Below are 71,293 nucleotides of genomic sequence, written 5' to 3'. Positions count from 1 at the left end.
AAGTTGTCGATCGACTGGCAATACAGCTGTTTGTAAGGTGCCACATCGTGCGTGCACCTTTCTTTTTCTTTTCTTTTTTTTTTGGGGGGGGGGGGGGAGGGAAGAGGTGGGAGGGTTGAGGGGAAAGCAGTCACTGAGCCCCAGGGGCTGCTGAATTTTTTCTTTTCGTAAAGGACTGTTTCGAATTGCGTTAAGTGCCGCGTTCTTTTTTTACGACCCTATAACAATTTTACAGGTCAGAAATACAAGACTAAATGTATTCTGATGCGGTTATGAACAACACAACGTGCAACTGAAGATGTTCCCACGTCCGTTTTACTTCATTGGAACACAGCGCCCTGAACTTTTGTCCCCAAGATCAAATCAACGAGCCGCCTAATGAGACCTCTCTTTCTAAATCGACACGCTGGTTACAATTGCTTCATGTTCTACGATTCAGGCGCATTGCTTGATTTTTACTGGTTGCAGTAAAATTAAAAAGGATTGGTTGCACGTTGATTGCTTGCGTGATGACCCCTGTAACTACATTACCTAGCCTCCACTGATGCTCAGGTCTCTCCTCGACGCTACAAAATAACAGCCCCGCCTGAAAGAAAAAAAAAAATGTGTTTCCGCCCGGGATCGAACCGGGGACCTTGCGCATGTGAGGCGCACGTGATAACCGCTACACCACGGAAACGGGCTGAGAGCCGCACCCTTGGACGTGGTGTCGCACCGCACTTCTCAGTAACGCTACTGACATTGCGTACGGTTACAGTGAACTAGTTTACTGTAGCAAGGTGACGACATTCAAGGTTAACTTCTTGGGAGCACACCAGAAAGAAGTAAGTTTTTTTTTTTTTTTTTTTTTTGTTGAAGCTAAGTATAGAACACCCACTATTCGTCGGTCTAGCGTGTCTGACCTGTAGCAGGTCTAGCCAAACGTTTGGGAGGCCTTCGCGCCGAGGGGGTGTTTCCTAACGCACGGGACGTAGTAGTGCTGGTAGGGCTCTCAAAGCGAACGAGCGGCGCGCAGAGTTTGAAAAAAAGAAAAAGAAGAAAGTAACATTCGCGGGTCGTAAAGAACACTTGAGCGGCCTTCGTTGAGAGGAGGTGCTTTCCAACGCACGAGAGCGTAAGCGAATAAGCCAAGCGCGGGAAGTTTGAAAAAAAAAATCGTTTATTGTAAAAAAGAAAAAAAACACTCCTTCCTGTCCACGGAAGTTCAATGCAGCCCGGCAGTTCTCCAACGCACGAGAGGACGGGCAAGCGCAAAAGTACATACAGTATAGCTACGTAAATCTATCTAACGATAGATGTAACTTTTTAGCAGCACGTTAAGAATTACGTAATCTATCGCGCCTTTTCTGCTCGCTTCCTCTGCCCCAACTCAACGGGATCCTGAAATGAGGTATCCGACCACGCGCTCTTTCTTTTTTGTTAGTTTTTTTTTTTTTTTTTGCAGAATAAAGTTATCTCTCTCTCTCTTGCTCTCTTCTCTCTCTCTTTCTCTGGTTAAACTACGCATCCCAGCTTTTACCACCAACTAAACTAGGGATCCGGGTTTTCGGCGTTTATCTTTGGCAAAATTCGGAGGGTGTTTCTCGGAGTTCGTTTTTTTTAGCAAAATTTCGGTGCTTTTTGGGGTTTATATCTTGGAAATATCCAATTCTCCGAAATTCAGATTTTATTCCGCTGTATTTTAAATACTCCAAGTCATGGCTGTAATGATAGCTGAACACGGACACCTCAGCACGCTCGGAGCAAATATTTATTGTCACAAAGGCATGAATGGCAGACACGCATATATGAACGCAAGCACGAATAGTTAAAGACAAAACATACAGGTTTCTCCTATTACCGCCTTAAAGCGTGTAGTAATACACGCTAGCTTACTTTACGAGACTTTTGTCGCTGATGGAAGTGCGTTCCTTTCAATTTATGATTCTCAGCCTAGCAAATGCAATTACAACGTTTGCCCTAGAAATGGGTAGAGCGAGAAGCCTCAGCGCGTAGCGAGAAAACACTGACCGCTGCTCGGTGTTCTCCAAGACGAGAGGGGCTCAACAATGTTACTTATTGCGTAGCTGTGGCAGCTTGCAAAGTTTATACCGGCCAAACCGACCGATTTATAAATGACCGCTTTCAAGCACGTGATGTCGCAGCTTTTTGTGTCCAACGAGATCAGCGTAGATAACCTTTGTCTTTACACAAGTGTACTGAGCTTGAAAATGGGCAAAGCAGTAGCCTTGTAAGACCGGTGGTCATCCGTAGTAATAGCTGAAAAGTGCGAACGGAGCTGATAACCTACCGGATATCGTAAACTGCGAAGTTCGATCGTCATTTTTTTGCCCCCGTCTGCAGTGATGTTCCGCGCAGAGAATTTTCCGTTTTTCGGGGAATTTCTGGTCGCAATTTTGGCCAAAAGGTAAAAAGGGAATCTTTAACTGATGCAGGGAATTTTTAGGAGATGTTGAGAGAAAAGGAAAATATAGTCTGTAAACCAGACCGCGCATCATTGAGGTTCTTTTCTTCTAAAGAGATCCCCGTTTACACTTCGTCGGTTTTATGTTAAAATATCCGCAGTTGTGTTTTATCAAGCCACAAGCATCTAAGACTGCTTCCAATCCAGTTCATAAAACAGTAGAGAGCATAGAGGAAAGAATACTCCGTGAGGAAGAGCTAGTAAAACATGAAGCGGCGGCGGCTGAAGGTCTGAAGCCTGTTTGCATGCATTCCTGTGCAATATACAAAAATGTATTTCGGGCGCGCCGAAGTCCGCGTGGTGTGCACGGGAGATGGCACCATCAGCACCGGCGCTGAGCTAAATTACCTCAATTTCCCAACATGTCTTGTTCTTTTTCAAAGGGGCAGTTTTAACTTGGAACTTTCGCGTACAAAGTTAGCATGCTGTTTGGTACAAAACATGGAATTCATGGTCAAATGCTGCTGCGCAGAAGATCTAGTAGAATTTCGTTCACACTGAAACTGATTCTCTGAACGGCGTCTGCGCCCGGAAGGGTATACGTAAAGTAGACACAGGTGGAGCCGGCTAACGCCGGAACTCGAACAGGAAACGATTGATTGATAGAGTACGCGCCGACGCAACGCAGGCGATGAGGCGCGCCGGAGTGGAGGGCTGCGGATTAACTTTGACGACCTGGGGATCTTTAACGTGCGCCGAAATATTGTACACACGGGCGTTTTTACTTTTCGCCTCTATCAGAAAAGAAGCCGCCGCGGCCGGCAATCGAACCCGCGACCTAGGGCTCAGCAGCGCAACGCCTTATATCCACTGAGCCACCGCGGCGGGTACGAACAGGAAACCACGTAACGACTTATCCGCATGGAATTTCGCAGGGAGTTCTTGAGAATCCTGCGGAGAAAAAATACTAAAAATAGAAAATTTCCGGGCGTACAAATGGGAATTTTTATCCTCAGTACGGAACATCACTGCCCATGTGCTCAAAAATCGGTGTTTATCGGATAAATTCGAATTGTCAAAAGTTTCCCCTGCGAGTGTTGTTCTGATTTTTTTTTTCGGATTAATCCAAAAACCCGGACCCCTAACTATAGCCCCCATCGATGATGACGATGTTAGTTGAAGTTACGCGTGTTTTTGCACGTCGCTCACCTCGCACTTATCTAAAAAGAAGCGACTTGTCGCCCGTAGCTCGGAGAGGTATTTACATGCAGTTGCTCGCAGACGATGGAAAAGAGAAGTCAGCATTGGGCAGTATATAGTAATTGCCACAAGTACGAACCGAAACAATGGCAATTTCTCAAGTTTCAGGCAGTTGAGGCCTAACAATGGTCAATGTGTTAACAGCACAAGTCGGAGTTATTACTTTATGATATGAACAAAACAAGCCATAATCAGAGTAAACGACCGAAATAAATTATTGGCTGTGCACAGAGACCCTTCAAAACATGACACAAACTCTTTCTAATATATTTTAAACGGGGAAGGGTTGAATTGACGTTAGCTACATCATTTGCAACAAAACTGAAACCAAGTTCGCGTTCTAAAAACAAGTTAATAAATTAATCAACAATAATAATGACGCATCATACTGAAGCTAAAATGTTCAGCCCCCGAGAGTAAACACTGGTGTGTGAAGTTGAAAAGTGCCCACAGTTCTCCAAGGTTGTTCTGGGCAGCAGTTCCTGCGAGCACAAGCCTGTTCTTTGCAGGAACTTCACACACAGCTTTTGTTGTTTTCGTTCTACTCTTGATCTTGCGACCCTCGTCGAGAATGAGGTAGCAACAGAGGAACTGGCCCTTGCACCGAGTGCAGAATGCCACGCTGTTTCCTTATACAGGGGCGAAGCTTGTTACGAGTACGATCCCCGTATCCGGACCCTGGCAAGCTTCTCCGTCGCGCTTTGGCGCGTGGTTCCTGTGCGGTGTTCGAACACAGAAATACCGGGGCCCACAGTTCAAACTCCTTCTCCCAGCTTGAACTCCTCCTGCCAGGTGTCCGGCCTGCAGCGCGAGGTTCTGGTGGGTCGGGCGGTGACCAACACTCGCCTGTCGGTCCACGGCGCCGAGGCTGCGAGAGCGGGACTCCTGAAAGCCAGGCACCCTTGAGGGTCGGGTGGCGACCCGTGCGTCTGGCCTTGCGTCCCGCGGCAGTGCAGCGGCTGGAACGGGAGTTCGAACGCCACGCAGCATTGTGGGTTGGGTTGAGACGCGGGCGTGCTTGGCCTTCTCGGCCCAGGGAGTTGTGGCTCTGAGAAGGAGACCCGTACTGAGGCAATCTTCTGGGATGGGTTGCGGCTCGGGTCTTTGACCAGTGGCGTCAAACTCCACCGTGGAATTAAGCAGTCCTCAGAGCAGCGCCAACATGGCGGACAGAACACTGCACGTGCACCTGTCTGAACATCCTCCTCGTCGATGGACATGTAATCCGTATCCTCGCACCCCCAACTGGAATCGGCGCAGCGTGAAGACGTAAACGAGAGTAAATAGCTTCTGGATTGAATTGCTTATTGGGAAACAATTATTACATTTGATGCCTCTTGCCCCTGTAGGCATGTGGATTACTAGTAAGATATTTTTTGCATTATTGAGCCGTTAAATTCTTATTTCAAAAATTGTTTTTGTGCATCTTTTCGTACACTTTCGAACCTCATGCAGAAGCGTAGAAACGAAATTTTGAGCTGATAGTGCAAGTATTTATTGTTTTACGCGCGTGACATTTTATTGGGTCATTAGGTAATTGAAATTTTTCTTCCGAGTGTAGATTTGTTCAGGAAAATTTTAGGTTTGTTCAGGAAAGCTAAGCCACCCTGATAATGCAGAAACAAAATAATGCTTTCTCCAACCGTGTTTATGTACGGGGTTCGTGTTCTTAAGAGCATAGTTCATTCTGATGTCGCCGGACTTTAGCGACCACGGTATTGGTAACGGTGCGCGTGGTTATGAATAGCAAGCCAGACGGCAACCTTGTGCTTACAAGCAGAATTATTTGGTTTGGAGTAATGTCGTCTGTGCGTGGTTATACATGTCGAGGTATACATATAGGCAGAAACCTTGTGCTATAAGCAGAAGTGTATACTAGTTTCGAGTGATGCCGCCATGTGCGGCCGCAGTTCACAGAGCGCTGTTTACCCCGAAAAGCCCGGAAATCACGGGTTAGCTCGGTTACTTACTTGTTCAGCAGACGCGAAACTATCAACGTCAGTGCCCCTGTCTTAAGTAAGAAGGTATGTAAACGTAAATCATCATGATTGCAGCATATATGATAGTGGTAATCGTCGTCGTATTTTTCACCAACGCGGGAGATTGTCAAAGAAAGTAAACGCGAACCATACTGTTAAGTGGCAGCAGGACAAACAAGACCAGCGAGGGTTGATGGTGCAACAATTTATTTGCGAAGAGATGCAATGTATTTACAATTCGGCATGATATCTCTGAGTCCGGGCCATCCGCTGCTTCATCGTCGTCGGGGGCGGGACCCCTGGAGCTATGCGCCAGTGTCCACTTCTGCTTTCATAAAAATATAGTAGCCATATGATAATTCACTAACTGAGACCTTCCGCAAATGGCACAACCTTCTCGCAACACAGAAATGCCCATATTGCAGCCTACATTGGCAACCATGCAGATCTCTAGCATCTCCCTTGGCACTGCCCTGAATTCGCGCGAAACTTCCTGCCCCCAACATAAGATCCCACTACCCCTTTCGATTGTCTGAGCAACCCTGCTCTCCTTACCAAACAGCTCAGTTCGCATTCAAAAGCGGCCTCACCCCTTCAAGGTAGCGTTATGGCCTACTAAACGTTTCGAGCCCTGCACTATGGCCCCTAGAAATATTTCCATCTTTATATAGGGACCATACCTGCACTCTGTCTACGCATCACCTCAGGACTACCATGAGGCCTTCTCGAGAGCGATAATGCAGCCCCTAGAAATTTCATCAGAACATACCTCCCACTGTCGTCCTCTAACCCACGTAACGCATAGCGTCCTTACGTGGTTTTTATTTTTTTTATTTATTTATTTATTTATTTATTTATTTATTTATTTATTTATTTATTTATTTATTTATTTATTTATTTATTTATTTATTTGTTTGTTTGTTTGTTTGTTTGTTTGTTTGTTTGTTTGTTTGTTTGTTTGTTTGTTTGTTTGTTTGTTTGCAAGGGTACTCAAGGCCTTGCCAGGTGCCAGGGCTGGGGAAACCTACATTGTTTTGTTTATCCCCGTGGCACTTGTAAAGTTGTGAGTAAAGGTATCATTAGAAGAACTGCTTGTGGAAAAGAAGAACCTCCTCCGCGCCACGCGTGCTTTACTTATACCGCGTGGAATTGACCTCCCCAGTGGGCTCGCTCGCTGGGAGGAGGTCGTGCTGCGGAGGCTTCGAGTTGGGGTGGCCTTATTTCCAGCAGTGACCCATGCTTGGCCTGCCCGCTATCACGCACCGTTTGCGGACACCTGCCCCTTTTGCACGGTCCCTGCGTCCGAAGCCGACACGAGCCACCTTCTATGAACCTGCCCTGCCCTTCAAACTTCTCGCCTGCAACACCTCCGACGCACAGGGCTCCATCCTTGGAGACCCCCTGATCTACAGCGGTGGATATGGGGCCCTCAGTACCGGTCGCTGCTGACGTTTCTGCGTGAAAAAAATGTGATGTTGCATATATAACTGTTATGGCGTAAGGCAAACTCTCGCAAAAAAATTATAATAACATGTGTGACAGCAAAACAACTTCTTTCCTTCCGTCACTCCTGCAGTGATAGCATTCTCATCTTTGTCCACAGGATGTCCCAAATCGTGAACCAATATTGCAGAAAAAAGAAGGAGGGCGTGGAATGCGGTCATGAAAACAAAAGTACTTAGTTTAGGAGTTGGGCTGCCTGTTTACATTGACATGTCTGAAGATAACGGTGTAATGCTTTTGGTAACCCCTCATGCAGCATGTGCAGTCGAGGCACACAACAATTGTTGTTGTGGCGGTTGTTCTTGCTATAAAACAGGCGTTAAAACAGGCGTATTTACAATCAGCGGATCGGCCAAACACCTATGATTGAACAATTAGGGGGCGAAAAATATCGTAATTGATTACGGAGCTTTGCATAAGGATAATTAAGGCGGCTGAAAGCATAATTGAGATCTCGTCACTGCCTTCATCGTCTTCGTCGGCGCAGGGGATTAGCCAAGCACAATTAAGCACTAACTATCACAGTTGTTTCAAGTGACCGTCTTCACTCATCGTCACCTTCGTCGACACAGGACATACGGTCAATCATGATTACCTCTGTCGTCTAGGTTTCTGCATGGATAGGCAGCACCCCAAACAATCATTGACGGTTCCCTCGCGGTCTCCATCGACGTAGAATAATGGCTGAGAAGCTCCATGTGAACACCACGTTTGTAGACACCTTCTCGTTTGCGGCGTTTGGAGTGGTGTCCAAAACATGGAAAATTTATACGTTCATGTATTGTATATAGGGGAACAACGCCGAAAAACGGCTACTAGAGGAGGCGCAACGAAGCAGATATATATATATATATATATATATATATATATATATATATATATAGAGAGAGAGAGAGAGAGAGAGAGAGAGAGATAGAGAGAGAGAGAAGGCTTTTTATCGGAAAAGCAGAGAGGTTTGCCGGCATTTACAGTCACCTGCATGCTTCTCTGCTGTGGGTTGGGGATGGGGGTAGAAAAGGCCCAAGAAAGAATGGGCAGGAAAGAAAAATAAAAAAAATAAAACTGTCGTGGACTTGGCGCAATAACGGACTTGCATGCATATTTTTGTTCTGATCTTGGGCCACATAATTTACAATTTTGAAATTAGACTGATTTCATCCCAATAAGAGAACCAACTCCGTGGAGCTTGGCGCTGCTTCTAGGGACGAATCCATGGTCCAAAAATAATCCTAAGAGTAATTGGTCCCTGCTCTAGACGTTCAATGTTTTCAAGGAAGTGGGATCTCGGTTCCATGTAGGCCGCACATTCTAATAAAATGTGTTCAATTGCTTCGACACAAACAATTATCAGAGTGCGGATTTGGCGTCGCTCCAAGACGAAATAGGTAGCTATTTGTGCATGCACATTTCAGCCGTAATGGTACAACGTTTTTAGGTTACGAGGAAGCTGTCTCGGGATTCTCGACTTCAATTCTGGGTCAATAGTGGGCGAAAAGGAGCGAGTATTTTGTAAGTTGCTCCATAGACGGCTTCTTTCAGTCACCGCAAAGTGGTGAGCCAAGGCAGAAGCTTCTGTTTTCGTGAAATGCACCTCGCGGTATTTCCGGTAAAGAAGGCCTTTACGGGCCGCTTCGCCGGCTTTTGGTTACCTTTGACGCCGCAGTGTCCAGGTATCCACTGCAATTTAATGTTTTGTCCAGCAGACCAGTCAAGATGGGGAAGGTATGAGATATCACAGGCTGCGATTTGGCGGGGTGAAAATCTGCTTCTCCTAGATAGAATTAGCAGAGCTGCCTTGGAGTCCGTGAAGATGTTCCATTGGTGCGGCACATGGCGCAGGATGTAAACGATTGCCTCCTTCAGAGAGGAGAGCTCAGCCGCTGTCGAAGATGTTTGTCGCGCCAGACGAAATGAAAGCATTTCACCAGTTAGTGGTATGTATAGTCCAGAGGAAGAGCTTTGCATGCATGTTCACCGATGGTTCATCAAGCACACATGTTAGCGCTAGCCCTGTTTGTTTCGTTTCCCCTTCTCTCGTCCACGCTTTGTCGCACTATTCCCCACCGTCAAAGCGCACCAACTCGCCCAGTTAGCCGTCCTGCTTCATGAGATGGCTTTGCCAAGTCATGTTTGACAGCCAATTTCAACGTAATTATTCGGAATCAGCCACAGCTCTGCTAACATGGTAACATATACCTCATGGGAGCGTCTACAACCTTTTGCTGTGTTTGATGAGTACTTGTCTACTCAGGTAATTCATTTTCGTAGCTTCTCATTCACTGTCATCAGAGCCAACATTGTAATTTCAAAGTTGTCGGTCGACTGCCCCAATACAGCAACACAAAGGTCAGCATAAAGCGTGGCCGTTCGTTTTTTTTTTTTTTTTTGAGAAAAGGAGGGGGGGTGCAGTTACCGAGCCAAAAGGGCTGCTGGTCGTTTTTCATTTGAAGAGGTTGCGCACACGTTGCGTCAAGTGGCGCGTTCTTTTTCTTTGTCATATAACAATTTTACGACTGAGAAATACACGAGTAAATGAATCCCAGAGCAGGCATATATGTACAACAAAACGAACGACGCGGAACTGAAGATGGTTCCACGTCCGTTTTACTTGATTGTAAAGAGCGCCTTGAGCTTTTCTTCTTAAGAATAAGTGATCTAGAAATGTAATGAGATGTCCCTTTCGAAATCTCCGCACAGATATAAAGGGATCATTTTCTACGACGCTGGCACATTGCTCGATTATCACTGGTTGCAACCTGCTGTAATATTAAAAAGGTGGCGGTAATTGCATGTTTAGCTTTTACGTGATTATGACCGCTGTAACTGCAATACCTTGCCTCCACTAAAAAAAAAAAAAAAAAAAAAAAACCTGTTTCCGCCCGGGATCGAACCGGGGACCTTGCGCGTGTGAGGCGCACGTGATAACCGCTACACCACGGAAACGGGCTGGGGACCGCATCCTTCGCAGTGTTGCCCCATCGCATATCTTGGTAACACCACCGATACTCCGTATAGTGACGACATTCAAAGGTCACCTTTGAAAGGTAACCTTCTTAAGACGACACCAAACGTCAATATAAAGCTCATTGTTGCCACCTTGGCAGACACGTATGAAAGAACCTAACTTTGATCGGTCAAAATCGAGCGGATCTAGCCAAACGTTTGGGTGGCCTTCGTGACGAGGGGGCGTTTTTAAACGCACGCGATGAAGGGTCCCAAAGCGAAGTGCCCAAGCGCGTGAAGTTAAACAAAAACAAAAAATGCGGCAAATTCATCGATTGAAAAAGCCCTTTCATGGACCTCGTGTCCAATGGGGGTTCGTTGTACTCCCGCAATTCTCCAGCGCATGGCCCTAAAGGTTCCAATCATACCTTTAGCACCCTTCTAACTCGGGTTCGGGGACTTCAACGCTCCTCACACAGTGTGGGGCTACAACCGCGTCACATAGAACGGCCGATTACTTGGGGAAGCAAATCAGACCCGACGCTTAACAGTAGAATCCGACCGCTCTCTTCCTACCAGAATAGGCAACAGTGTGCAGGCAGATACCTCTACTGACCTCGCACCTTCCTTGCGCGTTATTGACCTTAAATGGACCCGCCGCGGTGGCCCAGTGGCTAAGGCGTTGCGCTGATGAGCACGAGGTCGTGGGTTCGATTCCCGGCCGCGGCGGCCGCTTTTCTGATGGAGGAGAAAAGCAAAAACGCCCGTGTGAACGGGATTTCGGCGCACATTAAAGATCCCCAGGTGGTCAAAATTAATCCGGAGCCCTCCACTACGGCGCGCCTCATCGCCTGCGTTGCGTCGGCGCGTTAAACCCAACAATCAATCAATGACCTTAAATGGCAATGCAGTACTCCCTACAACCTAAGAAGCGATCATTTCATTATTCTGTCTACCTTGCAACTGCATTCCGCACTTACTCCAAAGCTGCGGCACACTCATATCTCGAATTTGCCAGCCTTTCGGCTCACCTGTCAAGAACAGGCACTCGCTACCGATGATACGCCGGTTCAGGATTGGCTTGATTACCTACTCGATATTAAGAAAGTCCGCGATTCGTCTTTAGACCCAAACATTCCTTCGAAATGGGTTGACACTCGCCTTCAGCATCTTTGGGCAGTGTATGGCCATGGCCTTCAGAAACGCTGGTGCCGTCAAAAGCACAGTCGTCGTCTTCGACTGCGCCTGGCTCGTCTCCGCACCACTAATGAGAACTGTGCGGCTGAACTGGCTTCTGCGCAATGTGGTCCGTTCTGCGACAGCATGCGTGGCAACCTTAGCATGCGGCGCACCTGGGCCATTCTTCGCCCCATGACTGATCATTTTTATTCGAAATCAACCAGCCGCAATTGTCTTACCTTCCTATCACATAAATTTTCCGACCAGCTTCTTGCCCGTCTGAGCTTTACCTTGCCCATGGCCCACAGGAACCCCTTCTACAACACACTGACCAGCCCAATTAATGAGACAATGGATCGTCCAATCACCACAGCTGAGGTCCGCGAAGCCCTCCTCGTTATTCACCTTAACTCAGCGCCAGGAGAGAATATAACCACTAACCAGCTCCTTCGAAAATTTGGCTATCAGTTCTTACAAACTACAAACTTCTACAACAATCACTGGGAGTCTGGGGAGCTTCCACCCGAACGGAAGCACCCTAAAATCTCTTTCATTCCCAAGCCGAGTAGACGGCTCGCTCCTGGACAGCTTAGGCCCATTTCCCTCACTCAATGTGCAGGTAAGTTCCTCGATCTAATCCTACCTGCCCATCTGACCCAATATCCAAAGAGTAAGCAGCATTAACCGCACGCAATGTTCGGATTGCAAACCGGCCTTTCCACCCAGGACGTCTTACTGCAGCTCAAGCATAATCTTCTCTTGTTCCCCGTACTGCCGACTCCTCAGCTGTCCTAGCTCTGGACCTCTAAAAGCCTTTGATCGGGTCTCCCACCATGCCATTCTGCACCACTTGGCCGCCCTGCCTCCTGGATCCCGCCCCTACAACCACGTGCGGGCTTTTCTCGCTAATCGCACGGCCGTCATTCAGATTAAAGACACTCGCTCCGACATCATTCCGCTCCCCTCGATAGGCACCCCACAAGGAGCATGAAACCCAGGACGACGACGTCCTTTTTTGGTGTCCTTTTCTTTCCTTTTATTTTCTTTTGCTGGCTGCAATTAGTTCTGTTGGAAAAGGGTGATCCCCGTGCAGTTCATCTGACGCTTCGCGTTCGCGGTACGCCGATAAAGTGGCGACTGCGAACGCTAGAGGCGCGGTTTTGTGGTGGTCGATCGTTCGCTGTACCCGTGTTGCACCCTCGCGCCAGGTCGTTACATCTGAAACAAAGTGCCGTTGCCTCAATGCATGCTGTGACGGTCATGCCGTGTTCGTTCGTTGTAGCCGAACGTTCGTTACAACTGCGGCCGTTACAAGTGGGCTCGACTGTCTTTCCTTCCCCCCCTGGTCTCTCATCGTCCCTCCCTTCCCCTTCTACTTCCAAACTCTGATCCAGGCTTTGGGAAACGGTAAAAAAAAAAGACTTCCCCTGCCTCTCCTTTCTTATGTAAAGGTGTGCCCATTATTGTATTCCCCCTGAAGGCAAATTTTATGTTATGGCGGCTGCTTCGGCGCTTAATTTTTTTGTGCAAAAAATAAACAAAACTCGACAACTACTCATTTTTGTATTGTTTAAATTTATTTATAATATTTATTTACATCTATATTTGCTTTTTATATTTTTATTTATATTATTATTATATTTCTCGTCAGAATTCCGCCCCCCCCCCTTCCCCCAACAAAAATCGTGGGTGCACTAATGGGTCAATCTCTCTACCCGCGACTTCCACTCAACTTCCCTTCCGCTACAGAATCTTTTCTTCCAATCCCTAGCAATCTCCATGACCTATCCATCGTCCGCCCCATTCCCCGTAAAATGCACCCTACGCACAGCCCAGCCCGCCGGGAGCAGCGTGCGCGGGCCCGGACTGACAGCTTTCTAGTACCGACAGCTCTGTTTATACCTTTCTCTCTCTCTCTCTGACTCTCTTCACTTAATCCTTTCACTCCCCCTCTACTTCCATTCCCCTGCACTGGGTCGTATGCAGGTGAGCTCCCAGCCGAGCTCAAAATATCCCCCAGTGCATTTCTTTTCCTTTTCCTTTCCGCAAACCACAACCACCTTACGAAGCGACACCCCGTACATCTGGTAACTGCATGTGTATGTTGACGCGATCACAACGCCTACGCTGTCGCAATCATCAACGATCCGAACAGTTCCCCTCTTACCACCCTCACCCTCCACCCTTCTTCCCCCACGAATGCAGGGGAGGCGGCTATTGCTCTTGCTTTAACACTCCGGCCTTCCCCTGCGATCATGATCTCCGATTCGAAGACGGCCTTTCAACTCGCAAGTCGCATTTCTTCCCGGCACTCAAAATCCTTCTTTAATATCTTCCTGACCCCCTTCCCGAGATGGTGTGGACCCCTGCCCACACGGGTGACGGGTGTGGTAGGGAACGAGGCAGCACGCAGAGCCGCTCGAGAGCTCACTTTCCGGTCTTAGCCTTGATCCCTTCCACGGAGCCCTGCAAGCTCGAGATCGGCTCATTTTCTTTCATGAAATTACGCCTCATTACCACTTCTCCCGACGTCTACTCCCCCCTGCACACTCGGCACTCTCTCACGCCAAAGAACGCCTATGGCGCTTAGTGCAGACGTACACGTCCTTGCCTCTCCCGGCTGCACCGCATGGGCCGCGCCCTCTGTACTCCTCAACCCACAGTCCCGCTTGCGGGGCGTTCCAAACCACGGGTCACCTCCTCTGGCAATGCACCCGCATCCCATTCCCCACATATCGAGACGTTGAGCACTGGGCGAGGGCGTTGGGTTGCTTGGATTTGGCGGTGCAAGAATTCATCGTCGCTCGGGCTGCAAAGGTCACCGGGGACCTTCCTCCCTCGGTCACCACCCCTCCTCTCAAATGGCCCTTAAGGCAATGAGGCAATAAAAGCTCTCTCTCTCTCTCTCTCTCTCTCTCTCTCTCTCTCTCTCTCTAGAGCGCACGAGAGGACCAGACAAAGGAATCGTACAGTAGAAGCAACGCACATAATCAGCGGCACGTTATGGATTAGATAATGTAGTGTGCTTCTTCTGCTTGCTTCCTCTGTCCCATCCTCTCGTTAAATTACGTATTCCAGTCGTAACTACGAACTATAAATAGCCAACACCGATACTCGAAGAATTTTTGCTGAAATTTCACGCGTTGGTGCGTGTTGTAACCTACGCTTATCGAAAAAAGAACGGATTGCCGTGACACGCATGAGTATCCCAAGTGCGACCTCTAAGGTATTACAACTGAAGGACAAACGAGACAGGAATCAACATAGCAAGCGATCTGCCCCAGGCCGCTTGGAGAGAAATTGCATTTACGAACCCAACATGCACTCGCTTCCAAGCGACAAAAAGATTATGCGATATATATTTAATGCAGCCTGTATATGAACTCAGACAGTCGCACCCATTTCTCACGCTTCTGGCTGTGGTTGCCAACGTTGGTGGTAGCCACAAGGTACACTTCAAGTAGGCCCGTTAGGCCTAACAACGGGCAATGCATTACCAGAGTCCTTTAATGCTTTTTTGAATACTTCAATTCAATGCTTTGAACCGCATTGAAAGAGGCTGGTATTACTAACACAACGCGGAGTTGTTACTTTCTCAGGTGAATTAAACGACAAAAATGAATTATGGCCGATGAACAAAGACCCTTCAAAACATGCCACACAAAGTCTTTCTCGTATATTTGAAACGTGGGCGGGTTGAACTGACGTCATCTACATGATTCGCAATAAAGTTGGAACAAAGTTAACGCGATATTAATAAACTAATCAAGTAATTAATAATAATACTGGCGTTTCATAATAAAGCCTAAATGTCGAACGCCGAGAGTAAATAAACCCTGGTGTGTGAAGTTGAAAAGTGCCCACAGTTCTCCAAGGTTGTTCTGGACAGATTTTCCTGTGAGCAAAAGCCGGTTCTTCACAGGAACTTCACACACAGTTTTCGTTGTTTTCATTCGGCTCTTGATCTTGTGACCCTCGTCGAGAATGAGGTAGAACCTGGCAAACTGGCCCTTGTACCGAGTGCTGTTTGCGTGTACAGAGTCGTTTAACTCGTTAGCAGAGTCGTTTAACTCGTTTAATTCGTGTCTTGACCCTGGACAAGCCTCTCCCTCGTTGTTTCCCGCGTGGTTCCTGTGTGGTATTCGAACACAGAAATACCGGGGCCCACCGTTCAAACTCCTCCTTCCAGCTTGTACTCCTTCTGCCAGGTGTCCGGCCTGCAGCGCGAGGTTCTGGTGGGTCGGGCGGCGACCAACGCTCGCCTGTCGGTCCACGGCGCCGAGGCTCCGAGAGCGGGACTCCTGAAAGCCAGGCACCCTTGAGGGTCGGGTGGCGGCCCGTGCGTCTGGTCTTCCGTCCCGCGGCAGTGCAGCGGCTGGAACGGGAGTTTGAACGGCACGCAGCATTGTGGGTCGGGTTGGGACGCGGCGTACACGCATGGCCCTCTCGGTCCAGATAGTTGTGGCGCTGAGAAGGCGACCCGGACCTGGGGCGATTTTCTGGGATGGGCTGCGGCTCTGGTCTCTGAGCAGTGGCGTCAAAGGGCAGGGAAAACACTCCACCCGCAATTTTGACGATGATGACGACGACGACGACGACGACGATGATGACGATGATGCCCTCAAAGTTTTTGCCACGTACCCACAAGGGGGGGTTGGCCAAGGCTAACTCGATTGTTGAAATTCGTGAGGACCTCAACATACCAATTTATTTCCGGAAAGACAGAGGCCGTAAAATGAAACTTCGTTGTGAATAAAACTTCTGCTTCAGGTCGTTTGAATTGCTGAAGGGTGCCATTTTGACCCTCTTTGCTCGCGCCTGTCCAAGCATCCTCTTCGTCGGTTGGGACGCGAGGCGTATCCGTAAACAAAGACCAGTCGCTCCTCTATTGCATTATTCGCTAGCTAGGAGACAATTATCACTTTTAATTACTCTTGGCCCAGTATGCCTGTGGGTAGTAAGGCTTTCTGGTGTTTTTTTTTTTTTTTTTTCATTACGAGCAACTCTCTACTGTTTGGTCACGCACCCAACCGCGTTTGCTGCTCTCCGTTTGAGCGTGTCTGGCGATCGAAATGCGTTAGAACCGGGAATCCAGATGTGGTGCGGGCTCCAAAGGAAGCGCGCACTATGATGTATTAGATTTTGTTGCGCAGGTTGATTGCTGGTTAACACGTATGGCGGTCACGATGTAGCTCAGTCACTCGCTTATTCCGTAAAGGCACAAAAATATCATCGTCTGTGCCAGGTGCGTAAATAATAAGGCAAATAAACGTAGATCTGCATAACTGAAGCCACTGATTTTAGTATTCGTCTTCGTCTTTTCCATCAACGCAGGCCTTGCGCAAATGACGCAATCCACTCGCAACACCTAAATGCCCCTACTGCCTACAGTCACGACCCCCAATTTTCTCTGTTTTCAACTCTTACTGCACTTATCGATGCTTAGTACCTCGACAGCCATCGACCCACTCACACTCAGCTGAATTCTGCCTCCAAATTAAAGCTGTATTGCACGAGCAATGTAATGATTTTGGCTTGCTCAGCCCGCCGGTCACCAAGTCGTTTACAACCGTTGGCAGAAATTCGCCCAAAATATCACTTCTGCATAACAATCCCTCTCTTCCCCATTCCCCACCTTCTACCTGGAGCCTACCTTTTCACCAATAAAATTATACCACAAGAGTATCGCGGTAAGAGGGATTTTTTCGAAGAAAGGAGATTTAAGTGCGTGACCCAAGTTTTCGCGGCCATTCTGAGAAGCCTGGCAATGTCAGAATGAATGCGGTGGTGTGGAGGGACAAAAAGGGAGTGCTGATTGAGCAGGGCGGAGGCATTTCTGAAGAAAGTAAGTGTAAAGTAACTACGGTATCAGGATGTGGTCTGCTGTGTGAGAGGAAGGGCCTGCACCTATCTGCCTTTAGCTGATCTTCCCAAAGAACCCTCAGTAAAGATCGTTTCACCGAAGTCCGGTGTCGATCACGAACCCAATCGCCCGGGCTCCGGTTGATTTGGCAGGATGCTGGCAGGGCGATGGTGTTGAAGTTCTTGGAGACGGCGGTCGAACTGGCGAACTCAAGGCGTTGGGGTTGATTAAATGAAGCGTAGAGTTTATATACAGCTATTTACAGTAGGAAAACTGGGTACATGAGTAATGAAAAGAAAAACTTCGAACTTCAGCTAGACGCTAGCTCCGAGTGCGCACAAATCACTCGAGCTCCTCAACTTCGTCTAACTCTCCTATTCTCGGAGCGTACACAAACCGCTCGAGAAATCACGGCCGAGACTCTGTGTCGCCGCAAGATCCGTCTAGTTGCCCGGTACGGCGCTGCACCCTAAACCTCCGACGCGATCTTAACCTCGACTAGGGGGCTCACAAATCCCAACCTAGCTTTAACGGTCGAGACTCCTTGTCCCGCCGGGAACTGCCAGCTCAGCGCTCAGACAAGAACGATTTCCAACGGCCAAGTCCGGCTTTATAAAACCTCGAGATCACCCTCTCTCGGGAACGCGCCTGTGGCATTCGTACACGCGTATGGGAGTGCCCAAATTCACGTAGACAGCTGTCACTCAGCACGCCACGGAATATTCAATGAGTCGCCGCCATCTCTGGGTCAACGGACCGCTCGCGGGCCAGCAGGCACGTACAACCCCGAGGGGTGAGAGCGAAAGACGCGACTGTGCGTCATGCTGACCGGGGCGCATTAACAATGGAGATTCGTGCGGTGCTCGTCCCGACGCCGCTAATCCCACCACCTCCGCGCGTCAGGCAGACGTTCCCGGAATCCGGCGGCGCTGTCTGCTTTCTCAATGGGGGATTATCCTTGTGGTATGCGGTGGGCCAGACAATCCGTCTCCCGTGCACGCCGTGACGAATTGGCGACGGCTGTAGTGCAGTGTTGGCAGTGCTACGTCGCTAGACAGAGCGGCGGGTTCTCACGCGCAGCCCGGGCGCCTGGCCGCTGATCTCATAAGTGGACCTTACACCCTCCTTGCATTCCACCAAACGGTCGCCCTCCTTTCCTGTACCCACATATTCCCTGTAACACCTTACCGGATAGGGGCCTTTCTTTTAGAAGCTTAAGGCTGAAAGTTGCACTAGTTGGTGTTGACTTAGAAACATACCATCGAAAAAAGACAGGGACTTAGAAGCAAGCAGGAGAATCGCTAGACTTCAACTGAACAGCTTTACCTGGGACACGTAACGCTAACAGACAAGGTTAAAAAGAAAAGAAAACTTACAAATGAAATGAAACAATATACAATCATAGATGCGTGCCACCCCACATGCACGTCCAAGGTACGTCCCGCGCATGCGCCCTTGCAAGAAGCTTAGCTCTTTTGCCGTAAGTGCGATGGAAGGCTCGCTGATACAGTTATCTGCCTCCCTGAGAATATGGAAAGCCACAAAAAAATCTCTTTTCACTTGGTCGCGCCCGCTGCCTAAAACACGTGTGGCATCAAATGCTGGGACGCAACAAGGACACCGCTTGCAATGGTCGGCCAAGTGGGCCCCCGCGTCAAGCGATGACAAGCGATTGTCCTGTTTTCTTCTCTTTATGTCCCTGTCTTTTTTCGACGTGAAACTGGTTCTTTTAGAAGGTTGTTCATCATCATCACCACCACCACCATCACCACCCTCATAATCATACATTTGTCGCCAATGACCACCGTACAGTGGCTCTAGCCACCGCAATGGCGGCAGTCGTCTTGTTCCCCGCGTGTTGTCAGTCTCGCCGAAACGATCACCGTCGTCGTATTGGTGGTCTTATTCATCGACGCAGAATGCTGGCCAAGAAGAAAAATTTAGACTTTCTCAGTCGAAACCACCGTCCTCGTGTGTGGCTTTCGGATTGGCGCCTCCACACAGACGACGCGTTGCCCTACTCGCCGACGGCTGGCAGTCAATTTAAACCGGGGCCAAAATCACCTACAGCCGTGCTGATATCGGATTCGTAACCAAACTTTCGGAATCGTTCGCACGCTTTTTTTTTTGTATGGTGCCTAATATCCTTTTATATGTAATTAGTTTTACTCTCTTTTTTTTTTCTTGGTAGCATTATGACCGACATTGCAAATGAAAGTCGTATTCATTGACACCTACATTTTGCTGGCCATCTTTTTTTTTTTTTGTAACAGTCAGCGAGCCGCAGTGGCAGTTATACGCTCTGATGGATTTCCATCATTTTGTGAAGCACTGTTTTTCATTTCTTGAACTTCCGCGTTTCTTTTTGAACCTTCATTATTTTTTGAATTGTTGAAAATGTATGAATAAATACAAAAGCACTATACAGGACCCATCGGATGACACGGATTTATCAATGGTTTCGACGGATTCGTCAACACACTGCGGCACCTTGAACTTTTCCTGCAAGGTTAAATCAACTAGCTGCTTAATGAGGCGTGCCTTTTGAAGTCCTTAAATCGACAACAACCCTCGGAACACGATCGGCGCACAGACGCAAAGGTCCCATTTTGTACGATGCAGGCGCCTTGAGCGGTCCTAACTGGTTGGAATGGGATAACAAAACAAAGGGGTGATCGCATTCACAGCGTTTGCAATATTGTGAGTCATAGAACGGCACCACCCGACTAGAGCCACTAGATTACGCCCGACCATAAATAGAAAAAAAAAAGGCTGTTTCCGCCCGGGATCGAACCGGGGACCTTGCGCGTGTGAGGCGCACGTGATAACCGCTACACCACGGAAACGGGGGTTGACATTTTTTTTTTTTTGGTAACAATAACTTTATTTACAAATATATACAGAACAGTATGCAGTGATTACAGTGGTTTCCGAGCGCATCAGAACATGGCTCCACTTAAACATAAAAATGAGGCGATCGGCTATCATGCGAGGAGAGGGTCAGGATGCTTTGCCAAGTAACTGTAAGCCAATCGGGGAGTATTGTCCGCGAAGTCACAGAGCGTTTGTGAAACTTAAGCAAGAGAGGTTGCCAACAGGGCTACTGTGTCATTGCACAAAGTTTGAAGTGAACGGGATAGAGGGAAGGGAGAAATCAGAGGTCTTGGGTGAAGCCATTTCTTGGTATAACTGGACACCAGCGTTACCCGGGGCTAGCCCTCAAATTGCGTCCCATCTCCTCTGCTGTTGTGACTTGAAATCCATGAGTGCTCGCGTTCCCCGTTCCAGTGCGTCGCGTAGCTCGGAGTCTGCCTCATCCCCGTCGAGGGCGGCAATTGCCCATTGTGCCTTTTGGACGAAGTGTCGCCACGCCGGTCGGGGGCGCTCAGTACATTCGACGGCGTCGACTCTCGCCCTCCATAGCGAGTGGAGCCCTATTACGTGGACACAGTCGCGAAGGAGCGGGCGTTACGAGGCCGCGTCTAGGAACTTCAGATTTGTCCAAGTGATTCTCCAGCGCGTGTTGAAGGAGCACTGCAGCTCATCCCAGAAGTAGAACGCCGTGTTACAGTCCATGAATACGTGCTCGGCCGTTTCCCTCCCTCCGCACAGCAGACAGTTGGCCCCTCCTGGCAAAAAAAAAACCGCGTTCCTCCTGTCTTGCCTTTGTAGGCAGTATACACGTGTGAAAGCGGAAGAAAAAGTCCCTCGAGCCAGTCGGGATAGGGAGCTTCCGTACTCGCCGCGGGACGTCACTTTTCGGCCGACCAAGGGGTGGCAGGCGGTACATGGGCGGTGGGAGGGTCTGCTCTACGAGGTCCCAATACAGCTTCCTTGGTTTCACTGAGCAGAGGTATTCCCACGAGAAGCGCTCCTGTAAGAGGGCCACCGCCCCCGCCACTTCTCTGTAAAAACCTGTTGCACGGGCACCACCTAGGAGCTCCGCTGTTGTTGCAAGCCAAGGGGCGAGGTGCAACGCGCCTACATTTTGCACTGCCGCCTAGAGGAAGCCATCTCGGTGATCTCGGAAGTACAAAAATCGTTGCACGGTTAGTTTAAGCTCTAAATTAACGAGCCCTAGCCCCCCGGCTTCAGCGCTCCAGAAAACGTTGGTGCGGCGCATGGGCTCATACGTGGATCGCCAGACGAAAACAGCGAACAACCGATGTAACTTGGCCACTGAGCCTGCGTCAATGGTCGAGACTCGGGCCGCGTACAAGATGGCTGGGTATACCACGGCGTTGCAGACATGTGCCCTAGAGAAAAGGGCAATATGTCGCGCTCTCCAGGGTTCCAAGTTCCTTCCAGCAGCTGCCAGTTTCGTCTGCCACCTGGGGGCGGTGGCTGTGCGGTTTTCTAGGTTTACCCCGAGGTAGCGGGTGATGCCCTCCCTCCATCGAACTCCGTAGAGTTGTTGTGGTTTGGTGGGCCATTCCCCTAGCCATGCGCCCTCTGATTTCAAAAGATTGAGTTGGGCCCCCGAGAATCGACAAAATGCCTCAGCCAGTGCGACGACCTCCCCTGCCTGCTCTCTCGAGGAGCACACAAACGCAACATCGTCCGCATAGGCCAACACCTTGAGCTCTTCGTCGCCGAGAACCAAGCCTTTGGTTGACTTGGACGCTATTGCCATCCTGCAAAGTGGTTCAATATACAATGCGAAAAGGATCGGGGACATAGGGCAGCCCTGCCTGACTGACCTTCCGATGTCGATGGGCGCCCCCACCTCCCCGTTTATGATGATGCTGGTGGTGATGGCGGTGTAGCAAATTTTTATCCACTCGACCATTGTATCCCCTACCCCACATTGACCGAGGAGCGTGAACAGGAAGGCGTGGTCAACCTGGTCGAAGGCCTCTTTAAGGTCGAGTTGTAGGACAGCTAAGGGGTGAATGCCTGATTCCGCCACCTCACAGATGGTCCGCATGCGGTGCAGGTTGGTGTTGATGGAGCGTCCCTTAAACCCGCACGTCTGGTGAGGACCCACAACACTACTGAGGGCTGTCTCGAGGCGTTGGGCCAGGATGCGGGCTAGGATTTTATAGTCGGTGGAAAGAAGACTGATAGGCCTGAAGTCTTCCACGTTGGGTGTTGTGTTATGGGAGGTTTTTTTGGGAATGAGTACTAAGTTACTGCTCCGCATGGAGGGTGGTAGCAGTTTTGTGCTTTTGATGTTTTCAAAGACCGCCGCCAATACCGGGCTGATCTCTTCACGAAACACCTGATAGAATTCCGAGATTATGCCGTCAGGCCCCGGTGACTTATTCTTTGAGAGTTTCTTGATCGCGCGCTTGACCTCTTCTACCGATATGGGTTCGTTTATTGTGGCCTTTACGTCCTCTGCAACCGTTGGCAGCGCGCCTGTGACTTCCGGTGGAGGAGCCTCAAGATGAGCGTGCGGGGAAAACAGCCTTGCGTAGTATTCACTGAAGGCCGTCTCCACCTCCTCGCTCCCACTAGCAAGACCACCGGCATGGTTCACCTCGGGAATCCTTTTAGTGGCGGTCTTTGCTCGTTCGAAGGCGCCAAAAAGCTTCGATGGCTGTGCCTCGGACTCCACTCGTTGCTCCCTGCTCCGCACAAGAGCCCCCCAATACCGTTTTTCGAGCTCAGCGCGGATGTCGTTTTTCACGTTACGGATGTCTTCAGAGAATTCCCCCGGCCTCTCCTCGTCCGCTTCCACGAGGGAGCGCAGGCACTCCACCAGTCGATTTACTTTCGCCCTTCTGTCTCTCGCCTCTTGTCGCCCGATTGTGATTGCTGCATCTTTGACATGCTGTTTGAAGCACTCCCACGCAGCTCCATCAATGGGCGCAGTGCTCATTGCTTCAATTTCACCTCTTACGCGATCGACGAAGGACGCGTGTTCGAGGACCGTGGAGTTCATCAGCCAACGGCTGCCGGCTTTTTTTCTGATTTCACGCTCAGCTCGGATGGTACATGTCACCAAGCCGTGGTCCGAGAACGCGACAGGAGTGACGGCGTAATCGATCACTAATGGCAACGCGTCCCCCGTCAAGTAAATCCGGTCGAGGCGGGCCTGTGACGTGCCTCGCCATCTAGTGAAGCGGGTGGTTGACCACCCACGCTGAAGGGCCACGTCAGCCAGGTCGCCCTCTCGAAGGACCGCTTTCAAAATCCGCGCTGACGCGTCCACTACACCCTTAGCACCTGCTCTGTCGCTGGCGTTTACAACGCAGTTAAAGTCGCCCGCTAGGACAACACGGCCCGGGACCACTAGGATGTCCCGAATAGAAGAGAAGAAGTCGGTCCGCGCCTGCGTATCATTAGGCGCATAGACGCACACAAAGCGTGTAAGCTCCCCTCCCACCAGGACGTCGACGGAACAAAAGCGTCCGTCCTTCGCCAGCTCGCAGTCGATTACTGTTAAGAATTCGTGTTTCCGGATTAGAATTGCGGTACCACCCGCTCGGGTGGGTGTGAGGGTGTAAAAACACCAGAACTGGTGGCCGAAAAATCGTACAAAATTTTGAGCGTCCTCTCGAGAGGCAATTTTGGTTTCCTGTAAAAAGGCCACATCTATTTTTTTTTTCATTCAGGAGGTCAACTAGCCAATGTTTCCTTTTCTGTGAGGTTAGACTTACCACATTTAAAGTGGCAAGCGTGACTGCGTTCTGGTGTGATGCCATGGTGTGAAAAGCGCTTACCGGTCAGGGCGTCATATCCGTCCGTTAGTCGAGCTTCCCCCAGCGGTCGTTGACCCGGTATCTCCATGGCTCGGTTTGTTGGTGACTGCACCGCCGTGTTTCCCGCGTGCCTTCCGCCGAGTCTCAACTCCCGTTATCGGGTTTGCGCGATGCTGCGGCGGCCTTCGTCGGGAGCTCGTCGTCCGCGTCGTCACAGCTGGTCCCTCCTGGCTGGTCGCTCAGGAGGGCCGCCTCCTCTCCCTCAACGTCGGCGGGTTTCGCCTCCTCACTCCGCTGCTCGTCGTCCGCCGCGGGCTTGGCGTTGGTCAGGGAAGCTTCGCCACCCCGCTCCGAGACCGTTTCCTTGAGTTCACGGGGCGCGCCGCTCTCGTGGGCCCCGTCGCTGACCATTTCTCTACTCACGCTCGGCATCGCTGGCGTCTCCTCCTTTTCCTTGCAAGGCGTTTGGGAAGGGGCCACTTGCTTCCTGGTGTTAGGGCGGCCTCGTTGTGGTTCCTTCTGCCTGCCGGTCGCCTCGGGGGGAAGGGGGCGAACGTCGTCGACGCTGCTGGCATTCTCCTCTGTCCCTTTTGTTCCCACCGACCTGTCGGCGGTAATCCCGGCTGCGAGGGGTGGGGGGCGGTGTGTCGTTTCCGTTCCCTCTCTCGGCGTGCGCGTTGGGCCAACACCCTCTAGAAAGTTTCCAGTTGGTGTTGGTTGGGCTCGGAGCTGACTGAGGGTCGGAGGCCGGACGGCTCGTTGTCTTCGCTCTTCTCTTCTCTCTTCCCCTCTGCCTCGTGTAGCTGGCCTGCTTCTTGCGCCGGAACGTCGGTGTTGACTGGAGGCGAAGGCACGTGCGGGGATGCCTGGAGAGGGGTTGGTGGGTGAGCGGCTGCCTCAGGTCCCTCGGTGCTCATCATCGCCGCCATGTCATCGGCGTCCATGTACTCCTCGAGATTCCTCGCGGGCGCTCTCTGCTTCGCTCTGGACGCGTACGACTGCGTGCAGTTAGTTTCGTGATGCCCGTAAGCACGGCACGCGCGGCACCATGGAGTTGAGCAGTTTTTCCGATAGTGTCCGGTGTGGTAGCAACGGAGGCAGAGCGACGGCCGTCCGGGCACCTCGATTAGAATGGGGCAACCGTTGAGAGTCGCCTGATGAGGGATCGCCTCCAGGGATGTCGGGGTTGAGGGAATCACGTGGAAGATCCTCGTGGTGCCGGTCATGTGCGTGAGGCCGGATTTCTGCCACCCCTCACGAACCACTCTTTGCACTCGGCCAAAACGTTCGAACTGCCGGATGAGCAGCTCGTCTGGGACTTTTGGCGGTACCCAGTGCACCCTTACCGCGATTTCTCGGCGGTTGGGGTTGATCACAAGGCACCGCCTACCTTTCACTGTTATCTCCGTGCGTGCTGCCAGCTCCTCCATGTCCGCTTCCGATGTGAATGTCACCATCCATAGGTGATTAAACTGAAAGGGACCGAGGCATTCGATCTTCTGTAGGTCCGTGATGTCACGAAGTGTGAACGCGAAATCTTCCACTCTGAAAGGCCGTGCAGACGGGTCTCCATGCAGAAACAGGGAGTTTTCGGGCATCTTTCCGGTGGGAAGCGGCGGCAGTAGGGTTCGGTAGGCAGCCGAGGCGGACGGTGCCGGCGGGTCCCGGGGAAACCGGTCCGACGCGAGTGCGTCGCCTGGGTGCAGTGCAGGCGAAGTGCAGGTCTGTCATTCAAAGCTGCACACTGACTATTCTAGTACACTGTAACTATGCATACCACTAATAGAAATTCCCGAAGACTTCAATTCAGTCCATGCATGTGCAATATCGGTCTGGCCCTACCTGCACCTTTCTCAGCGGCTATTCGCCGAGCCAGTTCAAAGGAATGTGTACAGCACAACGGTCGGGCACTCATACACCACGTGGTACGGACCTACCTTGTGGGTGGTCGTTCTGTCCAGACGAGGTCTTGCTCTTAAGCACCCCCTCACCCCCCCGCCCTCACCCCCCCCCCAAAAAAAAAAAAAGGAATTGTCATGCTGTCATGCGGGGCGACCAAGGTAACCACGTGTGCCGGAAACCATCCTAGGGTACTTTGTCTAGAACTCCACGAATCCTGTCTGGAAAGCGCACCTACTCTCCCATGGTGGCCTGTTTCCCTCCTGGTATGCCTAACTGTTATGCAGAGCCTTCATTCACGGGGATGTTCTACGAGTTCGCGCACCGCGACGCGAAGGAGATTCGCTGCTCAGGACGAACTATGGGAGATTCGCGGGCGACACCGCAGGCCCGGCTGCTGGTACATCCATGCAACCATGGGCCGCCGCCCGAAACCAGTGCGCTAACGACTTCAGACTTCATCCTTCCCCCCTCTACATATTCCGAATTTACTTTGATTTTGCTGCTGCGGCGCCATTCGTGCGGCAAAACGACCTTCTGCCACAGCTGCAAAAATTGGTCGTTTTGCAGCACGAGCGGTGCCACAGCAGCAAATTCGCAGGTAAATTCGGAACATTTAAAACGGGCTTTCTGTATATAAATGTGCACTTTGTCACCAGTGGCAATTTTGTTGCCCTGATTAAAATAATCTTCTCGTTTTTTTTTCACCACAACTGTACATTTTTAACATATTTTTTGTGTGAATAATTTTCGTGCAATTACCCGCAGTACAAGCTGCTCCTACGCAATATATCGGCATAAAAAACAGTTGTTAAGGTTTGTCTCTAACCGTCGAATGTGAGCAAAAATGAAGAAAAGGGATTCTTGGATGACAACCCCGCAATAAAATAAAAAGTCCATCCACAAGTCGTTTGTTACGTGCCCATTTATAATGTCCGATGCGTGCTTTCCCAATTTTGGATGAATCAGTTCACTATTTCCATGTTCATGCCTCCATGTTTGTTGAGCATATATGGTTACATTTGTTCTACATTTCCATATTTTTAAGTGCTATTTCTTCTTATTTAGACTAAACAGAAAATTGCAAACAGTGATAGACAATTCTCGGAACGTGCGAATAATTTCTGTTTGATAAAATCTTTTATTTTTCTCGTTCTTGACAGTTATAATAGTTGCGTTTTTTCTGTTAATATATTTAAATTTCAGTTAATAGTTATGCATATTATCAGTTAATAGTTACGAATTTCTCATTCATATTTTTAATTTCTTGAAAAATCAATGGAGGAGGTCTAGGGGCAATCTCGCCCCCCCCCCCCCTTTCCCCTGCCCCCTGCCCCCGCTCATGTCAACGCGCCCTGTCTACCTTGATCCTGCCGGGCAGGCTAAAGCAGAAACACTTGTTGTGGCGCTGACCCACGCTTTGTTGCCCACGAACTGACACCCCCCCACCACCACCACCAAAAAATAATAATAATATGTTTCATCAGGATTTCGAGTCGGGGGGGGGGGGGGGGGCGGGGTGGAGTATGAGACTCGACAAAAGGAGGAAGGGAGAACATGATAGCGCAAAAAGGTTAGAAAATTGTATGCGTATCTGCTAGCTTCGCTGCAAATGTCGTCGAAAGACGATAGTCTTCTGCCGCACGGCCGGCTCTTCCTTTCTCGCCCCTCACGCTCTTCCCGAAACCCATTACTCTTCAAGACCTCCGCCATCACCCTAACTCGTACGTTCGCCCACACCCACAACTATCGAAACACGAACAAGTACTTTTTAGGCAAGCGCAAATGGGTACCCTCTTAACCCCAGCCAGAGTGGCCCTCTACAACGGAACGCCAACCCCCAGCTGCCCAAAGTGCTCCAAGGCCCTCAACCAGGACCACATCTTCGAAGGATGCAGCCCGTTCCTCGGAGGGAGAGCAGCACTCCAATCACCAGCCCTAAACGACCAACGCCGCCTTGCAGATTTCGTAAAGAAATTTGTTAGAGGTGCCCTGAACTGAGGGTACCTAACCCGGCTGGTAGTTTCGCAATAAAGCTTTATTCATTCATTCTTCATTTCTCTTCTTTCTTCTATTGTGATGTATGCCATTGAATTTGGCTCAATTAAATTAAATTTTCCTGCGTTCGCACTGCTTGCAGGCCTTCTCTTGGAACAGCGCCCATCTCACCTTTCTTGACCACTGCTCTTTTTTAATTTGGTTTTGCTAAAACGTGCATGTAGTTTTATGGGTGTGGATTACTTTGAGCTCCATAACGTTCGCATGTATGAGCCATGTCGGCAGTCCATTTGCAACGAAACAAACAGATCTTTTAACTCTTTTTTTCACCAGACACCTTCTCCGATTCCTTATCCGATTCCTTCGGGAATTCGCAGTGTACCTGTATGTTAGGTTTATTTGGGCTGCATGGAAAACTTTCGTCAAGAAAAAGAGAGACTTTGCGATAATTGCTCCTAAAAATAAAACGTTGGTGAAGTAGCTAGCCCCGCTACCTAGCCGCTACAAGTCTCCAAGAAATCACAACTGTGAGAAATCAAACAAACGAGACCAATGCTGTCTTAATTTGGTTTCTTCACTTTTGATATTCAATTTTGTTAAAATACACATTTTGTTAGCGTTTCATTAAAAAACATACTACCTTAACGTTTTCGATCAATACCGTTGTTAATTTTTTTCCCGCAAGGAGCGCTAGTCACCGACCCAAAAGAAAATCGGGATTGAGAGAGGAGTTCACGGATAGTAATGGGCGTACGCAACAGGCATTTACGGAGTAACGGTGGCTCTGATTGAAATATGGCGGCCGCCTTTATCATTGTCAATGCATGGGCGAGGTGAAAATGCATACGATCAAGCGGGCTGTGTAATATTATGCCGACAAACACACGAAACCTCCTTGCGTTAAAACTGTGTGATCACGCCAGCCAGTGACAAAAGCAATGGTGAGCTTGGCAGACCACGAGACGTTCGAGGTAAGCTTCGTCGAGTTGATTACACTAAAAATCTGGCATCGGTGCTCGTCATCGCGGACAGTTCATTGACTGATATGATAGTCGTTCTTAGTTTGTTTTATTATTTGTGAGGCTCTAAGAACAACCGGCAGATTTGTTACTTAAGCTGCTCGGTGCTGTGCTGAACTAGAGGATGGCTGCAAAGTGTGCTTAGAAAAGTACAAAATTTTTGTAGCATGTGACAGTTCATTTGCCCGTCGCTCGTTCATGGAAAAGCAGTTTGTTTTACATTTGTCAGTGCTGATTCTTTACCCTTTGATGCGTTATTCACAAGAGCATCCGTTCGGGCCGTAAGTGCTGTCGAAGCGAGTAGCGTTACAATACTATCGCGGTGTTAGGACAACGTCGGCGTTTCGCGTACTCAGACTGGTTGATCGCAGCTATTTCTGTCAAAAACTGCTTCATTTTACCAGTAACGCCAGGTGTTAGGACTGATCTCCTGCTCTGAAGCGGTAACTGACGCATTCGAAGGATATGTCAAAAATGTGGTTGTACCTGACGGATAACGACGATATCATGGTACTGTTCATGCTGTTATCGTCGCCTGATGGTGGCGTTAACGTTGTCTTGCGTGTTTGTTTAAATTGTCACCCGTCTTTACTGTTACCCTTGTACTGTTAGCTCCCTCCGCCTACATCCCACCCTTTCGCGCTGCTCGCCCGAGTTTCTTTCCGCATATTTACGAGGGGAAAAAAATGCATTATAGCTTATGTACGTACTTGTTAAAAACCACGAAAAGTTTGCTGAGTTCAACTTTGTTGAAATGAAGGAAGGGAAAAGAAAACCCGTTGAAAAGCGCGGCCATGAATGGTTTTAATTTTCAAGGGTATTTATGGCGCCGTGAGCTTGAATTACAAGTGGCATTTTCTGCTGCGTCGTTGTATTCGCCGTGGCCTGCCTGTGAAGCCTAGCCTAACATGTTGAAGCTACCTCAGGACGAAATCAAACTGAAAGCACTAGCAAGCTTATTTGATGTATGCATTCCTGGGTCAAAAACTGCAGTTGTCATTTAGAGCTTGTGTGCATGTGAAAATGCTGTGCGGAATCCAGTGACGCTTATTTTCTTTCGGCACAGCACTGTTCCTGTGGAGAATTTTAAGGAGTTTAATTCAAGCATAACGTCTCTGAAATATATCTCAAGTGCGAATTTAATTCCGTCTTCAGACTCCATATTTGTTCACTCTTTTAACACGACAGTGTTAAAGAGCTTGTATAGGAGAAAAGTTGGTGGCATTGTGCCATGACAATCCTGATTGATCGATAGGGCCATAGTGAATGCGATTCACGTCGTGTTATTCAATGAAGGCCACAGGTGTGTTTTTGTGCAGGGGAGGGTGAGGGACAAATATAAACCCTCTGCGGGGCTTCTGTGTGTGCTGCCACATGGCAATGCGATACTTTGGCGTTAAAGATCGTCTGTCTGGCAGAGCGGGAAGTTTTCACCCATTGTGGAGTCCACCGAAGGGTGCTGCGATCCTGGTGTCATCATAGGTCACTGAGAGAGAACTACCAGTGTGGAGAGCTCTTTTTAAGGCAAAGGGGCCCTTTTTAAGGCGCTGTCGTGTTCAACTATTAGAGTTCGAACTTAAGCATCCCCCAAGTTTTTAATAGTGCTCCCAACATGCTTGTACTTTAGAATGATGAAGAGTGTGTGGGGTCAGATTTACCATCCTTGCCAAGCCATACTAAAACACTGTGTTACCATATTTAGATCCCCTCAGTGCCATACTCGCTTGCGACTGCCATACGCCGGTAGGCCAATGAAAAGAGACAGTCTCCGCGGTTTGAAAGTCAAATTTACCCTCCCTCCATCCTTCTGAGCCTGAAGGCCAATCCGTCAACTAAGCGCGAGATGAACTGACCCCTGTTTCCATATGTGGCACACAGAATGAAAAATTTTTCATCAACTCCTAGCCACATCAAAATGGTCGGGAACCTTGGTTCATCTTCAGGGCGGCGGTCAGGCCAGACACTCAGTTCAGTCAGCTAATCAGGTATGTGTGTACATTGCAGGCTTCCACAGCTGAGAGTGTCAACTTCATGTACAAGGACGCAACCCCCCTGGTCAACCCCTGTACGGCAACGGCCGATCTCGAGCCACCGTTCCGAATTGTGGCGACATCTGGGGCCATCATATTCGAGGTTTTAAGTCTTGTGAGTCTCTCGTCCAGTTCTTCTGTTGCATCCGGATCTTCTATTTGTAGTGTTAATTAACATCTTTGTCTTTGGCCCCCACTTAGGCTGAGTTATGGCATGGTCACTGTTTTGCTGCGTGCATCATTTGTGGTGTGTTCTTTTGAGGCTGGCTCTAGACTATGCAACCCATTGCTGCTGAATAAAGATGCAGCGTGGTGTGCACTTTTCGTCTTCCGTACACTTCACCTAAAAACAGTATCAGCGTCTTTTTGTGGAGATGTTCACGACACACACTTCTGAGTTCAAAAGCCTGTAGTTGTTTGGATGCTGAGCGAACACTTTGCAAAAGTTGGGAACACATCAAGGGAAGCAGATGTAACGGAACTGCTTTGGCGGCTATAAACCATTGCTTTATTTTTTGCTAATCGCCCAAAAGAATCTGCAGTGACAGGCATACCTTGTAAGTAACTTATGCATTTGACAGATTAATTCCCAGCTAGCACCACATTTACACTCGTACCCGCCGCGCTGGCTCAGTGGCTTAGGCGTTGTGCTGCTGAGCATGAGGACACGGCTTCGATTCCCGGCCGCGGCATCCGCTTTTCTGATGGAGGCGAAAAGCAAAAACGCCGTGTATGAGATTTTGGCAGACGTTAAAGATCCCCAGGTGGTAAAAAATTAAGCCGGAGCCCTCCGCTACGGTGCACCTCGTCGCCTACGTTGTATCGGTGCGTTAAACCCTACAATCAATCAAGATTTCGGCTCGTGTGGCCCACATTGGCAAGGAACGGTAGAAACATGTACAGTATAGGCGGGTAATTCGAACCGTAAGGGGACGCCATCTCAGTTCAAACTAATGAAAGTGAGCACTAACAGCAGTAAATTTCAATTGAGGAGCCATAAGGAATGTCAACACTTTGATGCTCGAAAAAGCCTGTGACTGCTCCTGCCGTTTGTGCCTAAAGGCGACAGTCAGGACTTTTTGCTCTAACAAACGAACGTAACGGAAAGCCTCCTCTTCATCTTCTAGAAACCTTAAGAAGAGACGGCCGAAATTTCATCCGGAAATGACTTCTTAACGGACAGCCTCACTATGCTTCCTGCTCATCTTTAATAAATAATAATAATAATAATGCTTTATTGCGCAAAATACTGAAAAAATACAAGAAGACAGGCCTGCCAAAGCCGCATCGGGCTTGAGCGGCAGCGCCTGGCAGGCAACGGAAACCGCAAATAATAAATAACACTGACACAAGTGCTAAGCATAGTATAGCAGAACGCTCAAGTATACATACAAAGAAAAAAAAAAGGAAAACAAGTTGACTTACGACTCATAGATTACACCCGACAGAATAACAGCACTCGAGATTTAAAATATCAGCTTGTTTCCTAAACGGGTCACAGCTTATCAGAAATTAGTCTGCAAGAGCTCGAACGTTATACAACACACAAACAGTGTTTGGCACACGCCACCTGATATGGTTTAACAGAACGTGAGGTGCTGATTAAAAAAGAAAACGGGATTGTAAAAGGTCAATAGTAACTGGACAGAAAAGTATATAGCATTGCTTTGAAGACTGAAGGCGTTTGATCCGATAAACACAATTTCGGCAAGACTGCACCCTAAAATGCAAATTATATGTTTACACGACGTAATACCTTTTTTAATGAGCGTTTCGTTTTTACAGAAAAAATACTGTGCGGCAATTTGTTAAAGTAGAAAGGGGCATAGTAACTATGCATTGTTCTCGTCATAATTGGCAGCGACAGACTCTATGCTTCTGACCAGAGATATAATGCCCGTGTCTGTCAGCGCACGACACACACCACTGTACCTGCTTCGTCATCGACTGAGTTCGTGAAGAATTCGTCTTCCAAAACTCCCGCCTTGTCGGATTTATATCCCTGTCACACGGTAAATCTAATGTCATTCAAAGTGAATGGCATTAGCTGTTAATGACATTCTGTGTGGGTCTGCACACTGGAAGTTCGTTTAGATTCCCGCCCCAGTGACTTCATGGCAGGCGTCATGGAACGCACGATTTGGCGGGAGAATCAAAATTTTAACATAAATTGATTAATTTCTCAGTGAATACGGCATCGTTTGCTTCCAGCCAAGCACTGGGGGCACTATAAAGCATGAAATCTCTCGAATGAAGCAAACTTGTATTTTGTCTGCATGGCCCCTTTTTAAGGAATTTTATAAGTTGAAACTATCCAGTTCAGAGTTCGATAGATTCAGAGTTCGGCAGATGAACTTTGGTGTTTTAAAGGGGGTGTGAAGAGAAAATGCATTTGTCTTTGCTTAATTTTGTCTGCTTGAACGACCTTTCAGGAACATAAATCCCAAATATTTTTAGTGAACGGTTCATTGCTTCTGGAATGTAGGAGGTGCCTTTGAAATTCTCATTTTGAGGTGCGTTGCAAGCGACCATGCGGGCATTGTCAGTCGGCAGCGCAACTAGGAGTGACGTCACGTCAAGGACATTCAACGCATTCAACGTTTTTTGTGTATATTGTTCCGCACAGCTGCAAACCCAATGTTCTAAAAATAATGCATCCTTTATTCGTAGCTAAAAACAGTTTTCTATCAACGTGAGCGGTGTCGCTACTGCTGCAGTTGTCTGGCAACCATTGTAGCAGAACTCACACCTTGTGGCTGTTTGTACGGCTTGTATTCAGTTTCCTTGCTGAATTTCACGTTGTTTTGCCGAATTCTCTTCGGAATCTTACCTTTTTTGTATGAAATGGCACAAAACCGCTCAAGCAAAAAAAAAAAAAAGAAAAAGAAAGCGCCCCGTGTGCAATTCAAACTTGCGGCCGCTGGGCCAGCTCAACGTTTTAGCCAGCCTGCGTGGAAGTCACACACTTTATCCACTACACTATTGACCTGAGAAGCGCGTAACGAAAAACTGCATTTGTAACCCAGCACTACGATGTGTTTTCATAAGTTCTAATCAATCCAGAGCTTTAACCGCCAACTTACTGTTGAATGCTTCTGTAGTAAGCCAAAGGGGAGCGTATACAATCAATGAAACAGCATTAACAAAGTTGTTTATTGGAGGAAGCACGAAAGCAATCGAACTGCGTGATGGTGGGACTCGGCGACTCGGCGCTGTATTGCTGCTCCTCGCCAGTTATTTTTGCGCTTGATGAGGAAATGACGGGCTGGTTTTAAAGGAGTACTGACACGAAATTTCAAAGCTGAGATAACTATGTAAAACGCTTCCTTTTTATCAGGAGATATCTCCCAGCAAGTTTCAACAGCAACCGTTCAGCGAAACATATTTAAAATCCATTTTAATCTTCGCCCGCACGAGAAAGCCCAGAGCGGGCTGACGTGACATCATCTGCTACGTGCCCCAATCTGCCGACGTCGGGGCTCCCGTGACGAAGCCGACGCGCTGGCTGTGGTTGGCGCGCGCTGCTCGGGCGTGTGTACACGTCATGGTTTTGGGACTGACGTCATGCTGCCCGGGCCTGTGGGGACGGCGAAGACCTCGGCCGGTCTGGGCGCGCGCATGCGCTCGCTCGCGCGCGCTTCCAGAGAGGCAGCGATACGGCAAGAATGGTGACGCCATGTGATACATGCTGTCATGGCGGCCGCTCGGCGTTTTTTTGTCGAAACCGAAACTGGCACGAATAAACGACGCCGTAAATGAATGTTTACGCTGCGCTCGACCGTCTAATCTGTCATTCTATGATTAGTGGGCTGGTAGGCACGCATAGCAGCGAAAAAAACGTAACACGAAAATTTCGTGTCAGTACTCCTTTAAGTTCTGACTACTCGAAGTTCCTTTGATAAGCGTGTTTATCTGGTAAATTCTCATTTTAAGCTTTCGATCGTTTATCTCACCAGGTCAAGTGTTTCACGTTCGGGCATGTCGCATTACAGGCTACGTAAACAGATGTCGGCAAACTTGCGTAAGAATATCGGCTAGAAGAACGACAGTTTAAACTCGTGCGAAACAGCGTTAACAGCTTACAAATACCCAGTTTACTTTACACGTGGTTACTCCTGCCTGCGCCACTCGCTCGTGTTGCTGAAAAGTTCGACCATGTTGATCAGCCGTATCAGAGATCAGACATCTGTTCAGTTGCAGGCGAGTTTCATCATGGCGCTGATGTTGTAGTTTATCTGACCCTTTGCAAGCCTGCTGTATGCTGACATGTTGTGCAGATGATGGAGCACTGTGATTGGCTTCTTACTGACTTACTCAAACGTCACTTCACGAGTTGAGGAGGAAAGCCTCGGTGAAACAGTAACTGCATTTGTTTTCCTATTTGCCGATATCGGGCAACGAAATGGGTATGCATTAGGAGAAAACAGCGCGGTTCTCCTAATCATGTTAAACCAACACGCCCAGATAGCCACGTTAGGGTATGCATTGTTTGTTTATCAAGGTTTCGTGGTTATAAGCACCCACACAACACAATTTTTTTTGAAAATCTGTTCACGACCCCTTTAAAAGGAAGCTGAAGCTCTTGTTGCATGTTATGGATACCGTGTGGCAGCACTGTGTTCGTAGCTCAGTGGCTTAAGTGTTTTGCTTCGAGCACAAGGATGCGGGTTTGATTCGCGATCGTGGTGGGCGCTTTTCAGATGGTAGTGAAAAGTGGAAGTTCCCGTGTGTCGAGATTTTACCACTCGTTAAAGACCCCCAGGTGGTCAAAATTAATGCGGAGCCCTTCACTACAGTGCACATTATAGCTGAGGTGTTTCTTTTGTGTGTTAAACCCCACAATTTGAATTTAATTGTTTTGAGCCCTCAACTGACCAAATGCACCAATATAGTCATGCTGACAGCATTGACATGCCACAAGGGCTGGCATGTTGAGGTACTTTGGTACCTGCATCATTCATTTATTAGGCACATAAAAGAATGAATTTTAATGTTAACATTTCAGCTGACTCTTTATGTTTTAGGGCCCCATTGTCAAGCTTGTTAAAAGACGAATTAAGGTGCAAAGTGGCACAAAGGTGGCCAGTATCAACAAGACCCAGCCGTAGCGTTATACATCGGTGTCCACAAAAATTTCTCAGGGCTGGGGGAGGGAACTGTACCTGATGTATTCAGAGAGGCACGTCTGCCAAATGATCGAATAAAAAAAAAGAACAAGAGTACACATATTTTAGGTACATTTCTAAACAACACAAATATCCAATCAGCCTCTGCGCCGACCTTCACACTGGTTCCAAAGCTTCTATAGGTTTGAGAGATGAGGTCAAAGGGAGAGGAGGGCCCTTCCTAATGTGGGTAACTCTGGCATTGTGCAGAAGTATTGTGAGGTGAAAAAAGGGAAATAAGATGAGCGTCTCTTTACAGATGGTTGAGTGGACATTGCAGTCTAGCGTGGCCCATTCCGTTTTGTAAGCGGTACAGAACTGAAAGCACTCAGCGCCATCTACTGGTTCGCTTTCCACACTGGCAACATTTTTTGGGCCGACTGCTAAAAGGGACCCGCTGTTCAAACCTTGCAGCTTTGAGGTAGCGTCTCTGGTTCCCGTTGTAACATTCTGGGTTCAAGTCCCCCCAATGCTAAATGTTCTTTTTTTAAACGTAGAGTCATTATTATGTACCAATGTTCCAAATCAATATGTGCACCCATATTTTTCTAAGTAAATAACTGGTATGATATGTTCCACATTGCTTTAGGCGTGGAGTGCAGCCTATCCTGTATTTATTGATGCTTTACGCTGTGCAGGAAGGGCTGCTTCTGTATGGTTTATGAAGTGGAATATCTTGACCCGGTTGTCTCTCTGTCACGCATGCATCCAGGTTGGCCTGGTCGTGCTGAGCCTTGCGCTGCCGAGTGTCCTGGATGGCGGTGGTGGGGGCCGGTCTCCAGGGGACGCCTACTCAGTGCTGCTGTACACACACACAGCCCTCTGGGGCCTCATGATGCTGCTGGACTGCTACCTGCGCCGCCAGCACAGCATCCTCTACTGCACCGGATACATCTCCTTCTACCAGCTCACCAAACGCCTCCGCCGTGCCACTGTCTATGTCGTGTCAGCCGGTAGGTGTCTGTTATTCCATAAGCCACACTGGAAGCTGGGATTTTGTTCTTCCATTCTTTTTTTTTTCCTTAGTGCAGCAGCGAACTGAAACTGGGCACTTACGTCCTACAGCTCACTCGGCCCTTGCGGTGGGCAAGCCAAAAAGACATACGCTTTTTAAGTGCAGAGCACCTTAGGGGCTCGCCTTGTCATCGTAGCTCGCTCAGCGTACCCAACTAGAGCCACACGGCATTCCGTCGTCGCCGTGTAACCCAAATGCTGTGAAGGCCAAGCAGTTTATGTAGTCATAAGTGTTCGAAACTCGTGAACCACTGGCACTTGTCATACATCTCCCCATTGTTTAGTGCAAAGAAAACTGCAGGTGCATGAGGCAAAATATACATAATTAACCGGCAGTGCCCACGTTCGTTTAGTTAGGAACACTCGTTGGGTTGGTTTTTACGATAGTAAGCGAAAAAAAGGGGCAGTGCAACACCGGCACGTGCGGGAGGAAAAGCAAGCACAAAAAAAAATTACACCATCTTCCCGTAGGGGAACCCTGAGTAGTATGCGGAGCAGCCATGGGGTCGACTGAAGTTCCCATTAGTTTTCAGTTCGTCATTTCCGTTGACGTTCAGGTTCGCGTGCCTTCGTTGTATCAGTAGCTTTTTGACGCAGTTTGAATGAGTGAAGGACATAAGGCGCGTTCGTAGCACATGCTCCCGTCTCGGTTTGTAGCGCAGTGGGAAGAGCGCCACGTACCTCCCGTTGCGGCCAGAGAGTCGTGGGATCGAAACCGGGCGCCGCTTAACTATTTCTTTTTATAGTGGACTGTGCTGACGTCAGGCCAAACGCTGACAGGGCTGAAGAGACGCGCATGCGCAGTAGAGTGCGGATGGCGGACGACAAGGGAGGGAGGGACACAGCCCCGAGCATGAGATGCTCCGCATCTAAAGGAACAGAACTCCCGCTGGCGCAGTTTCGGCCAGGAGGTGCGCGAGCACTGCGAAGGCGGGAAATTTGAATTGCTTTAGTGCTATTAGTGAGCGGATAATGGTGGTAGAGCCCATTATGGCGAATCACTCTCTGCACTTCCGACAGCTTTCACATTGTGTGGAACGGCTTTAATTTTTTGTTTTTTTCTTATGTTTACCAACACCGGCACAGCGGTGGAGTAGTTTGTTGAAGCTTGGGAGGAATGAATGGCGATTTGAACGCCAAGTAGGGTGACTTATATTACAGTAAAACCTCGTTATAAGAGACACGGTTACAAGGGACACTTGGTTATTAGAGACATTTGAAAATGGTTTGGTTGGTCTCCCTATGTTCCCCATGTTAGCAACATCGCATACAAGAGACATGTTTACAAGAGACACTCGGTTACTAAAGACAACATTTTCAGCTCCCTAGAGCAAATTATTCACTTTTTATAAGAGACACAACCTGAAAACACTCACGCAAGGCGGCCGACGTCGTAGTACAAACCACACGCGTAGCAATTTTCATTCCCTAGGCTCGATTCTGTTCCGTTCCGCAGCCAGATGTCATGCCTCGCATGGTTGCGACTAGCGTCACTAAATAGTGATGCTAGTTGCGACTATTTTCAAACTACAGCGATTCTGCAACCATGCGCGATTGAGTAGTATTTCCGTCTCGGCGTCCACAGCACGCGTCGAAGTCGGACACTTGAGCCGTCGCCGTGTTTCCATGAGACTGCGTTGTACGAATCGTCGGCAGCCCAACGGTGGCAGGAGGGAAGGCGACCGTCCCGGCTTCTTGAAGCGAATCTCTTTGCCACGATGGGATTTCGCACCTCGCTCATTGCGGGCTTTCTAATTCGGCCGCTATCGCTTCGCCCCATCTCCGTCGGCAGTTAACATCCCCTGCACCCCCCCCCCCCCTTACCTCTTATACCGATGTTTTCCAGACGGTCGAATTCTCAAGCAGTCTCGCCTGATTGGCTGTGCACACAGCTATGTGTGACGTTTTTGCGGTCGAAGCCAATTACATTGGACGGCGTGAGAACGCAACCCTGCCGAAATGAACCTCGCGTAGCGCGAGACCCGCGGGAGCGGGACGGAACGGCAACGGCAGAAGGGAAGCCATCTTGACCTTCGTGCAGGGGCTACGCCGCCTTGACTTTCGTGCGGCGCTGCGTTTCACAAGCGAGCAGTGCAGCACTCGTGAAGCGTGCGACATGTCAACAGCAAAACGAAAGCAGATCTCTCTGCTGGATAATCTTGAAATCATAGGCGATGTGGACTCCGGACAAAAGCAAACGACGGTTGCGGAGAAGTTTGGACTTTCCCGGAAGTCTGTCAACGCCATAATGAAAAACCGTGAGGCAATCTTAAAGCAACAAGAGGACGGTGGACTCTCGGCGAAGCGAATCAGACTTCGGGGAGCCAGCTATCCAAACGTGGAGGAAGCCTTACTGTTGCGGCTGCGAGACGCGCTTGCCAAGAACATTCCCGTGAACGGTGTGCTGCTCAGGAAACGCGCCGAGCAACTAGCGTTCCTTCTCGATTGTGCCGACTTTAAGTGCAGTGAAGGGTGGCTCGATCGCTTCAAAGCTCGCAACGGCATCTCGTTCAAGTGCATCTCGGGAGAAAGCGATTCAGTTGACTTAAACTGCGTGTCCTCGTGGAAAGATAGTAAGCTTCCTCAGCTACTTCATGGTTACAGCCCCGATGACGTGTTCAATGCAGACGAGAGCGGCTTATTTTACAAAATGAGGCCAGGGAAGACTATGTCATTCAAGTCAGATGCGTGCCACGGCGGGAAACGGTCCAAAGAGTGGGCGAGCGTTCTATTTTGTTGCAACATGTCGGGAACGGAGAAGGAGCGTCTCCTCGTGATAGGGAAGTCGAAACGACCCCGCTGTTTCAGTCACTGGCGTCACATTCCCGTCACATACGAATCCAACCAGAATGCATGGATGACATCCAGCATTTTCAATTCCTGGCTGTTAAAATTCGACCAGAAGATGGACGCTCAGAATCGCCATGTGCTCCTCTTTGTGGACAATGCTTCTTGCCACACCAAAGTCCCTGCACTGAAAGCCACAAAGGTTGTTTTTTTTCCTCCCAATGCCACATCTCACCTTCAACCTATTGACCAAGGGGTTGTGCACTTGGTCAAGTCACAGTACAGGACACGGTTGGTGGAACGCCTGCTGTTCGACATGCAGCAAGACCGTGCAACTATCATCGACGTGAGGTTTGCCGTTGAGGTAATTTCAGCTGTCTGGAATGGGCTAAGAAGTGAAGTGGTAAAAAACTGTTTCACGAAAGCTGGCTTCAAATGTGGTGATGTGCTGGAAGAGGGGCTTCAGATGGAAGACCCCGACAGCGACAGCCTTGAGAGTGAAGCTTGGACCCTCATCCAAGAGTCTGCGCATGTTCCAGAGTCCTTTCAAGATTTTGTCTCTGCGGATATGGACCTCGTGTGCTCTGAGGAGCTTACGGATGAGGCAATCGTGGCACAAGTGAATGGCGCAGGTTTCCTTGACGATGAACTGGAAGAAGAGGACGAGGAGGACATTGCGGAGCCAAAAGTGTCAGCAGTGGAAGCTGACGAGCACCTCAGGGCTCTACAAAGATACTGTCAGCAACAGGAAGGCTTACAGGATGAAGTCTTCTACCTCCAGAAGTTGGGAAGATAGCTCCTTCAGTATGCATTCTCCAAGAAGCAAACTACCCTGAAGGACTTCTTTCAGTCATCCTGAGTAATTTTCTGTTGACGGGATCAAGCAAACCTTGACGGTGGTATCTCATAAAGCGATCCAGTTCAACTCCTCAGTGTTTTTAGGATTTTTGGATACAAGAGACCTTGGTTACAAGAGACACAATTTCCGGCTCCCTTGAGCGTCTCTTGTAACGAGGTTTTACTGTAGCAGATTAGAGTGTCGAGAGTGCAAGTATACCACTCCTGGCAAGGGTCGTTTAGTCACCTGGAGATAACAGGAACCCTGAGAACAGGTATCCCTACGATTTGTGACACCTGAAATTGAACGTCTTGGCTTGTGACATTGTTCTCATTTTTAAGTTTAAGTGCTTTTCCGCCTTTGCTTGTTAAGTATTTTTCTGGGGAGAAGAGTAAGGTGAGTGACCTGAAGACGTAAAATGAATGTGTCTGGACTTTTGTACGACAATGTTTTTGACAGACATGAACTATACAGGGAGTAAAAACAAACCAAACAGGCTGCCTCACAGCCACAAGCCAGTACGCTTCGCCTCAGTTTCATTTTCTGTGCATGTTTTGCCTTTCTGGTACCGTAGTCAAAAATGTTTACTCATGGGAACAGGAAAGCTGTGACTGCTGCTACAGCAGATACATGTATGGAACAGCTTGTGGCAGGACGGAGATATTTGGTCTCTTATTTGCCTGCTCAAAGCAGTTCTGAGCAACTCCAAGCTGTTCCATATTGTCTTTGCCAGAGCAGCTTTGCGTTGGCTCTGCCCACCACTTCTGGAGCTGCTCAGTCGTATTTCACATGCACCAGGGAGCAGCTCAGAGCTGCCAAAAACTTCTCTCGCTGCTCAAGAGAAGTGGCTAGCAGACGGGACATGCAAAAGGACACTCGGGGTCTCGTTTTCTGTTCTCGCTTGTTCTGACATCAGTTGATCTTCTGCTCAGTTCGAGAATGGCAGCCTCATCTGGTGTTCCTCTGCAGCTCATGATTATAAACAACGTTGAGACACCTTTGACAAAGATGGGACACCAGTGTTTTACGAAGGGCACCAGGCTTTCATGTCTGGCGGTACGTACATACAAACGGCGATGTTTGGACACTGTCGCGGAATGTTTGAATGACCGCTAACTGAAGCAAATGCGATGAGATTTTGCATCGGCTAACATCCCAGCGTGTGAATTTCGCCGCAGATATGCCACTGTTTCGTCGAGTATCTCCAAAATTGCAGGTAGGGCACTGTCTGTGTGAGGTAAATAGTCCGTTTAGACTGGCCCGTGCACGCCTCACAGAACTTGTTCAGCCGCAACCAGAATACACTTGAAAACAGCGTCTCGTCTACCTCTATAACGGATGCCTTGAAACACGTGTGAAAGGTGCATTTGGCTGCGTTAACAACGGTGCTGGACGCAACTGAGAAATTTTTTGGTTACTTCAACCGACGTTTTAAAAATTGGTTGTAACAATTTCTAACAAATGACAATTATCAGAGTTCTAACTTTGCATTGTTAAGTGAAGTTAGACTCAAGCAGTTGACAAACAGTCTGCTCCTCTGCAGTTCGCCTGCCGCACTGGATCACTGGCAGCTCAGAGCAGATTTGAGCTGCTGCTTCTAGTGACCCACTACGTAACTTCCTGACCAAGAGCTGCTTTGAGCTGCGTTGAGCAGGCAAAAGGAGAGAGACCTGTTATTTAGGTGTTGTGAACTATGTCAGCTGGCTGGCTGTCAGCTTTTGCTCAAGTTGACGTATTTCTGACACGATCACCTTAGTGGCAGCACTATGCGGATGTTGGCTCATTTAGTGCTTGGTCACGAGTAGTAAACACGAGAGCTGTCGCCTTGTCTCAAAACCAGAGTCTGGAAGCTACATTCTAGGGAGGTGGATAGGGTTGCTGAGGGAATATCAAAATGAACCTGCTAGAATTGGTAGATCGTGACCTCGTACAAAGAGTAGTGCACACAGACAGCCACCCTGGCTTCTTTAAAGTGCAGAGCACTTTAGCGCTGTGCCTTGTCATCGTAGATCGCTTGCTGGACCCAAGTACACGGCGTTCTGGCGTCGCGGCGTAACCCAGAGGCTTCGAAAGCTAAGCGGTTTGTATAGTCATAAGCGTTCGAAGCTCGTAAGCCGCTGGCGCTTGTCATACGCCTCCCCGTTGTTTAGCACAAAGAAAAACGCATTTGCGTTTGAGGCATAATATATGTAATTAACCAGTGGCACCCGCGTTTATTTAGTTAGGAACACTTGTTGGGTTGGTTTTTACGATAGTAAGTGAAAAAAAAGTGGCAGTGCAACGGCGGTACGTGCGGAAGAAAAAGCAAGCACAAAAAGAACAGAACTCCCGCTGGTGCAGTTTCAGGCAGGGGGCGCATGAGCACTGCGAAGGCGAGAAATTTGGATTGCATTGGGTGGTAGCAGTGAGCAGGTAACTGCGCTACGGCCCATTACGGCGAATCACTGCTCTGCACTTCCGACAGCTTTCACATTGAGTGGAATGGTTTTAATTTTTCCCTCCTGCCCCCCCTTCAGGCAGCTCGATGCTGGTGGTGTTGGCCGTCCTGGTGGACAACTACTGCCACGACCGGAGTGCCGCCTGCCCGTCGTCCGTGCTGCAGCCTATCCGCTATGTGCAGATACTCCTGGCACTCGAGGCGCTCGTGGCCTTGCCCTTCCTGCTCAAGTACCTCGGTGAGCAGGGCTGCACTTTGTGCACCATTTGCGGCCCTTGGCTACACGTTCTAGCTGACGATATCGACAGAAGGGTATAGTGACCCACTGCTCTGGTGCGTTCTCTTAAATGGCCCTCCCAGGCAGGCGTTGGAATGGTTGTTCATTCCTGGGTACGTCTGTCGTCTGCTGCCATGGGTGTTTGCCACGGAAGTTTTCATTGGCCATCCCACCCTGCGGCTGCTGATGGCACTCTGTAGTCTCAGTCCCCAATCCTCCGTTTTCCACATAACATATTACTACACTACAGAGCTCTTTTCATGGTGAACAGGATGCAGTGAAGCCGTTAAGTGTCACGTTCACCAAGACCATTTGTGACTTTTATTGTCGTTTGCCAACAAGTATGCTTCGCAGCAAAGACAATTTTGTATTCAAACTTTGGTAACACATGCTATGGTGCGTGTATCTTAGAAAAAAGAAAATACAGTACATTTCACTGCTGCGGTGACTGTACCACTGAGCTGTTTCACATATACTTCTTGTACTGCTCAAAAAGATGACAAATGGGGCTAGTTGGTACTGCTTCATCTTGCATTGTGTTGGGGGTTGCTACAATGGGACAAAAGTAAATGCGTGGATGAAACAGGTCCACCTGTCCGCTTTTGTCTCACTGTTGTAATGCCCAGCACAATTCGAGATGAATGCTTCTTATACTTAGCTAGTTCATAGCAGAGTTGCAATTTTTTAAAGGACTACACTTCCAGAAAATGGCCAGGAACCCAGCCAGAACCGTCAAAAAGCAGATTACATGACGTTTCCTGATCTCACAATTTCCTAACCTTTGGGAGCTTTTTCTCAGTTACTAGTATCATAGATATGTAGCAGTTGCAGTTTTAGCAGAAATGACATGAAGCTGCAGCTTCCGAAGCCATTTGAACAGCCTCTCCAGGTTTGGTAAAACCACCATAAAACGGGTTTCAACGGGCCCATGTTTTTCCGGTACGATACATAATACTGTGAGCCTACCAAATTTCGTTAATGTAGTTGGCTTGGAAGCATGCTACACCACAAGCTAAAAATGATTGATCTCAGTATTTTTGAAATCTGCATTACATGAAATTATAGCCATATGATCAGGAATTGACTCAAAGCAGCTTTTTGTTCATGTGGAAATTGCCGTCAAACTGGAGAGCTGGAATTTTTTGAAACAAAGGCCATCTGTGGAGATTTTTTCTTCTTTTTTTTTTTTCCCCCTGCAAAGTAAACGTCAGGGAAAACAGACTGCACTTTCAGGCTATTAGCTGATTTCCTCATAACTCGTAAAGATATGATAAAAAAAACAATAAAAATATGTGTGGTTTGATATTTCATGTGATCTGCCTGTTACGATAGCAACTAGGTGTCACTAACAAACATTCAAATTATGATCACTGTTTGAATAGTACTTTTCGTTATTTTTTGCAGTGCTGTTTTAACTTACCGAGTCGGTCTTGAGTGTAGTTTTGCAGATTATCACAGTCCTCAGTTGCACTTCTTTTTATTTTCCTCTACAGCTATACCGTTTGCTGTGTGTGGGAACAGATTAATAATGTGACTGGCATAGCAGTTGAAATAAGAGCGCAGTTAAAAACGAAGTAAAATAATGAATAAATTACAATCTTTCCCTCTGAGTGAGAAATGTAATTATCATCTTTCCAAACATTACGTGATAATTTTCATAACATCTGCGTGGCAAAGGCAGGGATTGTTCCAAAGTGGATCCAGACAAGGTGTGCTGGGCTCATAGCTCATCTGGGTATGCAGGCAAACTAGGCTTTTGTTTTGGTGTTGAAAGGTAAAAGTCAATTGAAAATATATATACCGTATATTGCCACATATAAGTCGACTTTATAAAGCTTAGACTTTATACCCCCACTTTAGACCCTGGATCATGAAAAAAGGGATATGCATTGTTCCTATAATAATATCAAAAAAAAAAAAAAACAGGCCGCATTTCTGAGAAAGAGAAAATGCATTTATTGGACGTATCTTGTACGGTTGCACCGACAATGTTCACGTCACCGCCGCTATTGTGCACTTCACAAAAGCTTCGCACACCCACTGTGCCACAGTGCTCAAAGGTGCTTGCTGTACTCGTCCCGTCAGTGTCTGGGGTTTACCATCCTGCTCCATCCACTCGTTGCAGACTGCCTGCCATCCAATCCTTGAACTTTGTTTAGAGCAACGTGGAGAGGTTCAGAACAGGAGCCAAACCTCGAGGGTCCCGGTACAGTCACTGACTTAGGACCCTTGTCCCTAGTGTTCTTACTTACGTACCGTATTTACTCGACTCTAGGCCAGCCTCGATTCTTGGGCGGCCCCCGAAATTCAGAAAGTGAGAAAAAAAAAAAAAAAAAAAAAAAACTTACCTTGAATGTAAGCCGAATGAAAAAAAGCACTGGACCGAGACTAGAACATGCACTTTACTTTTTGCAGTGCTTGTCGCAGCATGTTCAATGCTCACTCTCAGGCTGAACCGGAACCGCTTCATAAAACGAGTGACCCAGCCTAGCGTCACTAAATAAGCTACGCTTAACCCAGCCCCTGCTGGCTTTGAACTGAGACCACACGACGCCTCGAATGTTTACGATCTCCCTCGCCTTTGCCTGTATTATCTTCGTCGTCATAGTCACTCCACCTTATGGTTCACAATGTTCAAACAGGCAAAATGGAGCCTGAAAGCCATAGAGTTCTAAAAACCCATTGAAAACCTGCCGGCTGCAAGTTTGTGGCCGTGAGATGGTGTTGAGTGTCTAGCGGTGGCAGGAAAGCCGCATCCTCGAATCTAAGCCGCCGACCCCGGACTTTCGTAAACGACTTCTTAAAAAAAAGTATCGGCCTAGATTAGAATAAATAGGGTACTTTTCTAATGCACCTCAATAAGTTTCTTGTTCTTCTTCCTAAAACTGCTCGGGGTGATCACCAATTGACACTCAGCATTGGCCATTGCTTTCTTCGCACGTTCCGTGATGTGCCCACAGAATGAGTTGAGCACCAACAAGCTCTTTGGCTTTAGGAGACTACCTGGGCGCTGGAGCCAGACAAGGTGGAACCATTCTAGGACCACCTGTTCCCCCCCCCCCCTTCAAAAAAAAAAAAACCTGTTTTGTTCACGCAAACAATCACTTTTGGGGGAAATTTCTCTCTGGGCACTGGGCATTGCTTTGCATTTAAACACAATGAAAGGAAAAAGTTTGTGGCCATCGGTAGTGCAGCACAGCATCACAGTAAATTGGATATGCTTGTTGCTGTTGTCCTGAGATTCACTTGCCGCTCACTTGCTGCTATGAAGTGTCCTGTTGGACACTTCATAGTGAATTGTGGACAACGCTGCTGAGTGCCTGCTAGGCCTGCCTGGCATGCTAATGCAAGCAATGGGAGTGTACAGCCAGCATTGCAGCAAATTTGCAGGGATCACGGAAGACAATCCAGAGCCTATGTCAAAGCCGAAGCTGATTTCGCTGGTCGCAATTTTTCATGGCTCATCTTGGATGACGTCTTTAAATTCTAGAACTAAGATGCATACAGAATTTGTAAAACAACTTTTTAATTATTGCTGCTATAGTGCAAATATGTGTACTAGAAACATCGTTTGCCAAGGTTTGCTTAAATTAACTCTCTCTCTCTCTCCCCCGCCCCCCAATTCGCTTAGGTCTGTGTATAGGCCTATCCGCCTTAATTTGGCATCCCAATTTTGAAAAAAAAAAAAATAGAGAGAAAAAAAGAAAAGGTCGAATTGTATGTGGCAATATACAGTAGCATTTTTAATTTACAAAAGCCTTGCCCACATGTTTGCCCAATGAGGTGACAAGATGCCCCTTAACCCTTTAACCACCAATTCAACTTCCAAAAAATGTACCAAAATCGCCAATTTTTTTTAAGCAGTCATATTTTTCCCCATGCAATTCTGATTCTGAAAATATATTGCATGAATAATTTCTGTTTAGAATTAGCACAGAAATTACAAAAGAAAAAAACCTGCTGCGGGGGCGGCTTTGCCTCTAATGCATGCCGTGGTAATGAGTAAAAAAACGTACTGAAAGTCAAAGTATTTATTTGGTACAATCACGGTAACACACAGAAAATTGCACAGACGTTCCTTCATCGTAACAAAAGCTTTCATGACTAATAGTCGCTCTTTGTGTGGTAGATTTCGAAGCATGGTGTCACACAAAGCCCGACTTGGCAGTCCTTGCACCAGAATCGCGTTTCTTTGCGTGCTAATCTTCCCTTGAAAAGCAGGAGGCTCTCATCAAGAAACACATCCTGTTCTGGCACATAGGCATCAAGGAATGCCTCGTTCAGCCTTGTGATAACGGGCCACAGCTTCCATAGCCGGGGGTGTGGATGAGTAACTTCATCCATGGTTTTGAAGTTGGTGAAATGAAGGCAGCGCATCAACGCGTTGAAGCGGTTCCTGCTCATGGCTTTGCTGAACACTGGTGTCTCCAAAACTTGCTTTGTTGACCAGTACATCTCAACTTGAGGTTTGCCGACAATACCCTGCAACATTATCAGTGCAAGGAAGACCATAATCTCATCGCATTCTACCGGTTTCAATGTAGAACCCCGGGCAGCAAAGTACGCTACCGCAAATTGGTTTTTTTCCGTGACGGTTAGGTCAATGACGTCGATCCCAGTCAAAAAATACATGAAACCAGCCGAGAATGTCATTTTCGTTAGTGGGCTTCCGCAAGATTCCGGGCACTGAAAAGAAGGGAAACCGTGGAGGTGCAGGTGGCGGGTTGTCGGTGTCCACGCGCTGCCACACACGTGCACTGGTCAGTGCGTCACTCTCGTTGTCGTCATCATCGCCGTCGCTCTCGTCGTCATCTGAAGCAATATCCAGGATAAAGTCATCTATGTCACTGTCGGACACAAAATCTATTTCTTCACCAACGCCGCTTTCTTCACTGCTCCAAGAAGCACTTCCTTTTCTTATCGTGTCGCCGCCACCGGCATTACTTTTGCGAAGCGCCATTGTGAAATGGCTATTTCCCGCCTTTTGCGTGCGAAAGGCACGAAATTCAGTTTTCCATAGACAACTACCGCCATCTGGGGTTGAAAATGGCAAGCAAAGCAATTGACGACCGTGATACGTCTTTGGTGGCAGAAGGAGCGGAAAATCGGGCCGGACGAGCGTGACTCGTCGTTGGCGATATTGGTACAAACTTGGGTGACGAGTACAGCTCGGGGTTGGCGGCTAAAGGGTTAAACTGCCGCTGATGTTGTTAAAAGTCACAAATACCTACTTTTAATGGCATCAGTGAATTAATAATTGTAGTGGAGTCTGTTGTAAAGGTCGTTTAACGGTATTCCTTGAAGAAAACCTGTCCCACACATTGCCCTCATTTCCCTGTTCCCGTGCAGTGATGACGCTGAACTTCCACAAGAACAAGCACAGGTCAGACGTCCAGCACGATGAACTCCTCCTCAGCTTCATGCACTCACAGTCGTCTGTTGGGGACCTGGGATTTAGGTGAGTGCCTGTTTGGCGCTTTTCGTCAGCCATGCATGAGGCAGTTCCCGCTCTTTGTTTTTTCATCACGTAAATAAACTGCAGTGTCCACCGTGCCGCCAACAAGGAAATTTTTTAAAGGGGCCATGCAGACAAAATACGCATTTATTTTATTCGAAAGATTTCGCATTTTATAGTGCCTCCAGCGCTTGTCCGGCACCAAGCGATGCCATATTCACCGAGAAATTAATCGATTTAGTCTAAAATTTTTATTGTCCCACCAAATTGTGTGTTTTCCTAACGTCTGCCATGAAGTCACAAGGGCGGGTTTTCAAACGAACTTCCACTGCGTCATTAGGCTCTGCGTTCTTGCTTACCGTCAGTCCTCCCAGATGGTGCTACCGTAGTAAGCCACTGACCGTTGCCCGCCGTTGCTTTGTTTTTGACCGTACTGGCTCCTGGCTTGTTTTTGTTACTGTAGAAAGTAATCGTTACGTGAAACATGGGGTATGCTCAACAAACAGGGTCACGTAAGACAGCGTCGCTTACGCCAAATCGGCCAGTGTCGTGTAAGACAACTACAACGCGGTGGGCTACTGTGCAGCTAAAACAAGCATAGTGCGCCTAGTACCAGCCGCAGTGCACATTGGTACTTCTATGTTTGCATTTATTTTCGTACCCTTCATAGTTTACCCCACCATTCTTCCTGCTGTAAAATGGATATGCATTGCATTTAGGTGCGAATAGCTCGTTCGGCAACCTTATAAGCCCTGCCTAATTTCCGTTTGCTTTTGCTGGCCTCAACCAATTGCACTGCTGGGCATATGACATCATAGGTTCTCTCGCGGAAAATGAGCTAGTGGGTCACATAGGCATTCCCTTTTTTTCCTAATTATGAAGCTTATTTGAGCCAAGTGTACGTTAAAAGTGGTGCCAGTATGATTCTGACGAGGCAATCTTTTGAATGAACCGAACTTGTCTTTTGTCTGAATGGCCCCTTTAAGGTCTCTTGCAGACTGACAGCTGCCTAGGTTACGTATGAGCCTTCAGAGTGATGCTGAAAGCCACAGACGTCTTGATGTACAAGTTTTTTGCCTGCTTTTTCACATCATGCTGGCTTTCCTCAGTGAAATCCTCCGAAGCAAACTTTGTTTCGGGGCACCAGAGCAGTTGTGTGTGCGTGATATTCGTAGAGTTTTAAGTCCATTACAAGTAATTGTCAATTATCTCGATATAGACAACCCTGCTACATAAAATGGTTTAGAATTGAATGTAGAAGTACGTGGGGCACTAATTCCAACTTTATTAGGGAAATAGAATATGTGCCATTAGAGTCTGTTTGTGTGGGGAAGAAATATATGCTACAGTTTTATAACCTAATTCGCGTCTGAAAAAGTGCATTACAAAAGTCTTCTCCACAGTATAGCTAAGTTCAGAAACACCAATTGGCATCGTTGGCCCATCCACCAAAGTGGGTTTCTCTCAGTTATGGGGGGAGGAGACGATGACGAATGCCAGTAACGATGCTCACTAAAGGTCTGAGCTGAGGTGACACTGACAGCTCTGCTGTAAAAAGCCACAGGTGCTACAGCCCAACTGGGCACTGACAGCTGACCATGAACATGCTTGATTGGACATTGTTAAAGAATAACAAATAATATTGAACAATATTTCGCTAATAAACAGCCAGCAGGCAACCTTCGTGGCAATTTCAGCATCGATCAGCTTTTCCGCAACTGATGCGACATTATCCCTTTCAAATATTTTTCCAGTGCCCATGGTTTCGTACTCCGTCGGCTGTCACTGTGCAGCATTCATGCTCAATCAGCCGTTACTGGTCTTGTGGGTCTGAGCTGGATACAGCAGCCTCCCAAGAGAGTGTCACAAGTCGTCGGTAGTTGTGCTTCTGGACATAACCCGCAAAACGGAGAAGCCTTCTCAGCATTTATTTGAGTTCACAGAGCTCCGTCTTGGGTCGTCTTACTCTGCAGGCTGCTGCAAACCAGATCTTAGTCATCATCAGCCTATCCATGCCCACTGCAGGGCAAAGGTCTTTCCCATAGATCTCCAATTATCCCGGTCCTGTGCTAAGTGCGACCAATTTATCCCTGCAAACTTCTTGATCTCATCTGCCCATCTAACCTTCTGCCACCCCCTGCCACACTTGCCTTCTCTAGCGGTCTGCTCTGTTACCCTTAATGACCAACGGTTAACTTGCATTCACATTACATGCCCTGCCCACGTCCATTTCTTCTCAATTTCTACTAATATGTCCTTAGCACGCGTTTATTCCCTCAGCCACTCTGCTCTCTTTTTGTCCCTTAATGTTACACCTATCATCTCATCACCTAAGATCTCAGTCAGTGCCGTGAAATGCCATTGTGCATTCCCCTTGGAACAGTCCCCACCAAGCCACGCCGTACTAAGTTGCCCACAGAAACAATGAATGAAACAGTTGATTGCAAATGATAAACCACTTGTAGCAGACTTCTTTTTCCACGTTTTGTACTTGTTAAATGGTCGTGGCTTCACATTTGTGTTGCTGTAAGTCTTCTTCAGTAACGACCTAAGAGATGCTGAGCCCAAGGACGCGGGTTCGATTCCCGGCCGCGGCGGCCTCTATTCTGATGGAGGCGAAAAGCGAAAACGCTCGTGTGTTCGAGATTCGGCACTCATTAAAGATCCCCTGGTGGTCAGAATTGATCAGGAGCCCTCCACTATGGCGTGCCGCATTGCCTGTGTAGTGTCGCCGCTTTAAACCTCACAATCATTTGACAATCTAAAGGAACTGGGTAGACTTTTGGAGGTACGAGGGTCACTGTACTGTTTCCCTCTCCTGTTCTGCTTAGTTTGAATTATTTCGAGATTCATCGCAAAAGTTAGTACTGTTCTTCTCGCATTCTTCTGCATCATGATACCATGCCCTAACAGCAGAGAGTACACAAAGCTGACGCGATTTCAGACTGTGCTGATGCCCAGTGCTTTTTGCTGCCATGGCCAGATCGTGTGCCTGATACCGTATTTACTCGCGTAATCCTCGCACTCGCGTAATCCTCGCACCCCTAATGTGAGCCACCAAAACTTTGATTTTTTGGTTCCTCGCATAATCCTCGCACCCCCAACTTTGCAGCGGCGAAAGTTGCCCGCTCGCGAAACCCGCATGGTGCACGCGCTCTCCAACGCGCGCTCTCCCCCGCCGCCTCTCCGTTCGGCGGAAAGCGCTGTGTATCCAAGGCCATCCAGGCGCCCTAACAACCTGCATGGCTACTCCCTAACAGACGCCCTAACACGCTACTCACACTGTCCTTGAGCCGGTTTCGCGTGCGCGCAACTAGACTGACTAGACGGCGTTCGCGCAGCCCGCTGTCGTGTCGTCGTGTTGCCGTCGTGGTCCCGTCGTTGAGCAGCAGCAGTCAGTGAGTCACTCGCGATGGCCGTGTTCGATCGCGTACTCTATCGCTTTCAATTTGAAAGCGGCAGTGTAGCTAGTGTTCTTCCCCATGGCGAAGCGGCACCAAGCACAAAACAAAGAGATCAAAAAGTTCTCGAAATGGCAGCGAGCTATCCACCACAGACGCGAGAAACACGGCAACCGCGCCGCAGGCAGGCACTTCGGCCATCGGCGTCACCGACTTCAACGTGCGTTACTGGAGTAGGGCACGCACATGACGACGAGATAGGGCGCGCGCCAGAAAGCAAAGGCGGCAATTTCATGATCGCTGATCGACGGGAGACTGTTTACATTGTAAATAATAAAATAAAAAGAAATAGCTGCTGTTGGCAACACTGAGCTTACATATACAAAAAACTACCGCTACATTTAGCGGGATTAGCAGAAGGCAAATTGGCAACACTATGCACCGGATTTTTTTCCCCGCGTAATTCTTGCACCCCTAACTTCGCATTGACTTTTCCGAAAAAAAAGTGCGAGGATTATGCGAGTAAATACGGTATACCTGTGCTTGGTGTCGTGAGGTTTGACTGCAGTGGTGTTTCACACCTTTGTAACTAATGATTACTGGTGTACGCTCAATGCATTTCTTGCGGGTTGCACAAAACTAACACATCATGACACCTTGAAGGGACCCTTCAACACTCTTTGAGCAGTCCAATAAACCTGCGCGACAGTTAGATTACACTGCCAGGAATACCTGAGCCCAATATTACACGTGCGCGTGAAGCGGTGAGTGTGCAAATTGCTGCGAAAGACTCGCAAAAAACCAACCGCGCCCTCTTCAGTTCTCCTCATTATGCACCCCTGGCATGGCCTAAACAACGTCATTGAGGCCATGGCTGTCCTCTTGGCTGTCGTTGATCAACTTCGCGGCTTATTTCTTGCATTTCCTGTGATGATCCACCGTTGTCGGCGCTGTGTACCAACCGTTTCTGTGCCTGAACATGTACGCACAGTTTTGGCATTTCTTTTGTGTTTTGAGTGCGCGCGAAGTTTGAGTGATGAGCTCAATACTCCCCTTTCAATGGGACCACTTGACAACAAACGTTTATAGCTTCAAAAACACCCTACCAGCCTGAGTGCGCGCTTGCGAGCAGGTAGCCGTGTTTGCTTTTTTGTGGCACCAGACGAGAAATAGACCCCTTTGTGTTGTGGAGGAAAGGAGAAAATTCCCCGGTGTGTGATATATCGAAGGCCGCCGAAGAGAGCGCCGCGAGCCGCCCCCTTATCTGGGAGAGAGCGCGCAGCTTTTGTTGCGTTGTCGAAGGTCGAGTTGGGAGGGAAAAATTACGCGCGATTTCTCACCTCGCGTAGTTTCGGTGATAGTGAACGGATTTTCGTAATTCTTGCGGGAGGAGATTGGTGGGGCATTAAGACTTTACCCCAAAATACATTCCGAGTAGTCAATGGTGAGTGCTGCGGGGTCCCTTTAATTAAGCTCATTTGTCAGAGTGCAAAGCCTAATTTAATGTACCCGGCTGCTGTATTATGGCAGCATAACACTAAGATATATTGCGAGTAAAAGTGTTCGAATTGAAGAATTATTTACCGTGTTTACTCGCATAATCCTTGCACTTGTTTTCCGGTAGGATCGTAGAATCGGTGGGATGTTAGGGGGTGTGATAATTTGTGTGGAGAAAAAAATTTCGAGTGGTAAACACGAGCTTAACTAAGATTTGAATAGGTATTATAACCAAAACTTACAAAGTGCAAAGTGCAAAGGTTTTGTGAAGTTTTGCACTTCTTCGTTGCGGCCAGCCGCTGCTCAACTTCACCATGCGGCGTTTGGTAGTGGGGGACCCAACCATGAACAGTCCTAATCCGTGTCAGTGCCGCTGACATTGCTGGTCCTTGCCTCGTTGTTGCCTCCAGATTCCACGTCAGCTTCACAGGCGTCGTCTCTATTCCACACCAAGTGGTCTTCAGGCGCATCCAGGGCATTCGATTTGCCCGTATTTTTGAAGTTCTTGACAACGAAGTCTGCAGCGATCATTCCCCCCGTTTCCAATATCCAGCTGTACAGCAGCTCCACCGACGTTCTCCTTATCTTGCCGGCCGTCGCCGGAATGTGCTTGTCTTCGGCCATCCACTCTGCGTACAGCCTTTGAATGTTATCTTTGAACTGTTCAATGACACATCCAAAGGCTGCAGCATAAATGTTAGGGCACCTGGAATGACAGCCAGCTCAGTGCTCAGCTCCTTTGAGTTTGCGCTACTTGTCGGTCACCTTCAGTTCCTCGTGCTGCCTTCCCCAGTGGCGCACGCTGAACTCATTGACACCGAAGGGCCTGCTTTCGGCGCCGTTGCCATGCTCTATAGTGTATTTGATGGCTTTCAAGCTGGAGGCGGCGGTATAACTGGCGTACCATTCCATGGCGATGTGGCACCGAAGCCAGCACAGAACTAAGTGATGAAAAACTTCTCGAAATGGTGGAAGCGAGCTCTCGGCAACTGCTTGGACTGACTGCTGCACCTCCAACGAAGGGATGATCGCGGTCTGTGCAAAAGCCACCTAGTAGCGCGAACGTGAAACCTGGCCAACGACAGTGTGGGTAGCGTTTGAGAGATGGCACTAGGCTGCCATGCGCCTGGCGCGCCTGGATACACCGCGCTGTCCACCAAACAGAGTGCTGGCGAGTGCCTGCATCATGTGGGTTTCGCAAGCAGATGACTCGCTGTTGCAATTTTGCAGGTGCGAGGATTGTGCGAATAAACAAAAAATTTAATTTTTGGTGGCTCACATTAGGGGTGTGAGCATTTGTGTGAATCGGTGGATTACGCAAGCAAATACAGTATTTCATTCTGAAGTCTGCACTGTCTTTTGCAGTTACGAAGAGTGAGTAACACCTTTGCTACACAGCAACTTTCATTTGACAATTGAACACTCAAAAGTGTGCCCTATGGGTTTACAATGGGCCATTTGATAGAGAATCGTTTCAACAGCCTCTTGAAGACCTTTGAAACGGCCGTGTAGCAGAGGTATAAGACAAAATCAGGGTATTTGTTGGAGAGACTTTGTAACTGACTGAGTTCATCTCTTGCATTTCAGGGACGGTACCTATCTCGAGGATATTGTAGAGAAGCAGTCGGACATGATCAGGTACCTGAAGAAGTACAACGCGTTCCTCGGACGGAAGATACTAAGCCTCAGCATTGAAGTGAACAACTTGAGGCCCCTGGCAACTTGCTAGGAATCGGCGGGTTGTGTGCCTGTGTCCACGTGTGTTGTGGTGTCTTGATTTGTCATTGGAATGTAAATACTGTTGTTCCTCGATTTTATACACTTTCAGTAATGTTTAAGAACTGTTTAATGTTGTTGTTCCTTTTATAAGCTTTTTGGCTGTGAAGTAGTGAATAACATTTTAAGTCAATTTAACCAAGCCTTTGTTAGAAAATGCTTTGCTGAGCTCTCTTTGAAAGCAGCTTGAAATGTGACCCGTCCCTTTCTTCTTTGTGGGTTTCCTTTTTTTTTTCCCACGGTCACATGTGATTTCACTAAAGCAAGGGCGGTCAGCACCTGCTTTGTGAATGAGCAAAGTGGCCCATGCGAATGCCAAAAACAAAAGTAGCAGACCTGCTTGTGGTAGCTCTGCTGGTGATAATGCTGATTGTGTGATTTCTGGAGTGTTGTAAAAATAAAGACTTTTGTTTTAAGTGACAAGGTTGGCTTCTGTTGTAGTGGCATCACCATAGAGGCACCACAGATGACGTAAACGGGCTCACTTACCTGCCAATGCCACCTTCCTCCTCAATAAACATAGGTGATCACATGCTCCCACAGTGGCCCAACGTACCGTACTTATCCAATTCTAACGCGCCCCCGATTCTAACGTGCACCCGATTTTCCTGGCAAAAAAAACGAAAAAACTTGCTCTTCCGATTGTAACGTGCACAGAACTTTGTGAGCAACAACAACGAATGCGAGAGAAACGGGCGATTTATTTCCCGAAGTAATCTCGCTCCTCGTCGCTCTCAGAGAGCTCCTTGTCGCTTTCCGTTGACCACAACATCTCGTCTTCGGTGCCGTCAAGCGCATTCGCAATGCCACACTTATGAACGAAGGTTCAACGGTTCAACCATGGTTGATAGGATCGTGGCCCACGCCTCGCACGCCCATCCCGCGAGCTTCTCCACAGGCGCACACTTCAGCCAACCGCTCGTTCTGAATGCGTGAGAGCCGCTGCTGCCATTGCAGTTATCAAGCACGCAAGGGAAACAATTTGACGATTTGTGTGAACACCGATAGAAAAGCCTACCGTAAAATTCCGGGCAAGCGCCCCCACCCGTGCAAGCGCCCCTCCACCACTTCAGTGCTAATTTCACATTTCCGCGCCATTCCGGGAAAGCGCCCCCCCTCCCTCCGCGCAGTTATCACGCACCACGTGCAGGCAACACTGGCTTGCTGGAGCCAGTCTAAGAATCCAATCCAATCTGCTTCAACTGAACGCTACACGCCATTTGTTTCTTTGTTTTGGCGGTGGTAGGTCATGCATTCCTACACAGTTGCAAAGAAAATCGAGGTGATCCGATGGCACCGAGAGCACGGGAAAAACGTGCACCAGACCTCTCGACAGTTCAAGCTCGACTGAAAGCGCATACGGGAACAGGTGAAGAATTTCGACAATCTTCTGCAGCAAAACTTCGACGGAAGCTAAGCAACGGTGCCCCAGTGTTCAGCAAGTATGTGGACGATGCGCTGTTCCAGTTCTTAGAGCGCGAAAGAAGCGCGGGACGCGCCGTTAGCAACCGGCTGCTGTCTGAAGAGGCTATGAAAATAGCAAACAGCATGCAGTTAGGTAACTTTGTAGCTTCCAGCCACTACATAAGCAGGTTTGGAAGCAGCGGTTCGGCGTTGCAATGCGCCACGCCATGAACGAGAGCCAGAGGACGCCCGAGGAATCTGTGGAGGCATTAAGCGCCTTCCGGACTTCCGCGAACTTTCTGCAATGGCGAAATGACATCAAAAGGCAACTTTAAGAAGCCGTCGCGGCAGCAGGTCCTTGTGGCGTGCTGCTTCAAGGGGTGCGGCATTGCAAACGCAATCGATGGCTCCGAGGACGGCGACATGCACGGCGGGCTGGCAGATGTCGGAGCGGTGAGGCCAGAAGACCGGGGCGGACTGGAAGACGAGTACGCCGAACTGTTTTTTGCTACAGACTCTGAGGAGCCTTTCGATGGTTTCGAAAGTGACGAACAGCAGTAAGATCAAGCCGTGGCACCCGAAGACTGAGGCAGCAGAGTGCTGCGAACTTTTTTTTTTTTTGCTGCTAAGTTTTCCAATGGTTTCCAAAGTAACTAACAGTAACAACTTTTGCGTAATAAAGTTCATCTTCCTAATGAAAGTTTAAAACCACGCGCACTGCGGTTTTTTTCGTAAAAAATATTGTCGCCTCCATCTTGAATTTCGGTGCCGTTCCGGAATAGCGCCCCCCCCCCCCCCCCCCCCCCCCCCCTTCACTTTGCCGGTAATTCCGCCTTGCTGGGGGGGGGGGGGGGGGGGGGGGGGGGCGCTTGCTCGGAATTTTACGGTAGGCGCCTAGGCTTCCTGTGTCCGAAAAATCGTTGCTAAAAGCTTTTGCGCCATCTTGAGATGGCGATGGGAGGGATGAAATTTCCGCTGTTTTGGCAGTTTCGGTTTCGTATCCGATTCTAACGCACATGCGATTTTTCGGCCTATTTTTCCGGAAAAAAAGTGCGCGTTAGAATCGGGTAAGTGCGGTACACTTCATTGTGCAAGCATTAATTCTTGGGGGGGGGGGGAGGCATTTGTTGCACCTAGCATTTGGAAGAGACGGGCTAGTCTAAAGTTAAAATGTAATGGTGCCACTGGGGGCCACAAGATGGTGGCGGAACGGAAAGTATTTCAAGATTGAAAGTGTAAAAATAAATTGTCCTGTATCGATAGATTTCAGCTCTAAGAACACAAATGCAGTCGAAACTTGATGTATCGAACCTGGTGGGAATTGGGTGATAGTTGGATGTAACCACTGATCTCCAACTAAGTGGAGATCAGTGGATGTAACTGATAGTTCAGCATGCGAAGTTCCTAATACCTGTCAATAATATCCATGTTGGGGTCTGACTTTGATGTGAGCAATATTTTAAAATTGTTTTAAGAATATCTTAAAAATTAAACAAGTACTGACACCAATTTTTGGTGTTGATATTATTACAGAGTTTGTTTCCTTTGCGCAACAGAATACCCTGGCTGAAATATGAGAGGCCTGCGACGTGATGAAACAGTACTCGAAGAATCAATGCTCGATGAAATGGCCAGAAAACGTTCGGGAATGCTCCATCCTTTACATTATAAAGCAAAGCTGTCTACCCTGTACCAGCCAACGGTTCTTTCGCAACAAGCGGGACAATAAACTCCCAACGCAGCAGAGGCAATGGGGGAGGGGGGGGTCGCTCACAGAGCACACTGTAGATGGCCCGGCAAATTTACCCAGCGTTCCCTGCGCGGAGGTGCCTGCTCGCCGGCAGGCACGTCGGCGGTACGGCTTTAGCGACGTTTTTTTTTTTTTTTTTTTTTGCCTGTTTTGGTGCAGCTTTGCGTCCATTGCACGATTCCTTCGCACGGCTTGATTAACTTGTTCGACAGCACCTCCTGGGTAACCAGGACCCGACGAAATTAAGTGGTCGTACGGCAAAGGTACGTTAAGGATTGGTTTGAAGGGCCGGAAAACAAATTGTAGCGACCACATTTCTGGCCGCTAGAGAAATGCTACCTTTCGCGCACTGCTTGCCACGAATGCAACTCGTTTTCTAAATTGATGTATACCAATTTGGAAGGAGCAACTGGTCCTGATAAATAGCGATTATATAAGTTCCCTCAGCTTTCTCACAATTCTCAAAATTACTAAACTAACTAGTTTAAATCGGTATGAATAGGAATCACTAAGCTCACATGCCGAATAGTTTCGGTGCCTACGTTTGTGTTGCGAGGTGGTGTAGCCCCGAGCTAGCACATCAGGATGGCTAGGTTCCGCGGTCTCACCCTTCGAAAGACGCTCTTCTCCGTTTTCTGTCTGCCGACGCACGGCCGAGCTACGGCGGCGGCGTCCACCGCTGTAGCCCGGCCGTGGCCGACGCTGCTGCGTTCGGGACACCGCCCCCGCGAATTCCAGGTAACGGTTGGCAGAATCTCTGGTTTCACTCTTTGTAGAGCCAGGTGTGTGAATTCAAGTGACGTCGCATGGGAAAGTGTTGTGGATGTCGTTTCAAGCTTTGCTCTCCAACCACCTTCACAGCGTGGATTGTAGCCAATTTTTTTAGGGGCCATGTTTTCTTCCCCATTTTTATAATTATTTATTTCAACTACAACGTATACGCTTTCATCGTACGTCGTAAAAGTACTGATTAAAGATTCCTTAGGTGAAACAGCGGTCGGGGAAGTGACGAAAGGGAGTTTGATGGAACGTCCACTTTTTCCGACGAGATGTTCGGGAACCATTGGCGATATTGGCAGTGCGGACACTCCATCCAGATGACGTGGAATTCTCATCAAAGTCTTCCTTTCAAACCTGCGCTGCAACTGTTGTGCTGTGATTATGCATGACCTTTAGATCAAGATAAAGGGCAACACAACCCACTTTAGCCGAGGAAGTTTTAACCAAGATTCACCCCGTGCGCGATGCGGTTACCATATGCTCTGAACGAGCATACCCTCAAATTAGCGAAGAAAACAGTAGGCATCTCTCAAGGTGCATTATTTGCGTACCGCAGGTATTTTCTATGGACGAGAGAACAATTTCCGGCCTCCCTTTTGCATACAGCAGTATTTGGGGGGCTGCACCCTTCACTGGCAGTTATCGCTTCTATTTTCTTGCGAGATCCAAAAGTATCCAGGCTCTCAGCAACAGATTTGTTAGCGAATGGGCCCATTCCGCAAACTCCGTCGGGGGTCGGCCAAGAGTGGAAACGAAAAAAAAAAAAAAACCCAGAAAAAATGGTACTGGAGAAAATGGCCCCCTTGGCAATGTAGAAAGAAGTGCTATCCCAAATAAAACTGCTACTGCTGCTCAGTCTTCCATTGTGCGAACGTCTCAGATGAAATAAATCATAACGAAAAGGACATTTCGTTACGCATATGACATCGTAGATGGAATTTCTTTTACTATCCTCACGTTGACATTGTCACGCCGTGAATTGAACTTTCAAATTAGGACCTGGACTTAGGTCCTGTGGAAAATAAAAGTTTGTTCTCTCTCTCTGTATGTGTTGAACGCACGCGCTGATACCGTTCAGCGTGGCCTGTTAAACTCATAACTTTGATGCTTAACTAGGAAAAAATTTCGAAAGGAAATGTGCTGTGCCCGTTTCTTCCCATGTTATTTTAGCGAACGCCCATTTATCCAGTCAGTTACGTACATTTAATTCGAAATAAATGCTTGTTGGCTTAGTGGACTTTTTTATCCATTCATTTTGTTCACTTCTATCTAACTTAATCTGTCGTCCGTTTCACAAATTGTCATTCCGTTGTTTAAGAGTTCCCAGCGTATTCGCATATGTAGGGCAAATGCTCTTCCTCCCTTTCCGTTTTAAAATGGTTTCTCAATGGTGAAGTGACTTCCGTTCTTTGATCTACGATAGTGCACGTCGTTCTGGCACCAATGACGACGACAACAAAGTTGAGGTAAGTTAAAAAACTGCATTTCTTCGCCGATAATGTGCAGAACAAATAAAGGACTGAACATGAAAGAATTGCGTGAAGCAAGTGAGATTAAAATGAAACTCGCTCGGGCAGCGCGGCAGCCGCGTCAGGGACGGGCCGTGGCTCAGCAACACACGTCCGGCGAGCGTCGTGTTCCCGCGCGCGTTTTTCGCCTCTCCCAAACCTGTCTTGTAGCCTTCATGCGTGCTCTTGGCCGCCGCCGAAGCGGCTTCCAGAGAGGGAAAACGCGTGCGGTGCGGTATGCCTCGCTCGCCGGACATGTCCTTCCAACGTTCGTCTTCAAAAGCATTAGAGGAAAGAAAATCCCTGAGCCAACCCGGTTGCATCCTCTCCAACAAAAGCTAAAAACCTTTTCTTAACCGACCCGTCCTCTCGCACTCTTTTTGGCTTCCCCCTGAAGCAGAAGGGGCTAACTTGCCCGCGTTCCCCCAGAGCAGGCGCGACACGCTCTTTTAATCCCCTCTGACCTTTCGCTACCTGTTGAGGCGCTGAAGTGGCTATTTGGGCATGTTGGCTAGAGCTGAAGAAAAGACAGCACAGATGGAACACGGACAAAAGCACTCTAGTGAATGCCACAAGGAAGACTTCGTAGAGTTAATACTAAAGACTTGACAGACTTGAATGTGCATTTGACACACTCCATTCAGCACTTGTGTGTGTCAACTCTTTCTTTTGTCCGTGTTACAGCTTCGCTGTCTTTTCTTAGTGGCCAGCGCTCGTAGTTTCCGACGCCTTAATTCACTTTAAATGTACAGTCTTCGTCAAAATTGTGTGGGCCACGGTGACCGTGACCGAAGCAGGCGCGCGGCCGAGCAGGGGCGCTGCGCTTGCCGCTCTCGGCTGGTTACGCGGCTAAAGAGAGTGAGGGGAACTTCCGCGCTTCCTTTCGTAGTATGGCTGGCGCGATAAGTGCAGCGGGGACGGTTTCTCAGAGCAGGCGCACTTCGTTTCAGCGCACGCACTTTGCGCAGCACTTGTCGCGCCGGACACACTACGAAAGCAAGAGCAAGAGTTCCCCTCGCTCTCTTCAGCCGCGTAACCAGCCGACAGCGGCAACTGCAGCGCCCCTGCTTGGCCGTGCGCCTGCTCGGGCCACCGTCGCCGTGGCCCACAAAATTTCGATAAAGACATTGATAGTAAAAAAGCCCGACCTAAGAAGCAGCACACCGAAGCTTCAACAGAATAAGTTATTTGGACGGAACCTTTTTTTCTAACCTCGGCTATAGTGACCAATTTTGCGGTACCTACCATTCCTTCCGGGATCATTTTATCACCTTCGCCCACCAGCAGCAGCAGCAGTGGGTCACCAGCATCATTTGTTTGGTCAGGCGACTGTCATGACGTCGCGATTATGAAAATGACACAGAGATTGCTTGCGCTGCACCTCCGAACCACCATGGAAAAAAAAAAAGAGAGAGAAAACACTCCTTTCACCACAGCACAAGCTGCCCGCCGCTCCGAGTCGCATCAAACTGAGTGGTAGACTTTCAATTTTTATTACCCCAAATTGCTCATGAGCAAATTGTTATGAGCTATGCTCTTTACTGCACCCTTGATACAAAAATACTGTAGAAGGCTTGCAAATGCATGTGGAATCACTTTTACCAAGCCGGTAGCATCATTAGAAACTAGCGAAACTTGCGGTACATGGACCTGCGCTGCTACTGCACCCTCTGTGCACAAGGTCGCGGGTTCGATTCCCGGCCGCGGCGGCTGCTTTTCTGATGGAGGCGCGTTAAACCCCACAATCAATCAATCAATCAATCAATCAATGCTACTGCCCCTCTCCCCTCCTGCGCAGGAACCATCATTGCAGTGAAGCGGACTTACGGCCAGCCGTCTAAGGCCGTGGTGGGCGCTCGAGTATAAAACGATTTTCTCAATTAAAACAAAAAGTAATACGATTAAACTTTCTCAAATAAATGTCCTCTGCATACCCTTTCAAATGGGCTTAAGCCTGTATTTTCACATGAACCACCAAATAGCGCGATAAGCGTCTGAACATGGGCCATTTTGTAAAATTTTCAAGGTTAATGCTTTTACAGCGTTGAATGCATGCTTCCCGGCTCCCATATGTTTTACACTCTTACCGTCAACATAATAAACAAAGTATTTAGATGCATTGCCTTTAGAAAGGTTTTAACAGCTGTAAGAAATGTGTGAAAATGGTTCAGAAACGCCGCCTTGCTTTACCGCAAAGCACATTTTCAAACACCCTAGTCAATGCATTGCTGCAAGGAAGCGCGCTTCTTTTCTATCATCTGGAATTATTTCGCTGTTCTCCGTATATTATTTTATTTTAGCGAATTTTTTTTCGCAACGTAGGTTTTCGTCAACGGCGGGATTTTCAAATTGCTGTAAGAGAATTTTTTGCCAAAAATTGGCAACGAGGACGAATAGTGTAGAGAAGGGATCAACCATGAATTTTTAGTCTAATCGGAGATGGTCGAGTGAACTCTCTAGGACGTTTGGCCTGTAACATAAATAAGCGCACACAAGCGGTCACACACACATATTTGTGCGTTCGGCGTCAAGTGTGTAGAGAGAGAGAGAGAGAGAGAGAGAGAGAGAGAGAGAGAGAATTACCTTCCGTGGGGCGATCAACAGATGAGATGCGACGAGTGTTGACTCAAGACTCAATAGCAAAGGATTCTTAAAGGGGTTATGAACACAAAATACAAGTTTGTATCATTAGAAAGGCTGCTTTGTCCCGCTAACAGTGATACCAACTTTGTAGATGGTATTCGTTGAAAAGTTTAGCGGTCAATTTCTTCGCTTGGAACACTAGAAAGAACCGCTGTGTGGTGGGCGAAGTGTGGCAGGGAGGGGGAAATGAGGTGCGCGGCGTGCGGAGAGGAGAAGGAGTCTTTGGAACACGTCGTGCTGGAGTGTAAGGCGATCCAGCCCCACCAGCCTAGTGTAACTACACTAGAGCGGGCGCTGGGCTTTGGATTCAGCAAACCGCCAGGTAACGGGCCGCAGGCCAGTGAGGCGAATGGTGGAGGAGACGATGCAGCGGTGGACGTTGATTCACAGGCAGAGACCACTGAGCGGACGAAGCGTCGTCTCGAAAACTGGTTTGCAGTAGGGAAAAAGAGGTGTGGCCAGTGTGGCGTCGTATGCTAGGACCCGTGCGGACCATTTTTCCGAACGTTGTGCTCCGCCCGTTTCAAAGGGAACAGCCATCAAGACATCATCATCATCATCATCATCACATACATGGCCGATGCGCCACGGACATGGACAAGCACCGCCATCCCGCGGAGCCCGACGTAACGAGTGACGGCGCACCACGGCCGGGCTGGAGAACAGTGATGCCAATTTAGCGGATTTTCCGCTAAATCTGGCGGATTTCATTTTATTCTGACGGGGAAAAAATTAGTCTAGCGGCTAGTGGATTTTTTGACGGGCCATTTTCATACACAGTGGATTTCTGGCGGATACCTCGCGCAGTGCACCGATTCAAAATCGCCCTGCTAGAAACCATTTCGGTGTCCTCTAAAAATGCAAAAATTGCTTAATTTCAGCGGTTAGGAGGGCTCCTGTTCACTTGCTCCGCCTATCTCAGAGGAACAAATCCGTGAGGTTTCAAAACGGCTCTGAGACAATCGAAAAAATTCAAAACCAGTGGAGCAAAATCACCCTCCTGGACTGGAAGCAAATATCGTCCACGCAGTCGTTCTGGTGTGAAGTTCACTCCTATAAGGACGCCTGCGGCGAAAACCCGTTCGCCGAGCTGGCCCGATTTGCCATGTCGATGCTCGTGCTGCCGTAATCGAATGCCGAAGTAGAGATGAGGTTTAGTCAGCTTAACATAGTAAAAACCAAGATGAGGAACAAGCTAAAGCCTGAAACAACAAACGCCATCCTCGTCGTAAGAGCGGGACTGAAGTGACACCAGAAAAGTCGTTTTGATTACGAACTTCCCGCAGCAGTTGTTAGTGCAATCGGGACATCTGCAAAGTATGTGCAACCAAGTAACCTTTCTGGTCCCTCAACAAGTACTAGCGGTCCCGTGGAGATGGTCTCATACGACGACAGCGGCGACGAAGACCTCGATGTGTTTTTAGTGGACCTGTGAGTTCTTTTTTTTCATCAGTGTGAACATTTATAACTTTTATCTTCTGTGATGAGGTTGACCAATGACGACCCCCGCAGCACTGCAACCTGAAGTGTTCTGTTAGACTCCTTGGAAGACTCTTTTATATATTATTTCAGCTCTCGTAGTTTTCCGGAGCTTTTAGGAATGATAAAGGTATTTATCATACGAAATTGCACTGTTATTTTAAATAAAATAGTCCCTAGCGGGAAATTTAGCGGATATGTTTTAGAATCTAGCGGAATCTGGCGGATTTCTCATTGCTCTTTAGCGGATGTCTGACGCCCAGCGATGGCAACACTGCTGGAGAAGCCAGAGTTACTGGCCTAACATTATCGCTGGGAAGCGCCTAATCAAAAAATTGCAAGAAACATTTTAACTCGGGGCACATGAAGAAAAATATGCGAGGACCTCATATCTTATCAGCGACTGTATTATATGAAAATGGTGAGGCAGGCAATAAACGCGGCATTTTCCTTGACTGAAATATCAGTTCTTATTTTTCCTTTCGGATGATGCCTTGGTTTGCACGCGCACAGGGCACGACCAGCGAGAGAGTATGAGAGAGAGAAACTTTAATCACAGTTGAAGTGAGCATATTTGTGGTCGGGGTCTTCAGTCCAAGACTCCGTTGGTACGACCGGCTGTCTTCGCCCTTTCCGCTAGCAAAAGCTGCGCTTCAGGAGAAGAGCTGGCCAGCGTAGTCTCCCACTGCTCGCGTGAGGGGTTGGGAATGGGGGGAAGATCTGGGTTCAGTTGACATTCCCAGACAATATGGTACAGCGTGCCTGGTGCTTGGCAGTGACTACATAGGGGGTCGTAAAGAGTAGGGTGGATGGCGTGTAGTCGTGTTGGGTGGGGGTAGGTATTAGTCTGTAGTTGTCTCAGGATTATTTCCTGTTCTTTCGTGGCCTGATCGGTGACTGGGGGATAGAGTTGTCTCGATAGTCGATAATGTTGGGTGATTTCGGCGTATGTGAGGAGCGGTTGCCAGGTTCGCTCCGACTCTTCTTGCGGTGCCCGGTGGGCGAGTTCTCGGGCCAGGACGTGTGCCGTCTGGTTGCCGCGAAGAGCAGAGTGGGCCGGGGTCCAAATGATTGTGACCTGCTTCTGCGGTGGCCGTTGAAGCAGAACCCGAAGCGCTTGTCTTGAAACCCTACCTGCTTGGTATGCTCGGCAGGCGGCTTGGCTGTCCGTAATAATTACGCTGGCCTTTGTCTGGGAGAGGGCAAGGGCGATAGCCGCCTCTTCAGCCTGCTGGGTGTTCGACGACCGAACGCGAATGATTTCCCGCCGAGGGAGATACGGTTATCGCTTAGCTAAACGTGTTTCTGCTGCTCACGCTCCGGTCGGGCTGAGCGGACCGCTGGCAGCGAGCGCACTGTCAAAAACATACAGCTAAAACTCTTAATCATGCAACTGAAGTGCAAAACGAATCTTCTTTTTGGTGAGGCATAGCAGCGAAGGCATTCATTGGTACCGGTGATATTCCGCGGCAGATCCAAAACACGTGCGGCAAGCGTTGTCGGCTCGCTCGGCCAGAGGCGATGCGTCGACTAAAAAAAAAAGAGGGTTGGGAGGGTAGAGGGTTGGTTCGAAGCGCCCTCACTCTGTCAAGAATCTGCTCTATCGTTTCCTTGTTGGGTGCGCAGGCCGTATGGAAGTGCGCGTTCGCCATTCCTCCAGTCCGGCCGTGGGCGCACTCACACGGTTGCATGGAGGAGAAGAGGGGTGCCGATCTGGGGGCCGTGAGCACAACGTCACCTAGCAACAGATACTTGGTCACAGATATGGCGGCGCACATCGCATGGTTGCCTGCATGCATTCCACGCCATTGAATACCCGCCATAGCGAACTTCACGCAAATAACTGCGATATTACAAAAAACATGAATCGGGGGCGACTCCCCAACCACTTTCCAACGACGTTCCGATTACGTTACAGATAGCCTCCTCGATTAGCATTCCAGGATCGTCCTCGGACTGCCCGAGACGCGACCCGCTGCTCGATCTTCCCATGTAATCCTATGGGACTTCCGGTCCGACCGCAGTCCTCAGACTGCCCGCGGACCGTCCAGTACTGGTAAATTGAGGAGTCCCAGAGAGTCTCGCTTGTGTGCTTGGGGGCCGCCGACCAAAGCTACCGCCAGAGTCCCTGCTGGCCTATATTGCGTCCAATGAGGTTAAAAAAAATTTTAACCTTCTTGATTGCGTCACTCCTGCCCATAATACGTCCCTGAAGCGCGAAATTTGAAAGTTTTCAACATGTCTTCTTTTTTTGCTGTTGCTTAACAACGTTTTTCGCGGCTGGAATGGAGCTGACTTAGTTACCGAGAGCTAGTTCTTTCAAACTGAACCGAAGTGTATTTTGTTTTCACGGCCCCTTTAAGAATGCTCGCCTTCAGTGTTGGTTCCTTCGTTCCGACGCTTCTACCTAAAGGCGGCCCTTGCGTGACGACAAGTTTTTTGGTGCATGTTAAATATACAAAAAGTGAGGGAAGCTCACGCAAACGCATAAGACTCGAAGGTAGCGAAACTGTACGCAAACTTCACGACCATCACGAAGGTTTAAGTCCACGGTTGCAGCCAATTCGCTTCTTCTTCGCTGCCACAACGAGCTGTTGCTGTAAGTGTGAGCCTCTTTCACTTTTTGGGGGGAGCGATAGTCGTTGGACGTCACCTTGGAGGGGCGTAAGCTATGGCGTCTTTCGTTCCGAGCGAGTGTTGCCACGATTACGGCGACCGCTGTTTTTTTTTTTTTTTTTTTTGGCCAATCGTTGGCCAATATTGGTATGTTTGGCTCGACAAACGTGCGTCGGGAGTCGTGGCCAGTCGCCGCGAGGCACGCACACATGAGCCCTCGGCATTTTCTTCGTTTTTTAACTGTCGGGCCGTGGCAGTAATCTCGGACAATCTCCCTAAGTGGGTATGCTTTGCTTGACAAACGTGCGCACGGGACGCTGGGCGGTCGTCGCGATGCGAGCACACACTAGCGCTAGGCATTTTCTTGGTTTTGTTAACTGGCGGACGGTCGCCGCGAGGTCTGCGCTCACGTGCGCGCGCTCGGCAATCTCTTCGTATTTTTAACTACGGACACAAAAAACTACGATTTGCTGAACAGCTTCGCGAACTAACGGGACGCAGAGCGCAAGACACGCACACGGCGCCCAATAAACTGAGCAAGCTCAGTGCGATGGCAAATAATGCAGGTAGAAGAGGCACCACATGTAAAACGGAACACATAACGAAGTATGTTGGTTGCTGTCAGCGTGTCATTTACGCAATCCCCCTGACATACAAACGAAGCTATGTTGGTCAGACGGGAAGGTGCTTTAATGTACGGCTCCAGGAGCATGCAAATTCACTAAAAGCGAATGTCGGCGACCACTTAGCTGCGCACTGTCGCCAGTGTAAGTGCGAACCGGAATTGTGTCAGTGCCATATCATTTCAAGATATGCGCATGTGAAATATGTGATTTTTGCATTAGTCGGAGGGGCGAGAAATGTGTAATGAAATGAAAATGAAATTAATAGTCAATCACCAGGGCAATTCCATCAGCTCCGGGTCGGTCCGCACGAGCGAACCGAAGGTGGGCGAAGAGGCGGTCATTGCCCTAACAATGACGGCATCCGCAAAAATCAAATACGTAGTGAGCGATTCAAAATCTGCTAGTATAAATTACGCAAGTGGCCGCACCTCCCCAGAGGCATCTGCAGTTCTAAGCACTGGGCTCAACAACATTCAGCGTTCGGGCAAGATATGTCTAATATGGAGGGCACACTCTGGCCCGGCTGGGAATGAATGCGCGCATGGCGGCCGCTCGAGGATTTTCTTACCAATCTGGTGACAACAACGCTCATTCACTTCGCTGTTCGGGTAGGGATCGCCTCGTGTCCTGCAGGGACATCACTAATCACTACAGGCTAGAGCGGGCCCGCTTCCCTCCGGCTCATCCTACCCTCAGTAAATGGCACTCCGTGGTTTGGCGACCTCTACAGACCAACTCGTATCCCAACCCGGTTGCGTGCAGTCACTGTTACCCCGCGCAATATTCTGACAAGTGCCACCGGTGTAAGGACAGGGTAGACTTAGCCCACATGCTATGGGCCTGTCCACAGGCGACAACGTTAGGTCGCAACATCGCTACTGTAGAGCAATGGGAGACCATATTGCTCAGCTCCGACCCAGCGCGGATCAAGTCTGGGCCATTCAGCTGGCCGAAGACGCTGCTAGAGCCCAAGGGCTCTTGGCCGACGTCTAGGATTAGTGGCTGTTATGCAATAAAGTTTTCACTCACTCACTCACTCACTCACTCACTCACTCACTCACTCACTCACTCACTCACTCACTCACTCACTCACTCACTCACTCACTCACTCACTCACTCACTCACTCACTCACTCACTCACTCACTCACTCACTCACTCACTCACTCACATGTATCTTTGAAATGAATAACTGAGTCTTACACATCGATAGCAACGTGAACGCTTTATTTGACAAGAGCTTCTGCTCATTTTGTGTTATTTGCCTCTTTTCATTTTTCCTTTCCATTGCTTTGTAGATGTGTCTATGCCACCTGACAGCAATGCAACTTGGTTGTTAGTCAGCGCCGTATGTGCGCGAGTTCGCGCTGTTTCTCACGTTTTTGTCATAATTAGTTCGCAGTGAAGCTGTAATTGGCGTATTCATGGATTGATTGATTGATTGATTGATTGTAGGGTTTACCGCGCCGACGCAACACAGGCGATGAGGTGTGCCGCAGTGGAGGGCTCCGGATTAATTTTGACCACCTGGGGATCTTTAACGTGCGCCGAAATCTCGTACACGCGGGCGTTTTTGCTTTTCGCCTCCATCAGAAAAGCGGCCGCCACGGCCGGGAATCGAACCCGCGACCTCGTTCTCAGAAGCGCAACGCCTTAGCCACGGAGCCACCGCGGCGGGTTGGCGTTTTCATGTGAGGTTGTGGCCTTAACTCTATGGTTGTGGCTATTACTACAGCAGGGTGGCCAATCCTGCTCTGATGAGGGAGTGCGTTACCGGCAATGGTCGCCGGGATCAGGCCGCACCCCAAGCCTCATTCTGCAATTCCATCAACACGCGGATTTTCGAAGTTAATCAATAAGCGTAAGACATTTGACATACGGAAGTATAACATGGAGAGGATTGAGCATGCTGTAAAGAACGGAGGCAGCCTGAACGCAGCGAAGAGGTGTCTAGGCGTGGGGAAAAATCAAATATATGCACTTAAAGACAAGCAAGGCATTGCCACCACAAATAGGGATAAAATAGTTACGGTGGCCGAGGAGTTCTATAGAGATCTGTACAGTAGCCGCGACATCCGGGATATATACCTTACGAGGAAGTAGTTCAGAGGAGATAGACATCCCACCAGTAACGGAGAATAAGTAAAGAATGCTTTACAAGAAATGCAAGGGGGAAAAGCACCTGGTGAGGATCAGATTAGATAACAGCAGATCCCTTGAAGGATGGCGGGGAAATTGTACTAGAAAAACTCACAAACCTGTATACGCAATGCCTAATGACCGCGAGTGTACCGGAACCTTGGAAGAACACGACACCATCCTAATCCATAAGAAAGGTGACATGAAGCACTTGAAAAATTACAGGCCGATCAGCTTACTGTCAGTCGTCTACAAGGTACTTCCCAAGGTAATCGCTAACATAATTTCTGCGACCTTAGATTTCAATCAACCTAATGAACAAGCAGGGTTTCGTAAAGGCTGTTCAACAATGGACCATATTCACACGATCAATCAGGTGATAGAGAAATCCGCTGAGTATACTGAACCCCTATATATAGCCTTGATAGATTATGAGAAAGCATTTGACTCTGTCGAAACCTCAGCAGTCCTTCAGGCGTTGCGGAATCGGGGTGTGGACGAGCATTATGTAAGAATACTAGAGGATATCTACAATAGGTCCAAAGCTACCATCGTCCTCCGTAAGGAGAGCAGTAAAATAACGGTAAGGAAGGGCATGAGACAAGGAGACACAATCTCTCCAATGTTATCCACAGCATGTTTACAAGAAGTATTCAGAACGTTGGACTGGGAACAGGTGGGAGTAAGGGTTAATGGAGAATACCTCAGTAACCTCAGATTTGCTGATGACGTTGCCTTGCTAAGTAACTCGGGGGACGAATTGCAAAGCATGATTACCGCACTGGACAAGCATAGCGGAATGGTGGACCTCAAAATTAATATGCAGAAAACTAAAGCTTAATAATTAGAACACTAAAGAAAACGAATGCTTAATAACCTCGGGAGAGTACAGAGGTTTACGATAGGTGGCGAGGCAGTGGAATTGGTGGGCAAATATAGCTATTAGGCCAAGTAGTGACCCCGGATTCCAACCATGAGG

The 71,293-nt window shown here is 48.5% G+C and overlaps 1 protein-coding gene and 3 non-coding genes across 6 annotated transcripts; 1 reads left to right on the top strand and 3 right to left on the bottom strand.

Moving 5' to 3' along the window:
* Positions 1–606: 606 nt before the first annotated feature.
* Positions 607–679, bottom strand: Trnav-cac (transfer RNA valine (anticodon CAC)). Its single transcript has one exon. It is a non-coding gene; the product is annotated as a tRNA-Val (tRNA).
* A 9,337-nt stretch (positions 680–10,016) lies between these two features.
* On the bottom strand, positions 10,017–10,089 carry Trnav-cac (transfer RNA valine (anticodon CAC)). Its single transcript has one exon. It is a non-coding gene; the product is annotated as a tRNA-Val (tRNA).
* Positions 10,090–19,904: 9,815 nt separating this feature from the next.
* Trnav-cac (transfer RNA valine (anticodon CAC)) lies at positions 19,905–19,977 on the bottom strand. Its single transcript has one exon. It is a non-coding gene; the product is annotated as a tRNA-Val (tRNA).
* Positions 19,978–28,403: 8,426 nt separating this feature from the next.
* LOC144179214 (transmembrane protein 192-like) lies at positions 28,404–55,794 on the top strand. Of its 3 annotated transcripts, none has more exons than XM_077707478.1 (6): positions 28,405–28,646; positions 30,699–30,839; positions 36,602–36,842; positions 43,045–43,203; positions 48,592–48,700; positions 55,183–55,794. In XM_077707478.1, exons 1-6 carry the CDS (start codon positions 28,614–28,616, stop codon positions 55,322–55,324), a joined length of 825 nt encoding a protein of 274 aa, XP_077563604.1. In that variant the 5' UTR covers positions 28,405–28,613; the 3' UTR covers positions 55,325–55,794. The 3 variants fall into 3 exon arrangements, with proteins under 3 accessions (XP_077563605.1, XP_077563604.1, XP_077563603.1); XM_077707477.1 differs by lacking the exon at positions 28,405–28,646 and adding an exon at positions 29,049–29,204; XM_077707479.1 differs by lacking the exon at positions 30,699–30,839 and having other exon boundaries at positions 28,404–28,646.
* The last annotated feature ends 15,499 nt before the right edge of the window (positions 55,795–71,293 follow it).

Source organism: Haemaphysalis longicornis, unplaced genomic scaffold, assembly GCF_048455015.1.
Source record: "Haemaphysalis longicornis isolate Haplotype H1 unplaced genomic scaffold, Haemaphysalis longicornis Haplotype H1 scaffold_4, whole genome shotgun sequence".
In the NCBI taxonomy this organism is placed as follows: Eukaryota; Metazoa; Arthropoda; class Arachnida; order Ixodida; family Ixodidae; genus Haemaphysalis; species Haemaphysalis longicornis.
This window is presented reverse-complemented; position numbering and strand designations above follow the sequence as displayed.

Coding starts and splice junctions, on each gene's coding strand:
- LOC144179214 (XM_077707477.1), top strand. CDS start 29,160: ATGTCAAAAATGTGGTTGTACCTGACGGATAACGACGATATCATG. Junction 36,843..43,044: donor TGTCTATGTCGTGTCAGCCG/GTAGGTGTCTGT, acceptor CCCCCCCTTCAG/GCAGCTCGATGCTGGTGGTG. Junction 48,701..55,182: donor GTTGGGGACCTGGGATTTAG/GTGAGTGCCTGT, acceptor CTTGCATTTCAG/GGACGGTACCTATCTCGAGG.